Consider the following 60,948-nt stretch of genomic DNA (forward strand, 5'->3'; position numbering starts at 1 on the left):
GTATTCAGACCCTTTAGTCAATACTTTGTTGAAGCACCTTTGGCAGCGATTACAGCCTCAAATCTTCTTAGGTATGACGCTACAAGCTTGGCACACCTGTATTTAGGGAGTTTCTCCTATTCTTCTTTGCAGATCCTCTCAAGCTCTGTCAGGTTGGATGGGGAGTGTCGCTGCACAGCTATTTTCAGGTCTCTCCAGAGATGTTCGATCGGGTTCAAGTACTGGCTCTTTTTACTTTTTACTCAACCCAAGGACATTCAGAGACTTGTTCCGAAGCCGCTCCTGCATTGTTTAGGCTGTGTGCTTAGGATCGTTGTCCTGTTGGAAGGTGAACCTTTGCCCTAATCTGAGGTCCTAAGTGTTCTGGAGCAAGTTTTCATCAAGGATCTCTCTGTACTTTTCCCCATTCATCTATGCCTCGATCCTGACTAGTCTCCCAGTCCCTGCCGCTAAACAACTTCCCCAAAGCATGATGCTGCCACCACCATGCTTCACCGAAGGGATGGTGCCAGATTTCTTCCAGACGCAACACTTGGCATTCAGGCCAAAGAGTTCAATCTTGGTTTCGTCAGACCAGAGCATCTTGTTTCTCATGGTCTGAGAGTCTTTAGGTGCCTTTTGACAAACTACAAGCGGGCTGTCATGTGCATTTTATTGAGTAGTGGCTTCCGTCGGGTCACTCTACCATAAAGGCCTGATTGGTAGAGTGCTGCAGTTATGGTTGCCCTTCTGGAAGGTTCTCCACAGAGGAACTCTGGAGCTCTGTCAGAGTGACCATCGGGTTCTTGGTCACCTCCCTGACCAAGGCCCTTCTCACCCGATTGCTCAGTTTGGCTGGGCGGCCAGCTCTATGAAGAGTCTTGGTGGTTCCAAACTTCTCCCATTTAAGAATGATGGAGGCCACTGTGTTCTTGGGGACCTTCAATGCTGCAGAAATGTTTTGGCACCCTTCCCCAGATCTGTGCCTTGACACAATCCTGTCTCGGAGCTCTACGGACAATTCCTTCAACCTCATGGCTTGGTTTTTACTCTGACACGCGTTGTCAACTGTGGGACCTTTATATAGACGTGTGTACCTTTCCAAATCATATCTAATCAATTAAATGGTATTTATGTTTCTTATTTTTTATACATTTGCAGAAATTCCTAAACCTGTTTTCACTTTGTCATTATGGGGTATTGTTTGTAGATTGCTGAGGATTTTCTTTTACCATTTTAGAACAAGGTTGTAAAGTAACTAAATGTGGAAAAAGCCAAAGGGTCTGAATACTTTCCAAAGGCACTGTATACATAGCTACCTCAATTACCTTGTACCCCTGCACATCGACTCGGTACTGGTACTCCCTGTATATAGCCATGCTATTTTTACTTGTTATTCTTTCTTCACTGTGTATTTATCATCGTGTATTACTTTTGGGGGGGGGGGGTTGAATTTTGCATATTTTAGCCTGCAATGTTGAAAAATGATCCATAAGTAAGCATTTCACTGTTAGTCTACACCTGTTTTGTAATGAAGCATGTGACAAATACAATTTTATTTGACATGCACACAAACACTTTCTGTAATGGCATGACGGTTGCGGCAGGCAGCTTAGCAGTTAATGTTCGGCCAGTAACCAAACGGTCATTGGTTCGAATGCCAGAGGTGATTCTATTATAACTTCCCTTTAGAAACACTTATACTTTCCAGTTGTTGAACAAAACAATCATGTTCCAGTAGTGGGAGAGGCATGCATCTGCATTGAGATAATGACACGGGTTCGCTTGTGGTTTTCTACGTTCGCGCGCATGTGTGTACGTGCTCATTAGAGAGGGCAGCTGGGCCATGTGTAATCCTGTTAACTCAGAGCAGGCCGACACACCGCTGGTTGATTCTCTGTTATACGGCTTGAGTCATTGTGATAAGAGGAATTTTTGCTCTCCATTTTATGCACATACAGTATGTATTTTGGGAATTGTAAGATGCATCACTATTATCATGAAAAACAACAAGTAAAACTACAATAGATTTCAACATCTATTGAACAGCTATTTTGAATTAAATCAGTAGGAATAGTAAACTATCCTGATAGCCAACTTCTATGGTATGTCAGGTTGATACAGAAGGTTGTTGTATATTCTCCACATGCATCCGACTCCTATTACTTTTTAACCATCATCTCAACCGTCAGGTCTGACCCGGTAAACCATTATAGGGTACCTTGCTTCAGTAACGGTTCAGCCCCAACCCTCAAGACCTGCTCAAGCACCAGACATTTCCAAATCGCAGACACACACAAGTACTTGACCCTGTAGACTTATCTAACGACTATGTCAGACACATTAGCCTAATATACCCAGTTTACTAAAAACCCCTCTGCACTTAAGGCATTGAACTTCCATGTGTATTATGCATAACTGTAGATAGTTCCCCATTGTTTCGTAATAGCATTGTTAATCATAGCTTTCTGAAATCTGCATTTGTTCTGCCGGCTAAGTGACCATCAGTATTGTTGAAGTGGGGACCATTACTATTATCAGTATTGTTGAAGTGGGGACCATTACTATTATCAGTATTGTTGAAGTGGGGACCATTACTATTATCAGTATTGTTGAAGTGGGGACCATTACTATTATCAGTATTGTTGAAGTGGGGACCATTACTATTATCAGTATTGTTGAAGTGGGGACCATTACTATTATCAGTATTGTTGACGTGGGGACCATTACTATTATCAGTATTGTTGACGTGGGGACCATTACTATTATCAGTATTGTTGACGTGGGGACCATTACTATTATCAGTATTGTTGACGTGGGGACCATTACTATTATCAGTATTGTTGACGTGGGGACCATTACTATTATCAGTATTGTTGAAGTGGGGACCATTACTATTATCAGTATTGTTGAAGTGGGGACCATTACTATTATCAGTATTGTTGAAGTGGGGACCATTACTATTATCAGTATTGTTGAAGTGGGGACCATTACTATTATCAGTATTGTTGACGTGGTGACCATTACTTTTATCAGTATTGTTGAAGTGGGGACCATTACTATTATCAGTATTGTTGAAGTGACCAGAATATTGTTCTCAACAGCGTCCTGGTCATCTCCTGCTTGGCAAAGTCTAAATGGATAGATACAAAAGTTGATATTGTTTTCTTTATCAGATGTAAATCTTGTTGGGTTGTTTTTGTTTCTATACTGTATTGACAGTAGAAAGTGCACTTGGAAGGACATTTTATCACTGATTCTCCCTCTTACTCATTCATAAAGCAATTTAACGACTGGATGTACACGCTTAGAAAAACAGCTCCTATCTAGAACCTAAAAGTGTTCTTCGCCTCTCCCCATAGGCAAACACTTTTGAAGAACCCTTTTTGGTTCCAGGTAGAACCCTTTCGGTTCCAGGTAGAACCTTTTCCACTGTGTTCTACATAGAACCCAAGAGTTCTACCTGGAACCAAAAAGGATTATCCTATGGGGACAGCCGAAGAACCCGTTTGGAACTCTTTTTTTCTAAGAGTGTATCTGTAAAGATCTGCTGCTGGATAACACCAATTTAAATCCTGACCAGTGACAGTATTCTCATCGCTTCACTGCAGGACCATTGCTAAAAAAAAAAGTATGTCCTTTTTACTTTTATATTTCAGAGATTGATATGAGATCATTTTAGGACCATTAGGAGAGACTGAGGGACGGGGAGTGGTATAAGATTAATTGGGGCTGTCAATTGTGTAGTGTCTCAGATCTAATTAAATCCAAATCTAATGAAATTGTGCAAAGGCAATTGCAACACATATCACTAGTACATTTCTTTCTCCAACATCCCACCACACCTCCACCCCTCCCATTCCCATTTATATATTTTCACACCCCTGAAATATTGTTTCAAATGCATGTTTATGTAAGTGTGATAATTAGACCTCAGTGGAAATACTGTTAGCAGTCATGGTGATGGTTATTGGGAAGAAAAATATATATATCTTCAACGTTTGTAGATGGACTTGATATTTCACAAATGTAAATGTATGTGAACCAGCACTTTTGATTGAATTGTCCTGATATGATAATTGGTAGGCTTTTCATGGTCAGCACCATGTTTTGACTGGGAGTTTATAACTGTAGTCAGATAGGTACTGTTTGTAAATAAGTAAGGGAGAAACTTTTCAATACAGAGGATCAAAACCTAATAACTTAATCTTCTTCTGCAACACTATCTTTTTTTCTCCTGAAGAAGACCTTTACTGAGTGATGGATGCATTTTAAGGAACTACTGGTTCAGTTTTTCCAGGTAAACACATTCTGAGGTAGTGAGGTGGCTTGATCTGGAAAAAAATCGGATCAAACGGCTGCTATCATGTTCGTTTTAATTCTTTGTTTTTCAAGCTGTCATGTCTGGGATTGGAACCACGCATCGTAATATCCATGGCTTTGTTTTGCTTCATCACATACTCCTAAACAGCTATATGACATTGTATATAATATTGTAGTTCAAAGGCACGATGGTGCAGTAATCTGCTTTTGTTTCTGCTGGCTGTCATCTGTGGGGGGATATACTTGCCAGCCCCCCTCCCTCTACCAGGTAGTAGTATACAGTGTGCCTTTATCCACTCTGCTCATAGCCAATGATCTGAGCTATGGCTTTCCTGGCCTTGGGCCTGTAAAATGGATATTGTTCCTCTCCTCTGCTGCAGTCAGCTGAGTGCTTCATTATCCAGAAATGCACAGTACACTGTCCAACACAACACAGATACACTCTGTAGATCAGATAGCACTGACCAATAGGATAGAACTGCTGTCAATAATAAATACTGTATAGCACACTAAGGCAGAGCAGATCAGCAGCTGGCTAGATTGGATAGAGAAAGCAGACAAAAGAGCTGAGGCAGATGTATCTGATCATTCAGCTCAGGTCATCTGATGGATCAACACTAACAGAGTCAGAGAAGATGGGCTGTTAGACAGACAGACAGACAGACAGCAGTGGCTAGACAGAAAATGGATTAGACACCTATGGATTTGACCAGACACGCAAGATGACACCCTCACAGATGATTTACTTCTGTTTGGTGATTGAAGTCGATGGCAGCTTTGACATGTTTATATTTATGGGATACATGTACACTGTACAGCAGATCATGCCTGTGTTGTAGGAAATCAGTGGGCGGAGACTGCCCTCTATTGGTGGCTGTGTTGTAACACTGCTGCAGGGAAGGTTGACTCTTCATCATTTTAATTAAGGTGAAAATTAAATCACACTGTGGAAATACCATGGGTCATACCAAAGAAGTGTGTGTGTGTGTGTGTGTGTGTGTGTGTGTGTGTGTGTGTGTGTGTGTGTGTGTGTGTGTTCTTTGCAATATCTTGGTGATTGTAGCTTAATGTTTATTCAGTACACAGTATGGGAGGATTATGTTGCCAATGTGGAATAGACGTTGAATTGATGTCTGTTCCCAGTGGAGTCTTTTCTGACTGCTAACACACTGCAGCGTCACTGTCACAATGGTATAAATGTAATCGATTGGTTTCCATAATCCTGTAATGTTCAAATGCACCTTGGTTTTAAACAGGTTATTCTTTTGTCATCATGGTGGCTTCAAATGTTCATCTATGCAATACATTTCTGTGTAGGTACTTATCCTATTGGTAGTATTGTAATCATGTGATGTAATCATGTGAAATTTGAAAACATTGCTGTCAGTTCGCCACTTCATACCACCTATAGTGTTCAATGTCTTTCCTTTGCTGTGGATAACTTGTTTGTAATCTACACATGTGCAGTGTGTGTATAAGTCATAATACCCACTGAGTATTTCCTTTGGATTCATGTGAGCTAACTAATATTATTCATGCATATGTGTGTGTATCAATTTCTATAGTGTGTCTGTGTCTGACTGTGTGAGAACTGAGGAGCTACAGGAGTTGTGATTTTGCCCAGATATACCGGTCTGCCTTTGGCTGAGGTTCTCACTCTGTATGCCTTGAACAGAGGGAGGGGAAGATGGCTGGACTGGATTTGTATTGGATGGAATAGAAGAGGGGGAAGGATCATGAAAGGTAGGAGGGGTGAGGAGAATGGACCATCTATCTTTCCCAATCTCTCGATCTGTGTTTACAACTAAAGGGTGGAGAAGTGTGAGGAAGAGATACAGAAGGGGAGGGAGAGCAAGTGAGGGAAAGGGAAGGAGAGGGGGAAATGGAGTGAGAAATAGAGAGAGTGTAAGAGAGGGAGAGATTGATAGCTTGTCAGGACTCAGTAGCTTCCTGTTTCTACACTCTACATTATACCTTTCATTTGGACCCTGTCCAACCAACAGGAATAGCAGCGTGTGAGGGGAGAGCTTCCCCTGCCCTGTCGGAAACAGGCTCCTGCCCAGAAAACAAACACACACAATTACACACACACACACACACACACACACACACACACACACACACACACGTGTGCTGCGGAGAGGACTGTCGACGCAGGGGTGCATCATGAAGGTGAGTTCTACTCACTCAAAGAAAGCCAAATCATTTCAGAGGTCAGCAGCTATTGTTTCACTTGGGACGTTTCATCTTTTAGCTCACGTTCATGTGTCAGCTTACGTGGGATTGTGTTGTAGCTCGCAATGAGACTTTGAAATTTAAAACAGGTGAATGTGTTTTTGGCTGTGAACAGTGTTGTTCTCTGAGCTTTTGTTGCTACAGTATGTACGTACGATATGCTTAGCTAAGAGTTCATTGATCTTAGTGCAAACTGTACATATGATTTGCTTGCCTTTTAAGTACTTCACAACACCACTGGGTTGTAGTTTTTGATGAAGACATTGAAAATAGGTGAGGGATTTGGGCTCTTCAGTAGTTGGGGGCTGGGATGTACAGTATAACGTTGAGGGGAAGGCAGTGTTGCTGAAGGTGCTGCTGGGTTGTTTGCTTGAGGATGAAGTTACACTAAAGATTGCTGTGAAGGCATATATCACTAAATTACTGACATAATTCAGTCATGACATGAAACAGCTCACAGTTTCATGCTAAACAACATTCCAAGATTTCAAATGTGTATAAGGTTGGTGGGTGAAAACTTTAATGAGGATTTGGGAATGCTGTTGATTTCCATATTTGTCAAATGTTTTTGGAATTTGGTGTGGTTCCAGTCATTTTGTCATATTGTTGTCACATTGCGGACGACAACTCTGAGATGCTGAGGATGTTTGACCGGGGATACAGGGTTGAAGGGTTTGTGTAGGTATTTTTTACAACCTCTTTGGGGGGTGTCACAGCTCACTTAGCAGTAAGGGAAGGCGCAAAGTGCAGCAACTCTCCCTCGCATCAGCCGTCACTCTTTCAGCACCGCTGCACAAAACAAACTGACAACTGAAGCATGCAGCCAATATGACACGGGCTGACCTGCTATTCTGCCTGTGGGGAAATGAGTGGAGGGGGAGGGGTTTCTCTCTAAATTCCACTCGCAGACATAGAGCGTGCCAACGCGCGCACACACACACTGAGCTAACAGAACTCATCCAGCAAAAGCCCATAGGAGAGGGAAGCCAGAATTACTTGGAGTGGTACCCATGGAAACATCACCACTGGCTCACCTCTGCCTCCTCAGGTAGTTCCATATCAAATTGTATTGGTCACATACATGTGTTCAGCAGATGTTACTGCGAGTGTAGTGAAATTATTTCGCTTCCAGTTCTGACAGCGCAGCAATATCTAACATGTAATCTAACAATTCCACAACAACTACCTAATACACACACATCTAAGTCAAGGAATGGAGTAAGAATATATACATATACATATAAATATATGGATGAGCAATGACAGAGTGGCATAGGCAAGATGCAATAGATAGGATAGAATACAGTATATACATACGAGATGAGTAATGCAAGATATGTAAACAGTATTAAAGTGACTAGTGTTCCATTTATTAAAGGGGCCAATGATTTCAAGTCTGTATGTAGGCAGCAGCCTCTCTGTGTTAGTGATGGCTATTTAACAATCTGATGGCCTTGAGATCGAAGCTGTTTTTTCAGTCTCTCGGTCCCAGCTTTGATGCACCTGTACTGACCTCGCCTTCTGGATGGTAGCGGGGTGAACAGGCAGTGGCTCGGGTGGTTGTTGTCCTTGATGATCTTTTTGGCCTTCCTGTGACATCGGGTGCTGTAAGTGTCCTGGAGGGCAGGTAGTTTGCCCCCGGTGATGTGTTGTGCAGACCGCACCACCCTCTGGAGGTGCAGTTGCCGTACCAGGCGGTGATACAGCCCGACAGGATGCTCTCAATTGTGCATCTGTACAACAATGCAGTTGGTGGGGTCAGTTTATGAGATCAGTTGGCGGGGTCAGTTAAGGATTACATTGTTACTTACGGCTTACAGTCTCTGAGGATATGAGTAACATATCTTAGTCCCACACACTGGCAGACTGTTTGTTTAGCAGGGTTTTCCAAACTCCATCCTGTCCCTTGGTGCACGTATTGTTGTTTGCCCCAGCACTACACAGCTGATTCAAATAATCAACGCTTGATGATGAGTTGGTTATTTGAATCAGCTGTGTAGTGCTTGGGCCTCAGCACTGAGTTTGGGAAACCCTGGTTTATGGCACAAGTGTCACAGTGTTTGTTTTTGTGTGTCTGGGAAGCAAACTGAAATTCTAATATTGTTTTCGCAGACCTCATGCTGTGAGATGGTTCCCTTGGCAGAATTCTGTCCTATTGTCTGAATCTTATTTCAGACTCATTCTGCGGACTGGTGTAATATGGAAGCACTAGTATGCAAAGCTTTACGTAGTATGCCACGCAAAGCTTTACATAGTATGCCACGCAAAGCTTTACATAGTATGCCACGCAAAGCTTTACATAGTATGCCACGCAAAGCTTTACGTAGTATGCCACGCAAAGCTTTACGTAGTATGCCACGCAAAGCTTTACGTAGTATGTCACGCAAAGCTTTACGTAGTATGTCACGCAAAGCTTTACGTAGTATGTCACGCAAAGCTTTACGTAGTATGCCACGCAAAGCTTTACGTAGTATGCCACGCAAAGCTTTACGTAGTATGCCACGCAAAGCTTTACGTAGTATGCCACGCAAAGCTTTACGTAGTATGCCACTCAAAGCTTTACATAGTATGCCACTCAAAAATACGTTTTTACATATGTCAACTATTAAAGGAACTTTGATTGCACAAAATAACCTTTTCAAATCACGACCGCAACATAAGAGCCTCTTAAACAATGTCTTACTTTATTGCTTACGTCACTTCTAACACAAGGGGACGGACTCTCCCCCTCCTCTACCCAAGTGCATTAGGTCACACAGTGCTCTGGAGATCATATATCACAAGGATTGAATGAGCGGATGGGCTGACCACGGACCAGTTATGGTCAGGAGCTCGGAGGTCTCTGTGAGCCTGTAATGGCCAAGCTGGTGCTGCAGGCTGCAGCCTATAGGGGCTCCACGAGGGAGGGACTGGGACGGCAACAGTGCTACCATCCCTGGCTGGACCAATGATACTGCAGCATGGAGAGATGCATCATTGATCATCCCCCTCCAAAATGTCCCTTAACTGGACTAAACTAATGGTGCCGCTACAAAAATAATGAGATCTAATAAGTGTGCACTGTCGGATTTATAAAAACATTAATTACTGCATGTCCCTTTATTAGATTATATGCAAAGGGAAATGGTTTTGAATTGTGTTTGAGATAGCTTGGTTGATGCTTGAAAGTGATTTATTTGATCAGATATTCTACCTTCTCTCTCCATTCTTCTACCAAAATGGAATTTCTGATCATCTGGCAGGGCATTTACCCATCTTTTTCTCAATTACTGGAAAACATGGAAACATTTTGCCATTATCCGCAATAATTTCATGTCACACATGCAAACACGCGCACAAGGACAAAGACACACACACACACACTTTCCACTAATTGGTCTTTGGATCTGAAAAGAAGATCAGAGTTTTTTTGCTTGTCTAAGCACATCCATATAGACAGACAAATAGACACTAACATAACACATTTCCCTAATGCAGAATGTGTAAGTTATTTAGCTTGCAGAGTGTGTCCGAGTCTCTTTTAGTATGTGGCTTGGAGCAGTAGTGATGGGAGTTTACGCACCCTCTAAATCAGACAGCAATTCACAGATCAGTCCTGGCAGTGCAATTGTAAATGGTGCCGATTCCACGGTAAAGACGGCTCCTATGGAGAGTGTTGGATGGTGACATGCCCATGGCAACATTATCAGAAAGCACAGCATTGATTTCCATTGTTACGTAGATCATACATAACTTAACATTTCTGTGTCACCAGAGTATTTTAGCTTCATGGATAAATTATTAGACTATTAGTGATTTAAATATATGGGTACTTATTGTTGGAGCCAAAGCACAGAGAGAGAGAGAATCTGTCTGGACATTTTAATTCACGGGCAATAAAAATAAAACACCAGGTGAAAAACCTAGCTGTTTTTTTTTAGATTCTGAACTGTGAGATGGTTCCCTTGGCAGAATTCTGTCCTATTGTCTGAATCTTATTTCAGACTCATTCTGCGGACTGGTGTAATATGGAAGCACTAGTATGCAAAGCTTTACATAGTATGCCACGCAAAGCTTTACATAGTATGCCACGCAAAGCTTTACATAGTATGCCACGCAAAGCTTTACGTAGTATGCCACGCAAAGCTTTACATAGTAAATTTCAAATCCCACATTAGGAATGTGACATATCTTTTTAACCACTTGAGGAACATTGCCAAGGTGTGACCGTTTCTCTCTCATGCTGATACAGAGAGACTCATCCATGCTTTTATTACAAGCAGGCTTGACTACTGTAATGCTCTCCTGTCTGGTCTACCCAAGAAAGCCATTGGGCAAAACATACAGAATTCTGCAGCACGGGTACTGAGCAAGACCAGACGGAGAGCACACATTACACCGGTGTTAAGGTCTCTGCACTGGCTGCCGGTGAGTTTTAGAATTAATTTTAAGATTCTTCTATTGGTTTTTAAATCAATCCACGATTGTGCACCCCATGCTTTTAAGGTATGTACCCAGTAGGTCCCTCAGGTCCTCTGGCACTGTCCTTTTAACTACCCCAAAGCTGAGGACCAAGAGGCATGGAGAGGCAGCCTTTAGTTATTATGCCCCCAGCCTCTGGAAAAGCCTGCCAGAGAACCTGAGGGGGGCCGAAACTGTGGACCTTTTTCGCTTCACTTTTCCTTAGGGTGATTTTTAATCATTCAGTTTTTGTTATTCTTTCATTTTCTATCCTCTTATGTTTGTGTTGTAAAGTTGTTTTATTTTCATTGTTTATTTGTTTTTTCCTGTGAAACACATTGCGTTGCCACATTTGCCATGTCTGAAATGTGCTGTATAAATAAAGCTTGATGATTTGAATATAATACTCGACAGATATGCAGAGAGAGAGAAGCAGGAAGAAGCATTAGAAGAACTGTAGGATATATACTACTTCTACTGTAAATGGAGAACACTGATAGCTTACTGTAGCCGACAAAACTGGTGTTTCTGCACCATCATACAGTCATTTTTTATTTATTTGAAGTGTTCGAGGCTTTTATTATATTCTATTCTGACATCTTTGTCAGAGTCCTCTGACAAAGATGGTGGTTAATTGGTCCCTTGTCTAGGGGAAATGGCCTGCTTTCTGTCAGTGCAGCAGTTCTGAAATTCCTGTTGCGTTGTTCCCATCATGTTCGTGCTCCACCAGCTGTCCTCTGGTCGTGAAAGCCCCAGGCTGAGGCTTCCCAGGGATGAGGGGAAGGGTCCCAGTGTCTGGAAAACTAGTCTGCTCCCATCTGGCATTAGAGGTGTCTGGAGCCTCAGATTTCATGTTGCTCTAATGGAGGCTTAATTGACTTATTGATCTGGAGGGGCCTGGATGCGATCAATGGGCTGGGCTGCCTGCAAGGCAGGGAGCAGGTCCCAGCCCTTCAGATTAAAGTAGATGCGATCTTTACCAGTTACCACTCCAAGAGATAGTGGAGAGAGGGAACATGTTCCTGACAAATTCTCAGGGTATTGATACTGTTTTTTCTATCTTGTTGATTGCATTTTTACCACTGGAGCCATTCTCTAGCTACCTGCACCTTTTTGGCCAAATTGTTTTTTTCTTTTTCTCTTTTACCCTCTCTCTGTTTTCCCTCTTTCCAATAATGTTTTCTAATTTCATCTCAGGTTTCTGGTCTGTATTGATATGGCGATATAATGAATACATTCCAATTAATAAAGAGGAAGATGATAATAGAAAGAATACTACAAAAAGAAAAGCATATCTGCCATTTTTTCCCTTGTCATCTTTCCCTGATTTAAAATATTTCCACCTTCCTTCTTTATCCCATAACATCCTGTGGAGTGTAAATCATTGTGGGGAGATGTAGTGAGTTCCAAGGGAAACGCCAGCGTTTGTCTTCTGACCTTTCTGTGTGAAGGCGGTATTGGAAAGGTCAGGGAAAAGGTCTCACTCAAATTTCAGCCAGAGAACCATAGCAATTATCGACTTGACTGCTTGACTGGCATTGACAAGGAGAGGCATCACAAATATGATGGCTGGCTCATGGATATTGAATAGTTACAACTGATTGTTGATAATTGTTATTAGCGTCCTCACCTCACATTTCCAATGTTAATGTTCCTTTAGGAGATTCCACATAAAGATCCACTCTGGTGATAACTTGGGTTGGTGCAATTGAACATGCTATAGTCAAAGAACCATTAGAGCTAAACAATATGCATTCTAAACACCCATTACTCCATTGTGTAATTGGCTGTTTTAATCACTGGGTCACATGAGTTCCAATAACCAATCACAGACAGCAAAGCTCCTCATGTTGGAACCTATGCAGCACATTTGTCAGTCACTGGCAGATAGCTAGCTCACGCCAGGGAAGAAGGACAATCCACTCTTATTGTAGCCACAAAGTTCAAGGCTGACCGCGGTACTGCCGGCATTGTTTGCAGAAAACAGGATCCCCTATTAAAGGGAATGAGGAAATGTCAATCTTCATGTAAAAAAAATAAATAAAATCAAAGACAATCATGGTATCAATTATTGCTTCTATTACACCAGGTGTATGTCCTGATTATTAAAAAAATTGAACACAGAGGGAGTTATAAGTATAATTTAGTTGCTAATGGCAGCCTGCAGTACCCCGGTTTGCCTTCAACTTGAGATACTCAATGAGAGGGGGCAGCACTGAGCTAGCCTGCAACGTCATTTCCTGGATTAGCTCCAACTGCACATGTAATGTTTCTATGAGACGCCATCTTAACCTGACTTCCTTGGCTTCAAATGTACATTTTACCTGTTACATGTTAGTATTGAAATCCTAAATTACTTCTCAGAGTGTAGACTGGAGTCTAGTACCCAGTGAAAACATGACACACTGGATCAAGGAGGATGATGGATAATATTGGCAGGACTCAAACAATCAGAGCTAACCTTCAGGCCCAGTCCCGATGGAGTGAATAGATCGCAACACAATCCCCTGATGATTGGGGATTGATAAATGCTGCAGCCGTTATGTAATGCCTCTGCACAAATTGCCAACAGATTGAAACTGGGCGTTCCTCTTGTTTGTTTTATTGGGGATAATGCATTAGGAAAAGAACAGTGAGTCAGGTCTCTAAAGCCTTGTTCACATTGGCAGTTTGAAGTGACTCAAATTCCTTTTTTTTTTTTTGGCATATCCGATTCAAATTAGTTGTTTTTCCTGCGGTCTGGACAGCCAAAAAGCACATTGATTTCAAAAACAAAACTGATTTGAGCATTAAGGCTCGCAGTGTGAAAAAGGCTTAAGATAAACAGTAAGTTGAGTGACAAGCAACATGCCATGTGGCCAATGCTAACTGTTGTGTAGCAGGTTGATCATAGCCAATCTCACCATAACAGTTTATGATCAAAGGTGTTACAGTGATTTCCGATAATATCAGAAGATGTGTAGGCTTATATAGGACTTTCAAGTATAAGGATTTTTTTTCTCAAGGGTTTTCCCCTCCAAATGAGCCCTGTTCAACTAAGCTGTAACTACAATTTGTGTATCAGAGCAGTTCTTCTGGTTAGGCTTCTTATCTTTGAATCCAAAATTCCCCTTGATATTCCATCCCGATCCCTCCCCTCTGCTTGTCTTGATGAGATGAGCTTGAGGGTTCATTGATTGGTTCAGCTATGTGACTGGCCCTCAGATTGAACCTGACATACCTGGCAAATAGCCACACCAATACAGATATCATAAAGCTTGCTTGAATTGCCATGTAAATCATGGTCCTTTTGAAACGGTTCTTGGTCTCGTCCTCTGCAACATTTCTGAAGTCGCACTGTTGTGTTGAGGTATTACACAGTCCTCTGAGAGGCTTTTAAACAGCTTTTGGACAAAATGATTCATTCTTAACCAACATGACTTGAGCAGCTCTGTACTTCTAGGTGGAAATATTCAGGGGCTTGGAAAATGTATACCTTTTGCACTGAAAGTATCTTTTCTGGGCCATCAGCACACATGAATACAGTTTGTCATTCATTCTGGAGATGGAAAAGTAGTGAAAGACCATGCATCCCAGAGTGCTTAGCCTTGATGTGCTGAGTATGTGCAGAGACACATCCAGCTGACAGGACACACTGTCCTGGCATAACTCACTGGCTCTGGGGACCTTCACACTGTCATGTACAGAGTTGGTAAAGTACTGTAGTGAAACAGCACTGTGTGATGGGAATGGCTGTAGAAAGCCAGGTAATAAGAAGACAGGAGCCAGGAGACTGAGGAACCAGACACTGTTTGGACGAGGTGGTGCATTTGCCAGCACTTTATTGCAGGTGTCAGAGATGCGCACACAGAAGAATACTTTGTTTTTTATGTTAGTAGTCTAGGGAGTAGTTCAACAGCCTTAATGTTGTGAATCCACCCGCTAGTAAAAAGGTATGTTGATTATACAGTGCATTCAGAAAGTATTCAGACCCCTTGACTTTTTCCACATTTTGTTACATTACAACCTTATTCTAAAATGTATTAAATAAAACACACAATACACCATAATGACAAAGCAAAAACAGGTTTTTAGAAATGTTTGCCCATTTATTAAACATAAAAAAACAGAAATAGTTTGTTTTACATAAGTATTCAGCACCTTTGCTATGAGACTCGAAATTGAGCTCAGGTGCATCCTGTTTCCATTGATCATCCTTGAGATGTTTCTACAACTTGATTGGAGTCCACCTGTGGTACATTTAATTGATTGGACATGATTTGGAAAGGCACCCACCTGTCTATATAAGGTCCCACAGTTGACAGTGCATGTCAGAGCAAAAACCAAGCCATGAGGTCGAAGGAATTGTCCGTAGAGCTCCAAGACAGGATTGTGTCGAGGCACAGATCTGGGGAAGGGTACCAAAAAAAGTCTGCAGCATTGAAGGTCCCCAAGAAGACAGTGGCCTCCATCATTCTTAAATGGAAGACGCTTGGAACCACCAAGACTCTTCATAGAGCTGGCAACCTGGCCAAACTTAGCAATCAGGGGAGAAGGGCCTTGGTCAGGGAGGTGACCAAGAACCCTATGGTCACTCTGACAGAGTTCCTCTGTGGAGATGGGAGAACCTTCCAGAAGGACAACCTGCAGCGCTCCACCAATCAGGCCTTTATGGTAGAGTAGCCAGACAGAAGCCACTCTTCAGTAAAAGGCACATGACAGCCCACTTGGAGTTTGCCAAAAGGCACCTAAAGGACTCTCAGACCATGAGAAAGAAGATTCTCTGGTCTGATGAAACCAAGATTGAACTCTTTGGCCTGAATGCCAAGCGTCACGTCTGGTGGAAACAGTGCACCATCCCTATGGTGAAGCGTGGTGGTGGCAGCATCATGCTGTGGGGATGTTTTTTAACGGCAGGGACTGGGAGACAAGTCAGGATCGAGAGAAAGATGAACGGAGCAAAGTACAGAGATCCTTGATGAGAACCTGCTCCAGAGCTCTCAGGACCTCAGACTGGGGCAAAGGTTCAACTTCCAACAGGACAACGACCCTAAGCTCACAGCCAAGACAACGCAGGAGTGGCGTCGGGACAGGTCTCTGAATGTCCTTGAGTGGCCCATCCAGAGCCCAGACTTATCCAGACCGAACATCTCTGGAGAGACCTGAAAATAGCCGTGTAGCGACACTCCCCATCCAACCTGACAGAGCTTGAGAGGATCTGCAGATTGGGAAAACTCTCTAAATACAGGTGTCAAGCTGGTAGTGTCATACCCAAGAAGATTTCAGTTTTTAGTTATACATTTGCACAAATTTCTTAACTGTTTTTTCTTTGATTATGGGGTATTGTGTGTAGCTTGAGGGGGGGGGGGAATATTTAATACATTTTAGAAATAAGACTAACGTAACGAAATGTCAAGGGGTTGAAATATTTTCCGAATACACTGTATAATAATTTATTGTTGTTAATAATAGTTGAGGTATGCTATTTCTTGTTCCATTGGCTGCAGCAGTTGTATGGATTTCAATTGAATCATCTTTAAAGTCCTTGAACAACTCTATGCACAAGGACTACATTGAACAATTTACAGAAAATTTCACAAAAACACATTTTCTGGAAGAACTGTGCAGATGCAAATTTTGGTAACACAATTACATTAAAATTGTCATTTTTTATAACAGAATAACATCCCTGATCTGTACTACACAGAAATGCATAATTATGGATATGAGTGTCATTCTCTTCATGGTGATGTATCCTGAATAGGTACACAAAGATATAAATATGTAATATCCTCCTTTGCATATTTGGGTATTATTCTACACACTGGCTATTATTTTAATGAGCTCCGCCCCCAAAGCAGATAACGTTTGGTTGGTCTGGACCAAATCTGAACCAATCATAGACGTCTATGTTCCACAAGTTTGGACATCACAGTAGAGTACTGTACTTTACTGACCTATACTCTACTTTTCTGTACTGAGCTGTTTGGGCCAAATGAAGGTCAGTGTGGAACGGACCAAAAAAAATGCAATCTCAGAGAGAGAGAGAGAGAGAGAGAGAGAGAGAGATTTCAGCGTTTTACTGAGCCGGGGGTGGGGAGGCTGATTACATTTCACATACCCCCATCCCTCAGCGTTTTACTGAGCCAGGGGTGGGGAGGCTGATTACATTTCTCCAGCCCCATCCCTCAGCGTTTTACTGAGCCAGGGGTGGGGAGGCTGATTACATTTCTCCCGCCCCGTCCCTCAGCGTTTTACTGAGCTGGGGGTGGGGAGGCTGATTACATTTCTCCAGCCCCACCCCCTGAGCGTTTTACTGAGCCGGGGGTGGGGAGGCTGATTACATTTCTCCAGCCCCGTCCCTCAGCGTTTTACTGAGCCGGGGGTGGGGAGGCTGATTACATTTCTCCAGCCCCGTCCCTCAGCGTTTTACTGAGCCGGGGGTGGGGAGGCTGATTACATTTCTCCAGCTCCATCCCTCAGCGTTTTACTGAGCCGGGGGTGGGGAGGCTGATTACATTTCTCCAGCCCCGTCCCTCAGCGTTTTACTGAGCCGGGGGTGGGGAGGCTGATTACATTTCTCCAGCTCCATCCCTCAGCGTTTTACTGAGCCGGGGGTGGGGAGGCTGATTACATTTCTCCAGCTCCATCCCTCAGTGTTTTACTGAGCCGGGGGTGGGGAGGCTGTTTTATTGTTTCCACTGCTTTAAATGTATCATAAATGAAGCTAATTTAAGTTGGGTCGGTTACTGCCTTGGTGAGCTATATTATTTAGGTAAAGTCAACCTTAGCAAAACTGTTACAGACCTCTGCATATAAATGGTTTATTTACATAGTAACGTTGTTTTTGACCTTTTCAAATGATCTCTCTTTGTGTTCCTTTGAAACAGCATGAATATATGTTGATACATAACATGCATATAACAACATGTATGAGGACTTTCCTGTGGGTTCACCCAACAGAGGTCCTTCCCTTTGTCCTTGGTGCAATGGATAACTTAATATCCACTGAATAATGTAATATAACTCTTCTTAACATAATAGCTTTTCAGTAGTAACAAAATAAAGCCAGATATTACATTATCCATTGCTTGATAGCTGTACACCTGACTGTTTCTTACTGTAACTATCCCTCTACCTTAGGTGATCTACAGCTACGGTAATTCCTTTTCCTTAGTTGTTGTGAGTTATACCATCAGTTTAATTTATTCCACTTCGCTCTCTTATAGTTACACCTCCCTCAAAGAGGTGCAAGATCTGAAGCTTTGCCTGTTACTTTTGGGTAGAGGGGCCATTTGTAAAAATGTGACGTCCTCAAAGCATTATTCAGGAAGCGGATTTAGCACCAACCTTCAGATATTTAATGAAACTCAAAGGTTTTTTATTTCCAGGCTATTTATAATTCAAGACCAAGCTTCTCTTTGATTGCACTGTATGTGCAATCTATCTCATTTTTATTTTTGGTCCTCAGAAGAACCTGAAGTTGTGAAGTTTTCTTTTCAAATCAATCTATCTTACACAGTTTTGGTGTCTTATCAGTGTTTTACACATTATCCACACTTCTGTATGTCCCCTGTGTGTGAACTGTCTATATGTAGAAGGTAAACAGAGTTCTTACACCACTATGCATCAAGAGTCTGTTGTTTAGGGAAATCCATCCAATCCTTTCACCCTGGTGCCTTCGTCAGTGTTCAGCATGAGTCTCTGCAACCACATCAGTCTACCAGAGACATGACCTGCTCTTTAACAAATACCAAGCCGTTAGATGTCAGGAACGCCTGTACTCCTCAACTATCCCAACTAAACTACAAGGAATGATCCTCTTACTAAAGTACAGATGAGAAATGATATAGTATATAGTTATACTCTGGTTCTTTTTTGTCTGCACAATATGCCAAGTTTGATAAGAAATCCTCCTCTTCGTTATACATCATTACTACTGTACTAGTGTCTGAAAGAATGGGAAAGTAAGGTGTGGTCAGCAAAGCTTCTATTGAAACAGAGTAATATTTCCAATCTAACTCAGTACTGGCACCTTTCTGAGCACTTATGTATAACAGTGTATAACTCAACTTTTTTCTTACACGGTTTAATATTTATACAATCTAATTTCCCCTGCCCTATTATTTTCCATTACAAGCTGGTGAGCGATGGCAGTTCTTCATAGAACAGCTGTGCTCATAACAGACAATGAGTCTCTTGAGGCACACTGAATATTAACTCTCTCTCTCCACTATTTCCATAAGGATGAGCAGTTTCTGTTGCAGATCTCTGCATCATTTCATAGGTAACAATGTTTGTGCGGGCATGCGTTATGTCCATGATGTAAGGTTATGGTAAAGGCACTGTGGTAGACCAGCCTTGTGGGTGGTAGGTATAGAACTCTGTGTTGAGTGCTCTCTGAGGCTTGATGAAGGAATATTGTAGGTTACTGAACCCTCTAGTACAGAACCAATATGCAGGCTGTCTGTTAATCACTTCTGGGAGCCACATATAGATTAAAGCATGCCTTTCTGCTTTGGTTTTTAGTGAATGCAATTAGCTTGTTACAAATGTGACCGACCCAAGAAGCTCATTTAAATTATACAACTTCCATGAAAACATCAAGAAATCGCTGACTGTCAGGCCCTATCGGTTTGGATCATCACTTGAAGCTTTATGCTGAAAGAAAAAAAAATCTGGTTTGTTGCGGGCATACACTGTAGACACCTTTCTTTCTGGGATAGCTGTATACAGATTAACTATCTTAATTTGATCACTCTGTCATCTCAAATGTATAGGTGTATTCAAAGTTTAAAAAGGCTTCTAAAGTTTGTAATTTCCACTTTAACATTTCTGATGTGATTTGCCCTCATGAAAAATCTATCAACCCCTATAAAAATTACCATTAATTATAATTCAGATAAAACATTTCTTGTTGCTGCAGAGTAATTTTCCTGCTGTGAGAAACTGGCCAAATTAAGATGGCACATTTTATACGTGCTAAAGTGTACAGGGGACAGGCTTTTCCAACGCCTGTGCTGTATATAGGTTAAGTCCGTGGCTGAAGTCAACAGACAAACGCTCCAGCTGTTCCTCTATACTGGAATTGAATTTTCAGCAACTACAAAGGGAATAGAAAAAATCTTGTTGCATGATTTGATCATCAGCACAGACATCTCTGGCCACAGCAGTGGCTTACAGATACTTGGCTTGCCCCGAAACAAGACTGTCTGTTCATGAAACATGAGGCTTTCTTCTCTGCATAGGTTCTCCAATGGTTAGAGACAACATTAGTCAAATTATTCCAGGATAAGTAGTAAAAATAAACTCTTAGAAAAAAAGGTGCTATCTTGAACCTTAAATGGTTATTGGCTGTTCCCCATAGGAGAACCCTTTGATGAATCCTTTTTGGTTGGAAGTTGAAAACCCTTTTGGTTCCAGGTATAACTCTTTTGGGTTCCATGTAGAACCCTTTTCTACAGAGGGTTCTACATGGAACCCAAAAGGGTTCTACCCAGAACCAAAAAGGGTTATCCTATGGGGACAGTCGAAGAACCCTTTTGGAACCATCTTTTCTAAGAGTGTAGCATTGCATGAGCTCTGAGTGTTATCCCTCTCCCTGTGCTGCGGTACAACCCTTTCCTTTGAGGGCATGGTAATCTGCAGCTCTAAAATAGGAGTAATCATCATCCACTTAATTAGGCCCGTGACATTTGGCTGTCTTTTCTTGTATACAGTTATAAACTAATTTCACTATGGGTCTCTGAAAATATGTGATTTGTCGACAGTTGCATTACCATTTTCAATATTACAGTCATCGAATTAGTTAAAACACTCTAACTGATACAGCAGGGTAGTCAGGGGCGGCAAGGTAGCCTAGTGGTTACAGCGTTGGACTAGCAATCGAAAGGTTGCAAGTTCAAATCCCAGAGCTGACAAGGTACAAATCTGTCGTTCTGCCCCTGAACAAGGCACTGTTCCTAGGCCGTCATTGAAAATAAGAATTTGTTCTGCCTAGTAAAATAAAAAAAATACCAAAGTACCATGATTACCATGGTAAAATAGTTGTAAATCACCTTCCATTATGTTCTGAGAGAGTTGACTGTAATGGCAGTGAATATACTCACTTTGGGCAAATTACTATTACAGGCCAACTTTCCACTGCATGCTCAACATCTATCATTTTGGCCTAATGTTTTAATCCCTGATGGAGAAATGCCCTCTTTTCAGCATACATCTCTACCTCATATCCCTGAATCTGAATGCCCATCCATACATACATCCATCAAGTGGGTGTGTGACTGACTGGCACCCTGCCAGCTGCCATGTACCAGTCGTCAGTCTTTTTCACAGGGACTAGAACAATGGGGCTTTTAAAGCGGCAGCCATTTTGAGCAGGCTTGGGGCTTCCCGCAAAGTCAGTCCAGGCTCTAGGTAGTGGGACACAATGAGTTGTCTAATGTAGTAGTCAAAGATGTTGTCTGTTCCCTCAATCAGTCAAGCAATCAAATATATTTTATAAAGCCCTTTTTAAATCAGCAGTTGTCTCAAAGTGCTTTACAGATACCCATCTTAAAACCCCAGAGAGCAAGCAATGCAGACTATTTACATTCACCCCCAGTGCCTAGAAATACCAAGGAAGAAACCTATTGTGTACCTGTTTCCTTGGGAGTAGCCTATTGTATTCAGAGATCGGAGTCACTATTCCTCTATACTTATATTCATATTACTGAACTGGTCATTTGTAGGTGTAAAGTGACTGCATAGATAGTAAACAGCGAGTAGCAGCAGTGTAGAAACAAAGGGGGTGAATGTAAATAGTCTGGGTGGCCATTTTGATTAATTGTTCAGCCGTCTTATAGCTTGGGGGTAGAAGCTGTTAAGGAGCCTTTTGGACCTAGACTTGGCACTGCGGTACCGCTTGCCATGCGGTAGTAGAGAGAACAGTTTATGACTAGGGTGGCTGGAGTCTTTGACAATTTTTTGGGCCTTCCTCTGACACCGCCTAGTATATAGATCATGGATGGCAGGAAGCTTGGCCCCAGTGATGTACTGGGCCGTACGCACTACTCTCTGTAGCGCCTTACGGTCGGATGCCAAGCAGCTGCCATACCAGGCAGTGATGCAACCTGTCAGGATGCTCTCGATGGTGTAGCTGTAGAACTTTTTGAGGATCTGAGGACCCATGCCAAATCTTTTCAGTCTCCTGAGAGGGAAAAGGTGTTGTCGTGCCCTCTTCACAACTGTCTTGGTGTGTTTGGACCATGATAGTTTGTTGGTGATGTGGACACCAAGGAACTTGAAACTCTCGACCCGCTCCACTACAACCCTGTTGATGTGAATGGGGGTGTGTTCGGCCCTCCTTTTCCTGTAGTCCACGATCAGCTCCTTTGTCTTGCTCACGTTGAGGGAGATTATCCTGGCACCACACTGCCAGGTCTCTGACCGCCTGCCTATAGGATGTTCCATTGTTGTCGGTGATCAGGCCTATCACTGTTGTGTTGTCAGCAAACTTAAGGATGGTGTTGGAGTCGTGCTTGGCCACGCAGTCGTGGGTGAACAGGGAATACAGGAGGGGACTAAGCACTCACCGCTGAAGGGCCCCCGTGTTGAGGATCAGCGTGGCAGATGTGTTGTTGCCTACCCTTACCACCTGCAGGCGGCCCGTCAGGAAGTCCAGGATCCAGTTGCAGAGGGGGGTGTTTAGTCCCAGGGTCCTTAGCTTAGTAATGAGCTTTGTGGACACTATGGTGTTGAATGCTGAGCTGTAGTCAATGAACAGCATTCTCACATAGGTATTCCTTTTGTCCAGGTGGGAAAGGGCAGTGGGGAGTGCCATTGAGATTGTGATTACTGTTTTCTTGCTCAGTCTTACCGAAGAGGACGTGTTCACAGAAGAGGGCATGGCTGTTTTTCAGCTAGGGAGAATATCTCTGGTAACTGAAGGACTATTGACTCTGGACCCCATTCAGGAGTCTGATAACTGGCAACATTTCAAGTGCACACTAGCACTATGACCCCTCCCAAATACACAAACATAATTCAAACATATGTCCTTGTGTGTGAGAGGTCTATTTACCTATAATTGTTTTTCAAATTTTCTTTTCAGTAATGAGCTCCGTGAAGCTGACCATATAATGGCCTTTTGTGTTAAAGGGTAATTATCTTATGGCTCCTGCAGCAGTTAAAGAGATCAGGACATATTTGTTATTGTTTTACTTGCGGAGTAATTAGGCCATGGTTGTATATCAATAGCACATTATACAATGTTCCGGTTGGAGTTGTGATTTACCACTACACAAAGTGTATTGGGTATACTTTTTAATGTACACAGATAAAATGAGTATACTGTACATGAGGGAATATTTCAATAGATATTATATGATATGATGAGAACTTTGTTTTTACCATCAGGGCACCCAAGTATGTAAGAACCGAATCCAAGCAATAAAATATTGTATTAAGTGTCCAGCTCACTGGGGAAACTATAGCATGTGTTTTCTGTGTACAGTGGTTTGAGAAAGTATTCACCCCCCTTGGCATTTTTACTATTTTCTTGCCTTACAACCTGCAATTATTGTATCATTTGATTTACACAACATGCCTACCCCTTTGAAGATGCAAAATATTTTTTATTGTGAAACAAACAAGAAATAAGACAAAAAAAACAGAACTTGAGCGTGCATAACTTGACTTCGACGATGTCATCTATAAAATAGCCTCCAACACTCTACTCAACAAATTGGATGCTGTCTATCACAGTGACATCCGTTTTGTCACCAAAGCACCATATACTACCCACCACTGCGACCTGTATGCTCTCGTTGGCTGGCCCTCGCTTCATATTCGTCGCCAAACCCACTGGCTCCAGGTCATCTATAAGTCTTTGCTTGGTAAAGCACCACCTTATCTCAGCTCACTGGTCACCATAGCAGCACCCACCCGTAGCACGCGCTCCAGCAGGTATATTTCACTGGTCATCCCCAAAGCCCACACCTACTTTGGCCGCCTTTCCTTCCAGTTCTCTGCTGCCAATGACTGGAACAAATTACAAAAATCCCTGAAGTTGGAGACTCATATCTCCCTCACTAACTTTAAGCGTCAGCTGTCAGAGCAGCTTACCGATCGCTGCAGCTGTACACAGCCCATCTGTAAATAGTCCATCCAACCAACCATATACCATATACTCATCCACATATTTGTTTTTCTGCTCTTTTGCACACCAGTATTTCTACTTGCACATCCTCATCTGCACATATATCACTCCTGTGTAAATTGCTAAATTGTAATTACTTCGCCACTATTGGCCTATTTATTGCCTTACCTCCTTACTTCATTCGCACACACTGTATTCAGATTTTTCTATTGTGTTATTGAATGTACGATTGTTTATCCCATGTGTAACTCTGTTTTTGTCACACTGCTTTGCTTTATCTTGGCCAAGTCGTAGTTGTAAATGAGAACTTGTTCTCAACTGGCCTACTTTGTTAAATAAAGGTGAAATATATATATTTTTTTAAACATTCCCCCCCAAAGTCAATACTTTGTAGAGCCCCCTTTTGCAGCAGCTACAGCTGCAAGTCTCTTGGGGTATATCTCTATAAGCTTGGCACATCTAGCCACTGGGATTTTTGCCCATTCTTCAAGGCAAAACTGCTCAAGCTCCTTCAAGTTGGATGGGTTCCGCTGGTGTACAGCAATCTTTAAGTCATACCACAGATTCTCAATTTGATTGAGGTCTGTGCTTTGACTAGGCCATTCCAAGACATTGAAATGTTTCCCCTTAAACCACTCGAGTGTTGCTTTAGCAGTATGCTTAGGGTCATTGTCCTGCTGGAAGGTGAACCTCCGTCTCAGTCTCAAATCTTTTGAAGACTGAAACAGGTTTCCCTCAAGAATTTCCCTGTATTTCGCGTCATCCATCAGTCCTTGAATTCTGACCAGTTTCCCAGTCCCTGCTGACGAAAAACATCCCCACAGCATGATGCTGCCACCACCATGCTTTACTGTGGGTAAGGTGTTCTCGGGGTAATGAGAGTTGTTGGTTTTGCGCCAGACATAGCATTTTCCTTGATGGGCAAAAAGCTCAATTTTTGTCTCATCTGACCAGAGTACCTTCTTCCATATGTGTGGGGAGTCTCCCACATGCCGTTTGGCGAACAACAAACGTGTTTGCAAATTTTTTTCTTAAGCAATGTCTTTTTTCTGGCCACTCATCCGTAAAGCCCAGCTCTGTGGAGTGTACAGCTTAAAGTGGTCCTATGGATAGATACTCCAATCTCTGCTGTGGAGCTTTGCAGCTCCTTCAGGGTTATCTTTGGTGTCTTCATTGCCTCTCTGATTAATGCCCTCCTTGCCTGGTCTGTGAGTTTTGGTGGGCGGCCCTCTCTTGGCAGGTTTGTTGTGGTGCCATATTCTTTCCATTTTTTAATAATGGATTTAATGGTGCTCTGTGGGATGTTCAAAGTTTCAGGTATTTTTTTATAACCCAACCCTGATCTGTACTTCTCCACAACTTTTCCCCTGAACTTTTTGGAGAGCTCCTTGGTCTTTATGGTGCCCCTTGCTTGGTGGTGCCCCTTGCTTGGTGGTGCTGCAGACTCTGGGGCCTTTCAGAACGTGTGTGTGTGTGTGTGTGTGTGTGTGTGTGTGTGTGTGTGTGTGTGTGAGATATATACTGAGATCATGTGACACTTAGATTGCACACAGGTGGACTTTATTTAACTAATTATGTGACTTCTGAAGGTAATTGGTTGCACCAGATCTTATTTAGGGGCTTCAGAGCAAAGGGGTGAATACATATGCACACACCACTTTTCTGTTTTTTATTTTGTAGATTTTTTTTAAACATGTTATTTTTTTTTATTTCACTTCACCAATTTGGACTATTTTGTGTATGTCCCTTACATGAAATCCAAATAAAAATCAATTTAAATTACAAGTTGTAATGCAACAAAATTGGAAAAACACCAAGGGGGATGAATACTTTTGCAAGGCACTGTATATCTGAAGATGATGTCACTAGAGGATAATGATTATCCAATACGTTCTCATTATAACCAAGTGAGCAAGCACCCCACTGAGATAAGCAATCAGACAGAACACAATATAAACACCCTTCAGTATGGGACTAGATTAGTGTCTTATTATGTCATTACTATGTAATACCATGGTAACATGAATTATAGCAACCACATTTGTTTCCTGCTTTCCTTTGATTGTTATGTTTGGGTGGATCAGTAACTGAATGCCTGGTCTTATCATAAGTTCAAGTTCCCCCATGGCAATATGATAAACATGATTTTGCTTGATATGGTGCCACTTTTTTGAGGATCATAATTGGCGGAGTGAACATACTTTAGAGGTCTCACATCATCAGAGTTACATTAAAGATGACCTCGGACTCCATCAGCCGTATCACAGTAAATGTACTGAGAGCACATAAGATCGTTCAGTTGCACAGAGGAGCTGATACACTCTTGGGGTAACATTGATAATGAACATACCGTCTATATTAGTAACAAAGGGCACAGTGTTCGCCTACATAATATTGTCAACACAGATTCAACTAGAATATTTTCTTTCATAAAATGTAAGTTGCCTTCATTAGGCTACTTTGGTTTATTGGTATATTCGGATCCCCATTAGCTTTTGCCGAAGCAGCAGCTATTCTTCCTGGGGTCCATAAAACACGAGGAAAACAAGAGCAAAACTTACTGTTATTGATGTTGTCCTGCAGTATACGCACAATTCCTTTCTAAGGGTCCCAGAGGCTAGTAAACAGTGTTGGGGTGACATACTCATATATATATACTGCTAAAAAAAATAAAGGGAACACTTAAACAACACAATGTAACTCCAAGTCAATCACACTTCTGTGAAATCAAACTGTCCACTTAGGAAGCGACACTGATTGACAATACATTTCACATGCTGTTGTGCAAATGGAATAGACAACAGGTGTAAATTATAGGCAATTAGCAAGACACCCCCAATAAAGGAGTGGTTCTGCAGGTGGTAACCACAGACCACTTCTCAGTTCCTATGCTTCCTGGCTGATGTTTTGGTCACTTTTGAATGCTGGCGGTGCTTTCACTCTAGTGGTAGCATGAGATGGAGTCTACAACCCACACAAGTGGCTCAGATAGTGCAGCTCATCCAGGATGGCACATCAATGCGAGCTGTGGCAAGAAGGTTTGCTGTGTCTGTTAGCGTAGTGTCCAGAGCATGGAGGCGCTACCAGGAGACAGGCCAGTACATCAGGAGACGTGGAGGAGGCCGTAGGAGGGCAACAACCCAGCAGCAGGACCGCTACCTCTGCCTTTGTGCAAGGAGGAGCACTGCCAGAGCCCTGCAAAATGACCTCCGGCAGGCCACAAATGTGCATGTGTCTGCTCAAACGGTCAGAAACAGACTCCATGAGGGTGGTATGAGGGCCCGACGTCCACAGGTGGGGGTTGTGCTTACAGCCCAACACCGTGCAGGACGTTTGGCATTTGCCAGAGAACACCAAGATTGGCAAATTCGCCACTGGCGCCCTGTGCTCTTCACAGATGAAAGCAGGTTCACACTGAGCACATGTGACAGACGTGACAGTCTGGAGACGCCGTGGAGAACATTCTGCTGCCTGCAACATCCTCCAGCATGACCGGTTTGGCGGTGGGTCAGTCATGGTGTGGGGTGGCATTTCTTTGGGGGGCCGCACAGCCCTCCATGTGCTCGCCAGAGGTAGCCTGACTGCCATTAGGTACCGAGATGAGATCCTCAGACCCCTTGTGAGACCATATGCTGGTGCAGATGGCCCTGGGTTCCTCCTAATGCAAGACAATGCTAGACCTCATGTGGCTGGAGTGTGTCAGCAGTTCCTGCAAGAGGAAGGCATTGATGCTATGGATTGGCCCGCCCGTTCCCCAGACCTGAATCCAATTGAGCACATCTGGGACATCATGTCTCGCTCCATCCACCAACGCCACGTTGCACCACAGACTGTCCAGGAGTTGGCAGATGCTTTAGTCCAGGTCTGGGAGGAGATCCCTCAGGAGACCATCCGCCACCTCATCAGGAGCATGCCCAGGCGTTGTAGGGAGGTCATACAGGCACGTGGAGGCCACACACACTACTGAGCCTCATTTTGACTTGTTTTAAGGACATTACATCAAAGTTGGATCAGCCTGTAGTGTGGTTTTCCACTTTAATTTTGAGTGTGACTCCAAATCCAGACCTCCATGGGTTGATAAATTGGATTTCCATTGATTATTTTTGTGTGATTTTGTTGTCAGCACATTCAACTATGTAAAGATAAAAGTATTTAATAAGAATATTTCATTCATTCAGATCTAGGATGTGTTATTTTAGTGTTCCCTTTATTTTTTTGAGCAGTGTATATTACCATTACAATCTCACAGGGTTGGCCAAGGTCCAAGTGCTCCTTTGATTTGGACAAGCCCTCCAGAAGTACTTTTTTATAAATGATTGATTTGGGGGCAAATCTAACTGTTTTCAGTAGATCACTGTAACACCAGCCATGGCTTCTCCTGTAAATACTTTGTTCTCCCTTTTCCAATTATTATCCTTGCAAATAAGTGTAATCTTTTCACCATATGGAGCAATTTGGATCCAGACCAAAATATGCCAAGTTATCAGCAAAAAATGCTTCTTTACTGGTTTCCCTGTTGGCTTCTCTCTCCCATATGGCTGATCCTGACCATGTACAGTATGTAAATGTTTGCGTTGACTTCCCTTGGTAACGTACTGCTATCATTTATGATTTGCTGTGCAGTGCAATAAAGCAGCCAGGGTGAGGGCAAGGTTGGGGCACTGACCCTCTAGGTGAATAAAAATGTCCAACAATCAATGTGTTGCTTTCTCTTGCAGTCTCAGCAGAAATGCATCGTAATCTTTGCGTTGGTGTGCTGTTTCGCCGTGCTGGTGGCCTTGATCTTCTCAGCGGTGGATGTCTGGGGAGAGGATGAAGACGGTATAACAGAGGAGAACTGTAACAAGAACTGCAGGTGAGATATCCTCCAGCCATAACAATCTCTCAATTCCCAGGGCCCAGTTTTTCAAAAGTTATCTTTATGAATTTCACCTAGGATAGGATCAAATGGAGAGAGAATGAATGAATGGAATGGTAATCCCCATTTAAATCAATGATCTGTCCGTTCTATTCATTCTATTTCTATGCATTTAATCCTAAATCCAGATAATGTTTGAAAAACTAGGCCCAGGTGATATTCACTTGCCTCTATACACTGTCAATCAAGTACACTATATATACAAAAGTATGTAGACACCCCTTCAAATAGTGGATTCGGCTATTTCAGTCACACCCATTGCTGACAGGTGTATAAAATGAGCACACAGCAATGCAATCTCCATTGACAAACATTGGCAGTAGAATGGCCTTACTGAAGAGCTCAGTGACTTTCAAAGTGGCAACGTCATAGGATGCCAACTTTCCAACAAGTCAAGTTTGTCAAATTTCTGCCCTGCTAAAGGTGCCCTGGTCAACTGTAAGCGCTGTTTTTGGGAAGTGGAAACGTTTTGGAGCAACAACGGCTCAGCCGCAAAGTGATAGGCCACACAAGTTCACAGATCTGGAACGCAGAGTGCTGAAAAATCATCTGTCCTCGGCTGCAATACCAACTACCGAGTTCCAAACTACCTCTGGCAGCAACGTAAGCACAATAACTGTTCGTTGGGAGCTTCAGGAAATGGGTTTCCATGGCCGAGCAGCCGCACACAAGCCTAAGATCACCATGCACAATGCCAAGCATCGGCTGGAGTGGTGTAAACTTCACCGCCATTGGACTCTGGAGCAGTGGAAATGCATTCTCTGGAGTGATGACAGCAAATGCTCTGGCAAACAAATAAACAAAACACCATCCAACCTGGAACTGAGTGAGAAATGCTTAGTCAGAAGCAATTTTTTTACTTTCAAAAGCCAAGAAGAAAAATAAACTACATTGATATATTTAACTTTATAAGGACTGAACGCTATGGCTACAAAGCTTGCTAGGACAAAGAGCTACAACTTCAATTAGCACTGACGTGTGAAGCGAGATGTGTCGATGCCTCTGAGCCCAACAAATGGCCGGCTACCCCACCCAAATCCAGAGGCCTCGAAGCCCCCTCCTGATGTTCAGGACCATCCACTGGCATTTTCTACAAGAAATCTGCCTCCAGAAATAAAAGATTCTCCCAAGTGGGTGTGACACATACTCCATTTGCCTGCTGCACTGCTGCTTGGATTCCACCTGGCGATCTGTTCAACGTCTGCCCTGGTTGTCTCCCCCTGTCTGGTACAGGTACACCCCCCCCCCCCCAGATCATGTGACACTTAGATTGCACACAGGTGGACTTTATTAAACAAATTATGTGACTTCTGAAGGTAATTTGTTGCACCAGATCTTATTTAGGGGCTTCATAGCAAAGGGGTGAATACGTCTGCACACACCACTTTTCTGTTTTTATTTTGTAGAATTTTTTGAAACAGGTTTTTTTTTTTTTTCACTTCACCAATTTGGACTATTTTGTGTATGTCCCTTACATGAAATCCAAATAAAAATCAATTTAAATTACAAGTTGTAATGCAACAAAATTGGAAAAACACCAAGGGGGATGAATACTTTTGCTTGGCACTGTATATCTGAAGATGATGTCACTAGAGGATAATGATTATCCAATACGTTCTCATTATAACCAAGTGAGCAAGCACCCCACTGAGATAAGCAATCAGACAGAACACAATATAAACACCCTTCAGTATGGGACTAGATTAGTGTCTAATTATTATGTCATTACTATGTAATACCATGGTAACATGAATTATAGCAACCACATTTGTTTCCTGCTTTCCTTTGATTGTTATGTTTGGGTGGATCAGTAACTGAATGCCTGGTCTTATCATAAGTTCAAGTTCCCCCATGGCAATATGATAAACATGATTTAGCTTGATAGAGCAAAAGAGAAGGACATTTGAAATTCTGAGCAACAATGTATAATTCGCTTTTGAATGTATTCATTCTAAATCCACATTTCCCCAGTTCAAAGTCGGCGTATCTTTCTATGGACGCATGGTGTAGATCAAATGATGCCACTTTTTTGAGGATCATAATTGGCGGAGTGAACATACTTTAGAGGTCTCACGTCATCAGTGTTACATTAAAGATGACCTCGGACTCCGTCAGCCGTATCACAGTAAATGTACTGGGAGCACATAAGATCGTTCAGTTGCACAGAGGAGCTGATACACTCTAGGGGTAACATTGATAATGAACATACCGTCTATATTAGTAACAAAGGGCACAGTGTTCGCCTACATAATATTGTCAACACAGATTCAACTAGAATATTTTCTTTCATAAAATGTAAGTTGCCTTCATTAGGCTACTTTGGTTTATTGGTATATTCGGATCTCCATTAGCTTTTGCCGAAGCAGCAGCTATTCTTCCTGGGTCCACAAAACACGAGGAAAACAAGAGCAAAACTTACTGTTATTGATGTTGTCCTGCAGTATACGCACAGTTCCTTTCTAAGGGTCCCAGAGGCTAGTAAACAGTGTTGGGGTGACATACTCATATATACTGCTCAAAAAAATAAAGGGAACACTTAAACAACACATCCTAGATCTGAATGAAAGAAATAATCTTATTAAATACTTTTTTCTTTACATAGTTGAATGTGCTGACAACAAAATCACACAAAAATAATCAATGGAAATCCAATTTATCAACCCATGGAGGTCTGGATTTGGAGTCACACTCAAAATTAAAGTGGAAAACCACACTACAGGCTGATCCAACTTTGATGTAATGTCCTTAAAACAAGTCAAAATGAGGCTCAGTAGTGTGTGTGGTCTCCACGTGCCTGTATGACCTCCCTACAACGCCTGGGCAAGCTCCTGATGAGGTGGCAGATGGTCTCCTGAGGGATCTCCTCCCAGACCTGGACTAAAGCATCCGCCAACTCCTGGACAGTCTGTGGTGCAACGTGGTGTTGGTGGATGGAGCGAGACATGATGTCCCAGATGTGCTCAATTGGATTCAGGTCTGGGGAACGGGCGGGCCAGTCCATAGCATCAATGCCTTCCTCTTGCAGGAACTGCTGACACACTCCAGCCACATGAGGTCTAGCATTGTCATGCATTAGGAGGAACCCAGGGCCAACCGCACCAGCATATGGTCTCACAAGGGGTCTGAGGATCTCATCTCGGTACCTAATGGCCGTCAGGCTACCTCTGGCGAGCACATGGAGGGCTGTGCGGCCACCCAAAGAAATGCCACCCCACACCATGACTGACCCACCGCCAAACCGGTCATGCTGGAGGATGTTGCAGGCAGCAGAACGTTCTCCACGGCGTCTCCAGACTCTGTCACGTCTGTCACATGTGCTCAGTGTGAACCTGCTTTCATCTGTGAAGAGCACAGGGCGCCAGTGGCGAATTTGACAATCTTGGTGTTCTCTGGCAAATGCCAAACGTCCTGCACGGTGTTGGGCTGTAAGCACAACCCCCACCTGTGGATGTCGGGCCCTCATACCACCCTCATGGAGTCTGTTTCTGACCGTTTGAGCAGACACATGCACATTTGTGGCCTGCTGGAGGTCATTTTGCAGGGCTCTGGCAGTGCTCCTCCTGCTCCTCCTTGCACAAAGGCGGAGGTAGCGGTCCTGCTGCTGGGTTGTTGCCCTCCTACGGCCTCCTCCACGTCCCCTGATGTACTGGCCTGTCTCCTGGTAGCGCCTCCATGCTCTGGACACTACGCTGACAGACACAGCAAACCTTTCTGCCACAGCTCGCATTGATGTGCCATCCTGGATAAGCTGCACTACCTGAGCCACTTGTGTGGGTTGTAGACTCCGTCTCATGCTACCACAAGAGTGAGAGCACCGCCAGCATTCAGAAGTGACCAAAACATCAGCCAGGAAGCATAGGAACTGAGAAGTGGTCTGTGGTTACCACCTGCAGAACCACTCCTTTATTGGGGGTGTCTTGCTAATTGCCTATAATTTCCACCTGTTGTCTATTCCATTTGCACAACAGCATGTGAAATTTATTGTCAATCAATGTTGCTTCCTAAGTGGACAGTTTGATTTCACAGAAGTGTGATTGACTTGGAGTTACATTGTGTTGTTTAAGTGTTCCCTTTATTTTTTTGAGCAGTATATATATATATATATATATATATATATATATATATATATATATATATATATATATATATATATATATATATATATATATATATATATATATATATATATATATATATATATATATATCATAAGCCAAGACCTTTATGAGGCAGGGATCTTGTATTGCTTGTATTCAGGAAGTCTGCTTCAGGGGGAAAATTTGATTAATTTAAACCTGGATTAGGGCACATAGGCCTTGTAAACAGAATATTTCATCAAATTAATATCCTGTGTGCAGGATAAACTTCTGTGCTGCGTCAGATGTTTTCCAAGATTAGGGCTACAGCGTGCCAGAGAGGAGTTCATAATGATCGACATGGTGGTGCTGCTTCCTTCCTTCTGACTTTGTAAGCTGTCAGCATTTGGAGCCACTGTTGACCAGTGCTACATGTCACTGCTGTTAACTTGGTCTATTTCAGGACCTACTGTAGCTTGCCATGTCTGATCCCATTGGCTCTTGCTGTCTTAGCATTAATTGTCTGGGATTATGTATGTAATGCTGTTTTAGAATGATTGGGGTTCTGTTCATGATGAAATGTTGCCATGCCAGAGCTTAGTGAACGTAATGTTCTGTGAGCAGGATGGGGGCTGATAGCATCTCTCTACAGCTCTTTCACTTCAAGAGTGCTGAAGTACTTTTCAGACTAATAATTTGAGGGGTGCATATATTTGTTATTTTACACACAAATGTAATGGAACTATGTTTCTTGCATATCCCAACTCCCCCGGAGACACCCTGAGGGAGTTGGTGTTACGTCCAGGGTCACCAATTGTACAGCGCCCCTGGAGCAATTAGGGTTAAGTGTCTTGCTCTTATTTATTTTACCACCAGATAAGTCGACTGAGAACACATTCTCATTTACAGCAACAACCTGGGGAATAGTTACAGGGGATGGGGGGGTGATGAATGAGCTAATTGGAAGCTGGGGATGATTAGGTAGCCATGATGATAGGAAGGCATATTGGGACTATAGCCAGGAGACTGGGGTTAATGCCCCTACTCTTACAATAAGTGCCATGGGATCTTTAGTGACCACAGACAGTCAGGACACCTGTTTAACGTCCCATCTGAAGACGGCACCGTACACAGGCCAATATTTTTTTCAGACCAGAGGAAAGATCAAATCAAATTTATTTATATAGCCCTTCTTACATCAGCTGATATCTCAAAGTGCTGTACAGAAACCCAGCCTAAAACCCAAAACAGTAAGCAATACAGGTGTAGAAGCACGGTTCTTCCTACACCACTTCCAGCAGTATCTGGTTTCCCATTCAGAGACTGACCAGGACCAATCCTGCTTAGCTTCAGAGGCAAGCCAGCAGTGGGATGCAGTGTGGTTTGCTTGCTCAAGGGCACAGCGGCATATGTTTTACCTTGTAGACTCTGGTATACTATTTGAGCTCCTATTTCCTGTCTCGCATGAGTAATGTCAAATTGTCAACCTATACCCGATTGTCAAACTGCGCACACTGCAATACAAGGTGTATTAAGCTATTAGTGTCTAACATCAACTAATGCATTATCGCAATGATATTCTACCTCACAACTTTAGGTTAATCCAAAGATTCCTGTAGCCAATTAGATGTGATCATATTGTGCATTGCTGTACTTGTCTAACAGCTGGTATTGAATGTCTGTTGACGAGGTACATATTGATCCAAGGCTGTGTAGTGGCAGACTTGAAACTAAATAATGTAGGTTCCGGATGGTGATGGACCTAGAAAAGGGTTACTGGTCTCATTTACTGGTAGACCTTATATTTGAATCAATCTATGGAATCCACTGCTCCTGATAATGCAGTAGGAGAATTAGACTGTTTATTTACTTCGTACAAGACTTTATACATGGAAGTCCCCATCAAATGTTTGTTTTAATGTCACCTAAACTGTATAATGAATCAAGGGGCATAAGAACAGTTTGTCAAACATGTATTTTTCGCTACTAATTACCAGTGCAGTCAGTATTCACCCAGTGCCCTATAAAGGAATGATGACTGTTTACTATTTCTGGCAGACCTTCAATCAGTAGCATCCAAGACTACCTGGGTCATATTCTATACAGTAACCAAACAGGCTATCACGTCCTGACCATAGAGAGCTCTTATTTTCTATGGTAGAGTAGGTCAGGGCGTGACTGGGGTTTTTTCTAGTTATTATTTTCTATGTGGGGTTCTAGTTTAGTTTTTCCATGTTTTGGTGATTTGTATGATTCCCAATTAGAGGCAGCTGGTTATCGTAGGCTCTAATTGGGGATCATACTTAAGTAGCATTTTTCCACCTGTGGGTTATGGGATATTGTTTATGTGTAGTTGCATTGTCGTCACGTTTCATTTATTCTTTATTGTTTTTGTATTTTGTTAAGTTTCACTTTCTAATAAAGATGTGGAACGCTACTCACGCTGCGCCTTGGTCCGTTTCTACAAACGAGCGTGACACAGGCTCAAAGTTCTGCCAGCATCTGGAGTCTGAATTAATGGATTGTCTAAGCCACTGACAGCAGTATGATAACTCAATGAAACTCCAGGGCTGAAACATACTAAATCCAGTCTCAGGCCCAGGCTGTGAGATCCTTACATTTTATTTCTGGAATTTATCCCGATATATACAGTACCAGTCAAAAGTCTGGACACACTTACTTACTCATTCAAGTCTTTTTCTTTCTTTTTTACTATTTTCTACATTGCAGAATAATAGTGTGAAGACATCAAAACTATGAAATAACACATATGGAATCATGTAGTAACCAAGAAAGTGTTAAACAAATCTTTGAGATTCTTCAAAGTAGCCACCTTTTGCCTTGATGACAGCTTTGCACACTATTGGCATTCTCTCAACCAGCTTCATGAGGTAGTCACCTGGAATGCATTTCAATTAACAGGTGTGCCTTGTTAAAAGTTAAATTTGTGGAACTTCTTTCCTTCCTAATGTGTTTGACCCAGTCAGTTGTGTTGTGACAAGGTAGGGGTGGTATACAGAAGAAAGCCCTCTTTGGTAAAAGACCAAGTCCATATTATGGCAAGAACAGCTAAAAATAAGCAAAGAAAAATTACAATCCATCATTACTTTAAGACATGAAGGCCAGTCAATTCAGAAAATGTCAAGAACTTTGAAAGTATCTTCAAGTGCAGTTGCAAAAACCATCAAGCGCCATGATGAAATTGGCTCCTATGAGGACCGCCACAGCTAAGGAAGACCCAGAGATGGTTCTGCTGCAGAGGATAAGTTCATTAGAGTTACCAGCCTCAGAAATTGCAGTCGAAATAAATGCTTTAGAGTTCAAGTAACAGACACAACATCAACTGTTCAGAGGAGACTGCGTGAATCAGGCCTTCATGGTCGAATTGCTGCAAAGAAACCACTAAAGGACACCAATAAGAAGAAGAGATTTGCTTGGGCCAGGAAACACAAGCAATGGACATTAGACCAGTGGAAATCTGTCCTTTTGGTCTGATGAGTCCAAATTAGATTTTTGCTTACAACCGCTGTGTTTTTGTGAAACGCAGAGTAGGTGAACGGATGATCTCTGCATGTGTAGTTTCCACTGTGAAGCATAGAGGAGGAGGTGTGATGGTGTGGGGGTGCTTTGCTGTGACACTTAACCAGCATGGCTACCACAGCATTCGGCAGCGACATGCCATTCCATCTGGTTTGGGCTTAGTGGGAATATCATTTGTTTTTCAACAGGACAATGACCCAACACATCTCCAGGCTGTGTAAGGGCTATTTGACCAAGAAGGAGAGTGATGGAGGGCTGCATCAGATGACCTGGCCTCCACAATCTCCCGACCTCAATCCAATTGAGATGGGTTGGGATGAGTTGGACCGCAGAGTGAAGGAAAAGCAGCCAACAAGTGCTCAGCATATGTGGGAACTGCTTCAAGATTTGTTGGAAAAGCATTCCAGGTGAAGCTGGTTGAGTGAATGCCAAGAGTGTGCAAAGCTGTCATCAAGGCAAAGGGTGGCTACTTTGAAGAATCTCAAAGATTTGTTTAACACTTATATTTTAAAATACATTCTGATTTTTACACCTTTTTTGGTTACTACATGATTCCATATGTGTTATTTCATATTTTTGATGTCTTAAAGAAAAACCCTTGAATGAGTAGGTGTCCAAACTTTTGACTGGTACTGTATCTGTATTTGAGTATTCCCAGCAATTGTATTTTTTTTATTTTACCTTTATTTTACCAGGCAAGTCAATTAAGAACAAATTCGGCCTGGCAAGCGGCATAAGGCCTCCTGTGGGGCAATGGGGGTGGGGATTTAAAGTGTAAGACAAGACGGACAACACCAATATATCAGACATTTGTAATGGCATTGCAATAATGCATAATAATATTTTTTTCATGACTTACGTCATCGTACTATATATGAATTTGCCTATTCCTATTGGGATGTCATAAAGAATACATGAAAACACTGTGATCAATTCCAGGCATATCTAGCTAGTCATCCATCATGGGTCTCATTCACATTCACAGAGCCTTGGCTGCTACTATCAAAATAGTTTCCACCATTTAACATGCCAGTCTGCTCCAGTGTGTCTGCCTGGACAGGCTTCCTGCCCGTTGGCAGAGCCGTTGGGTTTAACTGGACTTCTTCGTTAGCAGCTCTGTGCGTGTCATGGATGCACCACTGAAGGATATCAACAACACTGAAATCAGCCTTTCAGATAGGTGGGAGAGATTTCATTGTCATTCCGGAGATTTAAAACTTTAGCTTTCACTTTGAAAATTACTGAAGTTTCCTCCACTTGGGTATCAAGTAATACACACGGCTGCACATTGGGATTTCAAATGAGTGTGGCCTAATGTGCACGCAGTGTAAATAAATCTATGGACATCCTTAGTGCTGAAACAAATGCTCTCCTCACTTTACAGATACCTGCTTGCTGTTAGAGGCATACATAATCCCCATGCATTATTTATTGAGTGAAATGGGTTGTTTTTTCTCATTAAGATGACATGTTCTTCTTCCCTGGTTTTCTCATTATGAGATGGTTAGTATCTATCTGTCCTATTTGGTGTGGTGCCACTTTTGTGTTTCTAATTCTAATGGTAAATAATGCATGGACTGACTGTTCATTTTATCAGTCTCTGAATCTTGCATGCTATTTCCAGGGTTTGCTTGTTTGTGTGTTATTGCATTTTGGCTATTCATGTTTTAGAGATTTAAAGTTTACAGAATAATCTACCATACTTTCTTGATCCTAACCTAAATCAATCCAAGTTCATTTCACAAACATTTGTTTGACTACCATTCTCTTTGGGATATGTAGTGTTTGACTACCATTCTCTTTGGGATATGTAGTGTTTGACTACCATTCTCTTTGGGATATGTAGTGCTTTCCTTATGGAACATATGAACACCTTAGTGTCCTTTACCATATTCATTTTTCTCCAACGTCATGACCTGATTTCAAGTGGTTAGTCACACAGTCACTGATTCTGATACGCCACCGGTTAGTTTGGTTTTGCAGCACTGACGGTATTTTGTCTGCTTGCTGACTCAACCGGGGCCAGGAACTGAATGTCTGCTCAACATCTCACTTGACTCACCCTATTACCGTTTTATGTGATTAACTGTGTTTTCCTCCAAATGTTTTTTTCAATATTTTTGGGGGGGTTACCCCTTGTTTTCTCCCCAATTTCATGGTGTCCAATTGTCCCCTCATTGCAACTCCCGTACGGACCCGGGAGAGGCGAAGGTCGAGATCCGTGCGTCCACCGAAACACGACCCCGCCAAGCCGCACTGATTCTTGACACACTGCCCGCTTAACCTGGAAGTCAGCCTCACCAATGTGTCGAAGGAAACACCATACACCTGGCGACCTTGTCAGCGTGCATACCCCCGGCCCGCCACAGGAGTCGCTAGAGTGCTGCAGTGCCTTAGACCGCTGCGCCACTCTGGAGGCGTTTTCCTCCAATATTGAACCATTTCCCAGCATGAAGAATCTGTGCTCGGTATTGGATCGGTATGAATCAATGATCTGGCAAGATAAAGCAGGAGCAATTTAGTTTTTTGTAATTTTTTGTTGCATTTTTTATAGTTACAGATAAGACAGAACAGGTAGAGAGAAAAACATACACTGATCCCCTACCAGATCAAACCTACCCCAATGCTCCAACAGAGCCCCACCCCAAAACCAGACTTAAAGCAGGTATTATATAGAATTAGTTATTTATTTATATATACTTCAACAGTTGAAGTATACTGTTGAAGTATATATAAATAAATAACTCATTCTATATCATTCCTGCTTTAAGTCTGGTTTTGGGGTGGGGCTCTGTTGGAGCATTGGGGTAGGTTTGATCTGGTAGTGTGTGTGTATGTATGTATGTATGTATGTATATATATATATATATATATATATATATATATATATATATATATATATATATACACAGATATACATATATATATATATATAATATATATATATATATATATATATATATATATATAACACAGATATACATATATATATATATATATATATACACAGATATACATATATATATATATATATATACACAGATATACATATATATATATATATATACACAGATATACATATATATATATATATATATACACAGATATACATATATATATATATACACAGATATACACAGATATACATATATATATATATACACAGATATACACAGATATACATATATATATATATACACAGATATACATATATATATATACACAGATATACATATATATATATACACAGATATACATATATATATATATATATATATATATATATATATATATATATATATATATATATATATACACATACACACACACACTGTTGAAGTCGGAAGTTTACATGCACTTAGGTTGGAGTCATTAACTCGTTTTTCAACCACTCCACAAATTTCTTCTTAACAAACTATGGTTTCGGCAAGTCGGTTAGGACATCTACTTTGTGCATGACACAAGTAATTTTTCCAACAATTATTTACAGACAGATTATTTCACTTATCTTATCACTATCACAATTCCAGCGGGTCAGAAGTTTACATACACAAAGTTGACTGTGCCTTTAAACAGCTTGGAAAATTGCAGAAAATTATATCATGGCTTTAGAAGCTTCTGATAGGCTAATTGACATCATTTGAGTCAATTGGAGGTGTACCTGTGGATGTATTTCAAGGCCTACCTTCAAACTCAGTGCCTCTTTGCTTGACATCATGGGAAAATCAGCCAAGACCTCAGAAGAAAAATTGTAGACCTCCACAAATCTGGCTCATCTTTGGGAGCAATTTCCAAACGCCTGAAGGTGCCACGTTCATCTGTACAAACAATAGTACGCAAGTATAAACACCATGGGACCACACAGCTGTCATAACGCTCAGGAAGGAGACGCGTTCTGTCTCCTAGAGATGAACGTACTTCGGTGCGAAAAGTGCAAATCAATCCCAGAACAACAGCAAAGGACCTTGCGAAGATGCTGGAGGAAACGGGTACAAAAGTATCTATATCCACAGTAGAACGAGTCCTATATCGACATAACCTGAAAGGCCGCTCAGCAAGGAAGAAGCCACTGCTCCAAAACCACCATAAAAAAGCCAGACTACGGTTTGCAACTGCACATGCGGACAAAGATTGTACTTTTTGGAGAAATGTCCTCTGGTCTGATGAAACAAAAATAGAACTGTTTGGCCATAATGACCATCGTTATGTTTGGAGAAAAAAGGGGGAGGCTTGCAAGCTGAAGAACACCATCCCAACCGTGAAGCACGGGGGTGGCAGCATCATGTTGTGGGGGTGCTTTGCTGCAGGAGGGACTAGTGCACTTCACAAAATAGATGGCATCATGAGGAAAATTATGTGGATATATTGAAGCAACATCAAGATATCAGACAGGAAGTTAAAGCTTGGTCACAAATGGGTCTTCCAAATGGACAATGACCCCAAGCATACTTCCGAAGTTGCTGCAAAATGGTTAAGGACAACAAAGTAAAGGTATTGGAGTGGCCATCACAAAGCCCTGACCTCAAGCCTATAGAAAATTTGTGGGCAGAACTGAAAAAGTGTGTGCGAGCAAGGAGGCCTGCAAACCTGACTCAGTTACACCAGCTCTGTCAGGAGGAATGGGCCAAAATTCACCCAACTTATTTTGGGAATGTTGTGGAAGGCTACCTGAAATGTTTGACCCAAGTTAAACAATTTAAAGGCAATGCTACCAAATACTAATTGAGTGTATGCAAACTTCTGACCCACTGGGAATGTGATGAAAGAAATAAAAGCTGAAATAAATCATTCTCTCTACTATTATTCTGACATTTCACGTTCTTAAAATAAAGTGGTGATCCTAACTGACCTAAGACAGGGAATTTATACGAGGATTAAATGTCAGGAATTGTGAAAAACTGAGTTTAAATGTATTTGGCTAAGGTGTATGTAAACTTCCGACTTCATCTGTGTGTGTGCGATATATAAAAAGTAAACACGAGTAAAAATAGTGATACACATTCCAATTTGGGTTTGTTTATGGAGTTGTGAAAGTAGCTGGGTCCATGTCTTCTACAAAGGATAGGAAAGGAGGCCAGATATTATAAAAATGTAATTGCAGATCCCCTTATGGAGTAGCACATTTTCTCTAGCTTGAGATGTTGCATGACTTCCTTTATCCAATAGCTAAATGTAGGAAGAAACGCATTCTTCAGAGCCATTCAGGTTTGAGTAAAGCATGCAGTGTGTCTAAAGCACTCAGGCTGACACACTAAATCCAATATGTTTACCTTATTTTCAGCACTCCTGCTGGGCTAGAATGGGGTTTGAAACATTAAGGAGAGCAAAGAACTATTCTCTGTCACCCAAATGACATGGTAACCTGGACTGAATTTGCAATGTACAGAAATGTACTGCGTGGTGTGTCTATGAAATTGAAATAGAACACATTCTTGGCAGATGTAGCACATTTTTTTGGAAGATTTAATTCAATTAGCTATGATCAATTAGCTTTGATGATGTCCTTATGGCCCAGCACACAGTGTGATGTACATCTGTGTTCGTTAGGTCGGATCTGTGTTTGTTGTCAGGTTGCTATGACAGCCTAAGTCACTGATTATATGTTTCACTTAGACCTGGATACATTAATGGAGAGACACTAGAGACGGGTACATCATGTGTTTCTAAAATGTATTTCAAGTATTAATGTCATGTGCACAGTGAAATGCCTTTCTTGCAAGCTCCAAACCCCCAAATGCAGTCATCAATATCAATGTAGCACTAAAAATAACATACAGTAGAACAAAAACGCACAACAAATAAGAACATGAGAAAGTAAGAAGCTATGTACTGTACAGGGTCAGTTCCAATACCATATTAACAATGTGCAGGGATACTGGAGTGATAGAGGTAGATATGTATAAGGCTAAGGTGACTTTGCAGCAGGATATATGATGCGTAAATTATTGTATGCGCACGCGCATGTGTGTGTTTTGGAGTCCTGTGAGTGTGCATACAGAGGGTACAGAAATAAAACGCGTGTCAACTCAGATAGTCCGTGTAGGCATTTTGTTGGCTATTTACCAGTCTTATGGCTTGGGGATAGAAGCTGTTCAGGAGCCTATTGGTGTCAGACTTTTTTTAAATCCCTTGATTTATTTTCCTTTTTTTAATCCCTTTTTCTCCCCAAATTCGTGGTATCCAATTGGTAGTTACAATCCTGTCCCATCGCTGCAACTCCCGTACGGACTCAGGAGAGGCAAAGGTCGAGAGCCACGCATCCTCCGAAACACAACCCAGCTAAGCCGCACTGCTTCTTGAAACAACACCCGCTTAACCCGGAAGCCAGCCGCACCAATGTGTCAGAGCAAACACCGTACACCTGGCAACCGTGTCAGCGTGCATTGCGCCCGGCCATCCACAGGAGTTGCTAGTGCGCGATGGGACAGGAACATTCCTGCCGGCCAAACCCTCATCCAAACCCAGACAACGCTGGGCCAATTGTGTGCCGTACCATGGGTCGCCTGATCGCGGCTTGCTGCGACAGAGCCTGGACTCGAACCAGGATCTCTAGTGGCACAGATAGCACTGCAATGCAGTGCCTTAGACCACTACTCCACTCGGGAAGCCCCGTTCGTGTCAGACTTGATGCAACGGTACCGCTTGCCATGCGGAAGCAGAGAGAACAGTCTATGGCTTGGGTGGCTGGAGTCTTTAATGATTTTCCGGGCCTTCCTTTCACACCGCCTGATTGTAGAGGTCCTGGCTGGCAGGGAGCTCGGCCCTAGTGATGTACTGGGCTGTCCGCACCACCCTCTGTAGTGCCATGCGATCGAGCCTGGTGCTGTTGCCATACTAAGCAGTGATACAGCCAGTCAAGATGCTCTCAATGGTGCAGCTGTAGAACTTTGAGGATTTGAGGGTCCATGCCAAACCTTTTCAACCTCCTGAGGGGGAAGAGGCACTGTCGCGCCTTCTTCACAACTGTGCATGTGTGAGTGGACCATTTTAATTCCTTAGTCATTTGGACACTGAGGAACTTGAAGCTCTCAACCTGCTCCACTGCAGCCCCGTTGATGTGGATGCGGGGGGGGGAGGGAGGGGGGGGGGGCGTGCTTGATCCCACCCAGATCCACGATCAGCTCCTTGGTCTTACTGATGTTGAGGGAGAAGTTGTCCCGGCACCACACTGCCAGGTCACTGACCCCCTCCCTGTAGGCTGTGTCATCGCAGGCTGTGTCATCGTAGGCTGTGTCATCGTCGCCGGTGATCAGGCCTACCACCCTCGTGTCGTCAGCAAACTTTATAGTGTTGGAGTTGTGCATAGCCACACAGTTGTAGATGAACAGGGAGTACTGGAGGGGACTAAGCATGCACCCCTGTGGGGCCCCCATGTTGCGGGTCATCGTGGCGGAGGGGATGTTGCCGACCCTCACCACCTGGGGTCAGCCCGTCAGGAAGTCCAGGATCCAGTTGCAGAGGGAGGTGTTCAGTCCCAGGGTCCTAAGCTTGGTGAAGAGCTTGGAGGGGACAATGGTATTGAACGCTGAGCTGTAGTCAATGAACAGCATTCTCACATACAGTTGAAGTTGGAAGTTTACATTAACTGAGTTTAAATGTATTTGGCTAAGGTGTTTCAAAATTCCTGACATTTAACCCAAGTTAAAATTCCCTGTCTTAGGTCAGTTAGGATCACCACTTTATTTTAAGAATGTGACATTTCTGAATAATAGTAGAGATAATTATTTATTTGAGCTTATATTTCTTTCGTCACATTCCCAGTGGGTCAGAAGTTTGCATACACTCAATTAGTATTTGGTAGCATTGCCTTTAAATTGTTTAACTTGGGTCAAACGTTTCAGGTAGCCTTCCACAAGCTTCCCACAATAAGTTGGGTGAATTTTGGCCCATTCCTCCTGACAGAGCTGGTATAGCTGAGTCAGGTTTGTAGGCCTCCTTGCTCACACACACTTTTTCAGTTCCGCCCACAAATTTTCTATAGGATTGAGGTCAGGGCTTTGTGATGGCCACTCCAATACCTTTACTTTGTTGCCCTTAAGCCATTTTGCCACAACTTTGGAAGTATGCTTGGGGTCATTGTCCATTTGGAAGACCCATTTGCGACCAAGCTTTAACTTCCTGTCTGATATCTTGATGTTGCTTCAATATATCCACATCATTTTCCTCATGATGCCATCTATTTGGTGAAGTGCACCAGTCCCTCCTGCAGCAAAGCACTCCCACAACATGATGCTGCCACCCCCATGCTTCACAGTTGGGATGGTGTTCTTCAGCTTGCAATCCTCTCCCTTTTTCCACCAAACATAACGATGGTCATTATGGCCAAACAGTTCTACTTTTGTTTCATCAGACCAGAGGACATTTCTCCAAAAAGTACGATCTTTGTCCCCATGTGCAATTGCAAACCATAGTCTGGCTTTTTTAATGGCGGTTTTGGAGCAGTGGCTTCTTCCTTGCTGAGTGGCCTTTCAGCTCATGTCGATATAGGACTCCGTTTTACTGTGGATATAGATACTTTTGTACCTGTTTCCTCCAGCATCTTCAAAAAGGTCCTTTGCTGTTGTTCTGGGATTGATTTGCACTTTTCGCATCGAAGTACGTTCATCTCTAGGAGACAGAACGCGTCTCCTTCCGGAGCAGTATGACGGCTGTGTGGTCCCATGGTGTTTATACTTGCATACTATTGTTTGTACAGATGAACGTGGTATCTTCAGGTGTTTGGAAATTGCTCCCAAAGATGAACCAAACTTGTGGAGGTCTACAATTTTTCTTCTGAGGTCTTTGCTGATTTCTTTAGATTTTCCAATGATGTCAAGCAAAGAGGCACTGAGTTTGAAGGTAGGCCTTGAAATACATCCACAGGTACACCTCTAATTGACTCAAATTATGTCAATTAGCCTATCAGAAGCTTCTAAAGCCATGACAATTTTCTGGAATATTCCAAGCTGTTTAAACGCACAGTCAACTTAGTGTGTGTAAACTTCTGTCCCACTGGAATTATGATACAGTGAATTATAAGAGAAATAATCTGTCTGTAAACAAATGTTGGAAAAATTACTTGTGTCATGCACAAAGTAGATGTCCTAACCGACTTGCCAAAACTATAGTTTGTTAACCAGACATTTTTGGAGTGGTTGAAAAACACGTTTTTTAACCTGTTGAGGACAGACGTTCCGCTAGCGGAACCCCGTTCCGCCTGCGGAACCCCTAGCCAACAGCCAATGGCATCGCACGGCGCAAAATACAAAACCAACTAAAATACCACAATTCAATTTTCTCAAACAATCAACTATTTTACACCATTTTAAAGATAAGACTCTCGTTAATCTAACCACATTGTCCGATTTCAAAAAGGCTTTACAGCGAAAGCAAAACATTAGATTATGTTAGGAGAGTACCCAGCCAAAAATAATCACACAGCCATTTTCAAAGCAGGCATATATGTCACAAAAACCCAAACCACAGCTAAATGCAGCACTAACCTTTGATCTTCATCAGATGACACTCCTGGGACATTATGTTATACAATACATGCATGTTTTGTTCAATCAAGTTCATATTTATATCAAAAAACAGCTTTTTACATTAGCATGTGATGTTCAGACCTAGCATATCCACCGAAAACGTCCAATGAATTTACTAAATTACTCATGATAAACGTTGACAAAATACATAACAATTATTTTAAGAATTATAGATACAGAACTCCTTTATGCAATCGCGGTGTCTGATTTTAAAATAGCTTTTCGGCGAAAGCACATTTTGCAATATTCTGAGTACAGAGCTCGGCCATCAAGGCTAGCTATTCAGACCCGCCAACGTCGGGCAGCCTAAACTTAGAATTACTATTAGAAAAATTGGATTACCTTTGCTGTTTTTCGTCAGAATGCACTCCCAGGACTTCTACTTCAACAACAACATGTTGTTTTGGTTCCAAATAATCCATAGTTATATCCAAATACCTCCGTTTTGTTCGTGCGTTCAGGTAACTATCCAAAGGGTAACGCGCGAGCGCATTTCGTGACAAAAAAATTCAAAATATTCCATTACCGTACTTCGAAGCATGTCAAACGCTGTTTAAAATAAATGTTTATGCTATTTTTCTCATAAAATAGCGCTAATATTCCAACCGGGCAACGTTGTATTCATTCAAAGAGAGAAAGAAAAAAATGGCGAGTTCTCGTGACCACGCATCTCCAGTCTCACTGTCCCCAGGCTGACCACTTACAAACTCTGCTCCTATACTTTGCCCAGAGACAGCAGACACCCCATTCCACTTTCTGGCGGCTTTAGCGAGCCAATGGAAGCCTTAGAAAGTGTCACGTAACAGCTCAGATGCTGTAATTTTGATAGAGATGCAACAGAAGGACAACAAATTGTCAGACAGGGCACTTCCTGCATGGAATCTTCTCAGGTTTTGGACTGCCATATGAGTTCTGTTATACTCACAGACACCATTCAAACTGTTTTAGAAAGTGTAGAGTGTTTTCTATCCAAATCTACTAATTATATGCATATTCTATTTTCTGGGCAGGAGTAGTAACCAGATTAAATCGGGTACATTTTTTTATCCAGCCGTGAAAATACTGCCCCCATCCCAAAAGTTTTAATGACTCCAACCTAAGTGTATGTAAACTTCCGACTTCAACTGTAGGTATTCCTCTTATACAGTATAGGTGGGTGAGGGCAGTGTGGAGTACAATTGAGATTGCGTCGTCTATGGATCTGTTGGGGCGATATGCAAATTGGAGTGGGTCTGAGGTGTCTGGGATGATGGCGTTGATATGTGCCGTAACTAGCCTTTCAAAGGAGAGGTTGAAAATGACATTGAATATACGTGCCAGATGATCTGCGCATGCTCTGAGAATGCGCCCTGGAATACTGTCCGGCCTTGCGAGTGTTTAAACCTGATCTAAAGACCTTACTCATGTTGGCCTCGGAGAGCGAGGCAAAGTAGAGATTTCCTGCTGCAGTGCCAATTTTGTGGGGTAAAGAAAAAAACTACAACTTGGGTTCAAATTATTTTAAATACTTTAACTGTGTGTAATTGAGCCTGCCTGATGCAGTGGAACAAATGGAATAATCCCCAAAAATGCAAACCCTGACCATCCAAGCAGACTCAATCTATTACTCAAAGTATTTCAAAGAAAACAAGTACTATTTGAACCCAGGCTTGTTGACTGACTATTGGTGTTGAGACTTTACTGGCTGGGTTTAGAAGCCTTTTAAACTTGTAATCTTTCATTTCCATTACATTTATGATACTATAATTCACTCTACTTGAAAGCAGCCGGATGCATAGATAATGATGCCCTGGAAAATGTGCTACAGTTCCATTAGAGTTCTGCCACGGTGCTCCTGTTAGAAGGCAGTCCAGCCACTTTTCTATTCATCCCTACAACCGATCTCAGTGATAATAATGTCTAGATGGAAAATTTCTCAAATATAGTGTAGGAGGTAATCATAGGTGAATGTCAATGCATATGACCTCGTTTTACAACATCCCAAGGCAGCTGCACAAGTTACGGATGATTCTGTGGCTAATGCAGACTTAATTGTCTCTGTGCTGTAAATTACTCTATTAAAATATCACTTTTTTAATTAAACTTCTCTGGCTTCCAGGTCTTTTCAATTACAAGGCTGAAAAACAGCCATTTGTCATCATTAAATTAGGATGTTTTTCACTCATTTTCAATCTCAGGGTAGTGCTTGTGGAGAATATTCCAGAAGATGTCACCTTCTCTGAGAATGGTACGTCCCACCTCCCGCTCTCTGCTGGGCTGCACAGCCTGTTGGACCTGGCAGTGGCTGGTCACTCTGTGGAGATTGTGTCACCTCAATGGAACCTGAACTCCTCCGACTATGAATCCAGATTCCTACAATCTTCTAGGCAGGTAAGCACAACAACCAAACAGGTAGCACCCCCAGGCCAAATAAGCTATTACTGTTTATCACACCTAGCCATAACGCTTACTTTACGTGGCAGTTTTACTAATGGCCTTTTTCTTGTCAACAAAACCAATTTTATTGTATAAGATGCTCATTACTGTTCTTCCACCAAGAATATAAATAGCTCAAATTCAAGTTTTATTGTAAAAGCACAGTGAAATGCTTAACTGCGAGCTCTACCCAACAGTACACTTATCAATAAAATAGTCTAAATAATAATTTTTTTAAAGTATATATTAAAGAAAACAAGAAATAAGAGACAGCTATATCCAGGGAGTATGTATACATATCTTGTTCACCTTATTCCAGCTGCTGTGACTTCTTGTTGCTTCAAATATCAGCCTTAAGTCCAGTCTTATCCATCTCTCACACATTGTCTTTATAGACTTATGCAGACTGGGTATGGACACTTTCTGCCAGAATGTGCCATTAGTAGGTTGCAGCCAAAGCCAAGCCCATCTATTGTGTTGGCACCCCCCCCCCCCCGGCCATTAGCACTAAAACACTCCTACTTACACTGAGGGGTTTGGCTATAATGGCTATACCCACTGCTGTTTAGATCATTAGACCTAATGGCAGCCCTTGGCAGTTTAACTGGAGAGAAATTGCAATTGGGATCCCTCTGGGCTACACAATTATAATTGCTGGAGCCTGGCCCAGTGTTAAAAATTACATTAATATAAAATGCTTTTTTTGTTTTTGGTTAAAAAAAATATATACTAAAATCACAATTCAGCAACAACAAAAAAAATATTTAGGAAATCTGTTCCCAAGTATTCCCACGAAATAAAAATAGATACAAAAGTATGTGGACACCCCTTCAAATGAGTGGATTTGGCTATTTCAGCCACACCCATTGCTGACAGGTGTTTAAAATCAAGCACTCAGCCATGCAATCGCCATAGACAAACATTGGCAGTAGAATGGCCTTACTCGAGCTCAGTGACTTTCAACATGACAAGTCAGTTTGTCACATTTCTGCCCTGCTAGAGCTGTCCCGGTCAACTGTGAAGTGGAAATGTCTAGGAGCAACAACGGCTCAGTCGTGAAGTGGTAGGCCACACGAGCTCACAGAACGGGACTGCCTAGTGCTGAAGTGCGTAGCGCGTAAAAAACGTCTGTCCTCGGTTGCAACACTCACTACCGAGTTCCAAATCTCTTCTGGAAGCAACAACCGTACAATAACTGTTCGTCGGGAGCTTCATGAAATGGGATTCCATAACCGAGCAGCCACATACTAGTCTAAGATCACCATGCGCAATGGCAAGCCTCGGCTGGAGTGGCATAAAGCTCACCGCCATTGGTCTCTGGAGTAGTGGAAACGTGTTCTCTGTAGTGATGAATCGCGCTTCACCATCTGGCAGTCCGACAGGACGCATTTCCACTGATGCCAGGAGAACGCTACCTGCCCCAATACATAGTGCCAAGTTTGGTGGAGGAGGAATAATGGTCTGGGGCTGTTGTTCATGGTTCAGGCTAGGCCCCTTAGTTCCAGTGAAGTGAAATCTTAACGCTACAGCATACAATGGCATTCTAGACGATTCTGTGCTTCCAAATTTGGCAATAGTTTTGGCAAGGCCCTTTCCTGTTTCAGCATGAAAATGCCCCCGTGCACAAAGCGAGGTCCATACAGAAATGGTTTGTCGAGATCGGTGTGGAAGAACTTGACTTGCCTGCACAGAGCCCTGACCCCATCGAAGACCTTTGGGATGAATTGGAACGCCGACTGCGAGCCAGGCCTAATTGCCCAACATCAGTGCTCGACCTCACTAATGGTCTTGTGCCTAAAAGGAAGCAAGTCCCTGCAGCAATGTTCCAACATCTAGTGGAAAGCCATCCCAGAAGAGTTGAGGCTGTTATAGCAGTAAAGGGGAGACCAACTCCATATTAATGCCCATGATTTTGGAATGAGATGTTTGACGAGCAGGTGTCCACATACTTTTGGTCAGGTAGTGTATGATTGTGTCTCAATGTAATCTAGGTATGAAATGATTGTTAGTTTCAAATGCAATATATTTATGGGTTTACTTGTGGTCATTTTGCAGTGTACAAATTATTATAATTACGTTTCGGGCCCGACCACCCGCTTTGACAAATCAGCCCACGGCTGAATCTAGTTGCCTACCCCTGACCTATTGTGATCCAATTGATTGTGTTCTTGGTTACAGGGTCAGGCTTTGCTGCAAAGACTGCAGGGGCTGAAGAAGAAGGGAATCAATTTGAAGATAGCCAGTGGAAGGATCAACTCTTCAGAGCTGAAGAGCCTGTCTCGTCACAGTGAGTCATGTTGTCAACCACAAGACCAGAGCTACAGCGACATTTACATTCCGTATACAGTATATTGCCATTTTATAGAAAATACTGGGTAGTGAACGGTGTGTCAGGGAAGCGACTTAAAAGGCAAACACCCTTACGCAATGCACCAATAGGGTTAACCCCATTGCTGTGATGCCTGTTGACAGGATGCGTAGGGTGCTTGCATTTCACGCCAGTGACCCGGGTTTGCTTCCCTCCGTCGCCATTCGCTACAATGGTGTCAGAAGTGGGATGGCGGCTGTGAGGGACGCACGGCCCGGACGTGTCAGGGGTCTGAGTAGTCAAAGCACAGGAACTTGCCTTCCCGTTCACACTAGAGACCCAGGTTCGCTTCCCTGCCCCACCGTTCACTACAGTATCTACAAAATGATCTCGACACTTTTATCTCAATGAGGGATATTACATCATGACTAATCTTACATGCAATATTAACATACAGTGCTGTGAAAAAGTATTTGCCCCATTTTCAAATTCTCTACTTTTGGATATTTTGATACTAAATATTATCAGTTCTTGGGATGGCCTGATCTAAGTCAAGACCTAATCCCAATTGAGATGTTGTGGCAGGACTTGAAATGAGCAGCCCACAAATGTCGCTGAGTTTAAGCAGTTCTGCATGCAAGAGTGGACCAGAATTCCTCCACAGCGATGTTAGAGACTGATCAACAACTACAGGAAGCATTTGGTTGCAGTCATTGCAGATAAAGTTGGCACAACCAGTTGAGTGTAAGGGAGCAATTACTTTTTCACACAGCGGAATTGGGTGTTGCATAACATTGTTAATTAAATAAATAAAATAAGTATCCATTTTTGGGGTTATTTGTAAACTCAGGTTCCCTTTATCTAATATTAGGTTGAAGATCTGATTTACATTTACGTAATTTAGCAGACGCTCTTACAGTAGTGAGTTAATACATTTTCAATATGCAAAAATGGAGAATCAGAAAGGGTGCAAATACTTTTTCACAGCACTGTACAATGAAATGTTGAGATTTCTATCTCTGTCGATTCTGTCTTTTCCTACCTGTGTAGGTGAGGTACACTACATTAACATGACAGCCCTGACCAAAGGCTTTCTGCACTCTTCTTTCTGGGTGGTGGACAGGCAGCACATCTACATCGGCAGCGCCACCATGGACTGGCGATCACTGTCCACGGTATCTTAGTATATTCACTCTATTATATTACCTACCTGTGTATATTTCTTTTTTTACCCCTTTTTCGTGGTATCCAATTGGTAGTTACAGTCTTGTCTCATCGCTGCAACTCCCGGACAGACTCGGGAGAGGCGGCAGTCGAGAGCCGTGCGTCCTCTGAAACACAACCCAGCCAAGCCACACTGCCTACTTAACCCGGAAGCCAGCCGCACCAATGTGTTGGAGGCAACACCATACACCTGGCGGCCGTGTCAGCGTGCACTGCGCCCGGCCAGCCACAGGAGTTGATGGTGTGCGACGGGACAAGGACATCCCTGCCGGCCAAACCCTCCCCTAACCCGGATGATGCTGGGCCAATTGTGCGCCGCCCCTTGGGTGTCCCGGTCGCATCCAGCTGCGACAGAGCCTGGACTCGAACCCAGAATCTGTAGTGGCACAGCTAGCACTGTGATGCAGTGCCTCAGACCACTGCGCCACTCGGGAGGCCACCTGTATATATTTCTGTAACATTTATTCTCTATTCAATGAGATCAGTCCACCTATGAGTACTCCTCAAACTGACTAATATGTTCCATACCTTGATTACGTAAACACTTTTACCAACCTACTGTGTACACAAAACCTGTTTTTGATTTTGAGGTCTGATATTGCAGGCATTTTGAGGGTACTGTGTACAACCATCTTCTCTGGGGATTTGTCACATGACTCTGCAATCAATATTTATTCAAACACTGCTAGTTACACTAGGAGAACAGCATCCATTAATTGGCTTAGGTTGCACAAACATCCTGAATATAAAAGAGATGCAACTTTTTATAGTTGGCAGAAAACATCACCGTTTTAACGTGCGTACGAGAAAGGACAATACTGAATTAATTGAGTGGGAACAAAAAGGGAACGTGGTGCTGCTCAAAGCTGAAAAAGTACAAAAGGTTGATTTAAAGTGTGACCCCATTTGCTGTACCTAGCCCGTCTATCTTTATCACTTCACTGAAATAAACATTTGCTTGAGAAGTGCATCACTTGAAACGCTGCTGTGAGAAGGGATGGGAGAGGCTTGGTGATTGGAAGTCCCTGGAGGACTACCTGCCTCGTCCAGGGCCAGAGGAGGGCAGAAGACCATGGGGAGGATTCAAGTGTGGGGAGTAGGAGATGGGAGGAGAGGGAATGGAAAAGGGGGAATGGAAGGAGAGGAGAAGGGGGGAGGAAGGATGAGAAGAGATGTGTGGAGTAAGGATTTGGTATGGGTAGAGTCCCTGGGGGCACATGCTAACATCGTACAACATCTGTGCTGTTGCTTTGTTGTCTCTCAGATGAAAGAACTGGGCATCATCGTCTACAACTGTAGTTGCCTGGCATTGGACCTGCACAGGGTATTCAACCTCTACTGGCAGCTGCAGTATAAGGACTTTATACCGTCCATGTGGTCCAAGAGGCTGAGCGCCCTGTGGAACAAAGATGAGAACCTACCGCTTCTCTTCAACAACACCAAGGCTGAAGTCTTTGTCTCTGTGAGTGACAACTAATCATTTTCTCACATGGCTTCATGCATAAGGACAGGAGTTTGTCCGGACGATGTGACCTTTTAACAAGGACCTTGAGTTTTTCCAGGTTTGGTTACAGACCTGGAAAAAGTATTGTTTATCATTCTGTATCAGTAGTAATTTGTATCATTCTGAGACAGGCTCATTTTTATACTGGATTAATGAATACTTTACAGAGATTATGAATTCTTTGGGATTTTTCTTGCTAGCAATAATAAAATTGGCAATATTTCTGAATACTATTTGAAGACTTTTCTTGGTTAAAGCCTTTTCATTAGTCCTGATATATAAATGATGTAAACATTTGCAATGTCTTCCCACAGTAAGAACTTTGACGAGAGGTGACAGTTGGGGGAAAAAAGCTATTTCTTATACAGCTCGATGTGACTAATCAGCTAGTGTTTTAAGTATGCTGACGGGATGAAAAATTGCATTGCTTCCCACAGAAAACATACGTTTGGCTGGTTGTAAATTAGGCCAGTCGATGAACATTTCTGAAAAACAGAGGGAACGTTAATCATCAGAAGTATTGATGGGATGGAACTGTGATCTGTAATTTTTCTCATCACACACATCCTATGGGTGACAGGGCTTTCGGTTGCGCAGCTCCGTGGCTGAGGAACACACTTCCAGACACTATTAGGGCTGCAGAGTCTCTGGCCTCATTTAAGGCACAGCTCAAGACCATGCTGTTCAGAAAAACTTTCAAGGACCTCTGTTAATTCTGTTCATGTCCTCCAGACCTGTATATAGCTTTGATTGTTGTCTGTGTTTTTTGGTTTATTGTTTTTATTTTATTGCACCTTGGGTGTGAGAAAAGAGCTTTACCAATTAAATGAATATTATTATTATATATAAAGAACAGAGACGGGTTCAGTTAGAGACAAGTAGAGAGAAGGTAACGATGCTGTTGGAATACTAATGGACAAAGATATGTTCCAAGAGGTAGTGGTGGTGATGATGACGACGATTTGATAACAATAATGAGGACGACAACAATGACAATGATTCATTGCATCTGTATAGCATTGGCATTGACATGAGGGCCTCCGTTCTCTACTCTCCACTGATTTAAAAGTCTTATCTTGTGGCAGAGCTCTCCAGATGTCTTCTGCCCTAAAGACAGGACCAGAGACCTTGATGCCATAGCCTACGTGATCCAAAAGGCCAAGAGGTTCATCTACATATCCATTACAGACTACCTGCCTCTCACTAACAGGAATGCTCACAGGTGAGCAATTTGTTGACACTGACAACACCTGATCACCTTATTGTTGACACTGACAACACCTGATCACCTTATTGTTGACACTGACAGCACCTGATCACCTTATTGTTGACACTGACAACACCTGATCACCTTATTGTTGACACTGACAGCACCTGATCACCTTATTGTTGACACTGACAGCATCTGATCACCTTATTGTTGACACTGACAGCACCTGATCACCTTATTGTTAGTGTTGTATTGTTTGCCCATTTATACAATAAAATGACCACTGACAGGATGTAACTGTGTATAATTACCTGTAATTACCAAACAGATTAGTGTGTAACTCTTTGTTACCTTGGCAGATACTGGTCACGTATAGACGGGATGCTTCGGGAGGCCTTGATCCTGAGGAACATCGAAGTGCGTATGTTAGTAAGCTGCTGGGAGCAGACGCATCCCCTGACCTTTAACTTTGTGTGGTCCCTGAAGACCCTGTGCATGGAGCTGGCCAACTGTTCAATGGAGGCTGTGAGTGTGGACACCACACGCCTACATCCTCATTACCTGGATACAAACTGATGTTATACAGAATCAGTACCAGGCTCATTATACCTACAGTGAGCTACAAAAGAATTGGGACAGTTATACATTTTGTTGTTTTTTTGGCTCTATACTCCACCACTTTGGATTTGAAATGATACAATGACTGATGTTAAAGTGCAGACTGTCAGCTTTAGTTAGAAGGTATTTTCATCCATATCGGGTGAACCGTTTAGAAATTACACCACTTTTGGTACATAGTCCCCCCAAATTCACCTATGTGTATTAAAGTAGTCAAAAGTTTAGTATTTGGTACCATATTCCTAGCTTGCAAAGATTACATCAAGCTTGTGACTCTACACACTTGGAGGCATTTGCTGTTTGTTTTGGTTGTGTTAAAGATTATTTTGTGCCCAATAGAAATGAATGGTAAGTAATGTATTGTATCATTTTGGAGTCAATTTAATTGTAAATAAGAATATAATGTGTTTCTAAACCAGGGGAGCAACTTTGGTTTTAGAAGTGGGAGGGACAAAAAAAAGTGTTAAACAAATAAAAATATATTTGATATTTGAGATTCTTCAAAGTAGCCACCCTTTGCCTTGATGACAGCTTTTGGCATTCTCTCAACCAGCTTCTTGAGGTAGTACCCTGGAAGGCATTTCAATTAACAGGTGTGCCTTATTAAAAGATCATTTGTGGAAGGTAGGGGTGGTATACAGAAGATAGCCCTATTTGGTAAATATTTCTGCTCTTTAATTATTTGTTACTTTTAGTTATTTTTGTTGTTGTATTTTTCTTAACTGCATTGTTGGTTAAGAGCTTGTAAGTAAGCATTTCACTGTAAGGTCTACATCTGTTATATTCGGCAAATATGAGAAATAAAATGTGATTTGATATTATGGTAAGAACAGCTCAAATAAGCAAAGAGAAATGACAGTCCATCATTACTTTAAGACATGAAGGTCAGTCAGGGCGGAAAATGTCAAGAACTTTGAAAGTTTCTTCAAGTGCAGTCTCAAAATCCATCAAGCACTATGATGAAACTGGCTCTCATGCGGACCGCCACAGGAAAGGAAGACCCAGAGATACCTCTGCTGCAGAGGATAAGTTCATTAGAGTTACCAGCCTCAGAAATTGTAGCCCAAATAAATGCTTCAGAGTAACAGACAAAGTAACAGACACATCTCAACATCTACTGTTCAGAGGAGACTGTGTGAATCAGGCCTTCATGGTCGAATTGCTGCAAATAAACCACTAGTAAAGGACACCAATAATAAGAAGAGACTTGCTTGGACCAAGAAAGACGAGCAATGGACATTAGACCGGTGGAAATCTGTCCTTTGGTCTGATGAGTCCAACCGCCGTGTCTTTGTAAGACGCAGAGTAGGTGAACGGATGATCTCTGCATGTGTGGTTCCCACCGTGAAGCAGAGGAGGTGTGATGGTGCTTTGCTGGTGGCACTTTAGAATTCAAGGCACACTTAACCAGCATGGCTACCACAGCATTCTGCACCGATACGCCATTCCATCATGATTCCACTTAGTGGGACTATCATTTGGCTTTAAAAAGGACAAACACCTCCAGGCTGTGTAAGGGCTATTTGACCAAGAAGGAGAGTGATGGAGTGCTGCATCAGATGACCTGGCCTCCACAATCACCCAACCTCAACCCAATTGAGATGGTTTGGGATGAGTTGGACCGCAGAGGGAAGGAAAAGCAGCCAACAAGTGCTCAGCATATGTGGGAAGTCCTTCAAGAGTGTTGGAAAAGCATTCCAGGTGAAGCTGGTTGAGAGAATGCAAAGCTGTCATCAAGGCAAAGGGTGGCTACTTTGAAGAATCTAAGATATATTTTGATTTGTTTTAACACTTTTTTGGTTACTACATGATTCCATATGTGTTATTTCATAGTGTTTATGTCTTCACTATTATTCTACAATGTAGAAAATAGTCAATATAAAAGAAAAACCCTTGAATGAGTAGGTGTCCAAACTTTTGACTGGTACTGTATATTTTTTTTTAATCGGGTCGGATAACACTCCAAACAGCCTACCCGACTGCTCAGAGGCGTCCGCATGATCCTAAAGCACACCGTTGCCTGATTAGATTCAGAGGGGTTGGGTTAAATGCGGAAGACATTTCAGTTGAAGGCATTTAGTTGTACAACTGACTAGGTATCCCCCCTTTCCTTTCCTTTGTATCACATTTCAATGATAAAACTAGGGGGCACAAAAAATGCAATTTCAGAATGTGGGGGGGGACATGTTCCCCCCCGTCCCCAGTGAAAGTTGCGCCCCTGTTCTAAAAATGTCTACATTAATATGGATGCTACCATGAATACCGATAGTCCTGAATTAATCAAGAATAATGATAAGTGAGAAAGTTAGTCACACAAATATCATACCAGCATGACATGCTAACCTCTCACCATTACGATAAAAATGTTTGGGGGTATGATATTTGTACGTCTAACTTTCTCACTCATCGTTATTCAGGACTATCCGTAATCATGGTAGCATCCACATTAATGTACAAGTGTTCAGAAACATGTTCTATTCTTATTTACAATAAAAGTGACTCCAAAAAAATACAACACATTATTTAACATTCCTTTCTATCGGCCAGAAAATAATCAAAACGTGCTGTAGTACAGAGCCAAAACAAAAAATGTGTCACTATCCCAATACTTTTGCAGTGCACTGTATATAGTCATCTCTACTGTATGTCATGTAAAATGTATTCATCTCTACTGTACCTGCAAACCTACTGTACATGTAAAATGTATTCATTAATCACCACTGCTAAGCCAGTCCTTGTGTTTTGTGCAGAAGTTCTTCAGCCCCAGGAAGCAGAGAGATGGCACGCTACAGGGAATCAACCATAACAGATTCATGGTGACAGACAGTGCTGTGTACATAGGTGAGTTCACTTGCATTCATTTCAGATGAGTAGAAACTATTTTGCGAATGGTTTATTTTATAATTATTATTTTTTATTCAATTATTGTTCTAGCTACTGGTTGGTGGATTGATTAGTTTGCTTGTGAGGTGGGTTGACTATTTGGCTAGTACCTTTGAAACTATATTTTTGATTAACGATTTTGACGGGTGTCTGTTGTCCCACAGGGAACTTTGACTGGGTGGGGAATGAGTTTATGTTCAACGCTGGAGCAGGCATGGTGATCAGTCAGGCGGAGGGGGTGAAGGAGAAGAACTCAACGTTGGTGGAACAGGTGAGGGCTACGTTCGAGCGGGACTGGTATTCACGCCACACCAAGAGCCTGCAGGCTAACAAGATCCCAGTCTGCAACAAGCACCAGCTCAACCAACTGGCACATCTCAAAATCACTCAACCAACAGAGAGCAATGGGAGTAAGGAGGGTCCCAATGGCTCCCTGTGAATCCGAAGATGTGGTGCGTTACAAGACTGATTTATGCAGGCTTTAAGAGAAAAATAACAGTTTAATGCTGAAATCGGACACTGTAGACGTAATATAGGAATTGGAGGGCATTTGTTCATCTATTGAACCTTCTGCTTATTTCATCCTGACTGTTTCTTACAGAAGACATTCGTGGGAGGGGAAATGATCAAATAAATTGATTTTCTAATGAATGCTGAACCTCAGTAAATATAGCTCATCGTTAAATCCATTTTGCCAATAATGACATCATTCATCACAACCCTTTTAAAACCCTCGGCCAAAGCAGGTTGGAGCTGCATGGACAGTAGTGTGGAGATTTCCTATACAAATCTATACTCCAAAAGGTGTTTACCTGGTGTGTCTTCAATATTAATTTACAAAGTGCATGACAATGATTTTACCTGATGGAATATTGGTCATAGATTCCCAAGGTCATCGTGAATAATTAGGTTTATTAGGTATAACTGGAAAAGGGTGTTTAACCAGTGGGACAACTGTAGCTCTCTTTAAAAACAGATGTTGACTTATTGAACAGATATTGTAAAAAACAATTGGAAGCGATTTCAGTCAGTAAGATCAATAGCATGACTTTTTAAAGACTGCTAAACACCTTTCCAGTTCCCCCAAGGACGTTTTGAAATAAGACCTTATGCATTGGACCGGCAGAGAAAGTAACCACAGCAACTCTTTACACCACCCGCATGATAAACTTTGCACCTGAACATCAAAGATGATCAACTACAGGAGTTGTCAACACCTTTTTATGAACATGTCACTCCAATGTCTAAATACTGTATGTAATAGGCCTATCTGTGGTGTTTGATTGGCATAACACTTGTATTTATTCTGTTTCATCTGTCTTTTCATCGTCTTTTTACAGTAATATAATGGGAGAATACTTTCTCCATGTTTACAGGTGGTTCTCTTCACACATTATTTTATAACTGGGGTTCTGTTATCGTATTTTGATACAAGAAAAATATTAATAGTAAATTGAAATAACAACAATGCACGTACTTCCTGAAAATATTAATAAGTTTGTCAGCGTTAACCAGTACATAAATGTAGCATTAACACATCTATGATGTACACTGCTCTTATGGCAGACAATGTTCTTAATGTGACAGTAAATATCTGTACAACAACTTACCATTTAACTACAGGTAACTGCCAAAATAAAGGAAACATCATCAGTGTGTCTTAATAGGGTGTTGGGCCACCACGAGCCGCCAGAACAGCGTCAATGAGCCTTGGCATCGATTCGACACGTGTCTGCAACTATTGGACGGATGCAACACCATTCTTCCACGAGAAATTCCATAATTTTTTTTTTGTTGTTGATGGTGGTGGAAAACGCCGTCTCAGGCACCGCTTCAGAATCTCCCATAAGTGTTCAATTGGGTTGAGATCTGATGACTGAGACACACACACACCCTTTAAACCCCCTATGCTCCTTTGAGACCCCTCTTTCAAAGGCACAGATATCTCTTCTAGCCATGGTAGCCAAAGTAATGGGCAACTGGGCATTTGTATACATGACCTTAAGCATGATGGGATGTTTTAATTGCTTAATTAACCCATGAACCACACCTGTGTGGAAGCACCTGCTTTCTATATATATATATATATATATATATATATATATATATATATATATATATATATATATATATACACTTTGCATCCCTCATTTACTCAAGTGTTTCCTTTATTTTGGCAGTTACTTGTATGTCTTCATGTCATAAAGAGGTAGTCAAAGGCATCGGACTGCTGTTGGTGCAACAGTCCAGAGTAGGCTACTTCATATATTGTTTTACGAGTGCATCAATGGTGACTGTCAATGATCTGTTTAGGAATGCACTTTGTCACTGTACAAGAAACATGTTTTCTTATTCAATTGCTGGCAAACCTTCAGTCACTGTATTCCTCTTGATGTAGCAATTCTGGGATTAACATTTCCTAACCTATACATCGAACCCATTCATAACAGATCAGAGCAAACCAAATTTGGGGTGTGTCCCAGATACAACCTACAGTATAAACTGTCCCTGATTCACTGTTGCCACCTAGAGTTAGTTTAAGGAAAGACTATTTCTCTCACCTGCAAACAGGCACAAAAGATGTGTGAATACAAAGTAAAGATGAATGAATAGTCTTGGTCCTCATCATCACTT

The 60,948-nt window shown here is 42.2% G+C and overlaps 1 protein-coding gene across 1 annotated transcript; it reads left to right on the top strand.

The window, feature by feature from the left end:
- Positions 1-6,109: 6,109 nt before the first annotated feature.
- Positions 6,110-60,394, top strand: LOC106577123 (inactive phospholipase D5). The gene is made up of 10 exons (XM_014154873.3): positions 6,110-6,474; positions 28,813-28,949; positions 48,330-48,522; positions 50,746-50,854; positions 51,926-52,050; positions 53,364-53,561; positions 54,689-54,825; positions 55,173-55,338; positions 58,182-58,272; positions 58,479-60,394. The coding sequence occupies exons 1-10, from the start codon at positions 6,469-6,471 to the stop codon at positions 58,751-58,753; spliced, it is 1,437 nt and encodes a 478-aa protein (XP_014010348.1). The 5' UTR covers positions 6,110-6,468; the 3' UTR covers positions 58,754-60,394.
- Positions 60,395-60,948: the final 554 nt, after the last annotated feature.

Source organism: Salmo salar, chromosome 18 (genome assembly GCF_965601325.2).
Source record: "Salmo salar chromosome 18, fSalSal1, whole genome shotgun sequence".
NCBI lineage: Eukaryota > Metazoa > Chordata > Actinopteri > Salmoniformes > Salmonidae > Salmo > Salmo salar.

Bases quoted from the DNA above. Each gene is read 5' to 3' on its own strand.
- LOC106577123 (XM_014154873.3), top strand. The intron at 28,950-48,329 runs GTGAGATATCCT...TTTCAATCTCAG, and splicing joins AACTGTAACAAGAACTGCAG to GGTAGTGCTTGTGGAGAATA. The intron at 55,339-58,181 runs GTGAGTGTGGAC...TGTTTTGTGCAG, and splicing joins CCAACTGTTCAATGGAGGCT to AAGTTCTTCAGCCCCAGGAA.